The sequence below is a fragment of the Solanum dulcamara genome, chromosome 3 (genome assembly GCF_947179165.1).
Source record: "Solanum dulcamara chromosome 3, daSolDulc1.2, whole genome shotgun sequence".
Taxonomy (NCBI): domain Eukaryota; kingdom Viridiplantae; phylum Streptophyta; class Magnoliopsida; order Solanales; family Solanaceae; genus Solanum; species Solanum dulcamara.
The window spans coordinates 78,942,281-79,013,054 of record NC_077239.1 but is presented as its reverse complement, the minus strand read 5'-3'; the positions used below and the strand labels follow the sequence as shown (position 1 = coordinate 79,013,054).

Here is a 70,774-nt window from a genome sequence, read left to right as displayed (position 1 = left end):
CACGAGGAAAATATTTTTACTTTTTCATATTTGATTAGTCAATTTTTTTTTTAAAATTATTTTTATAAAAAAATTAAGTTCCTTTAAAATAAAAAAAATGACTTTTGTAGTGAAAATAGAAAAAACGAATTCCACATGCACATTCCTCCCACCCTTTCATATACCTCTTCTTTACTTCCATGTTCGTAGTGAGCTCCCATCCCTATCACCCCCACACACCCCTACCCCTCTCCCCAATCCCACCTCACATATACTATTTGTTTAGATTTTATATAAAAAAATTTAAGATAATATTTTTGTTTACGTAATTAACATAAGAAATTAAATTAAAAAATCTACATATTTTCTTTAGTACATTTTTCTTCATACCAAACGCACCCTTATTTATGAATTAGGTAAGTTTAAGTTAGGCCGTCTCAGTTTTAATTTCTCCTAATTCCATCTTCTTCTACTTTTATTTTGGTGCTATACATATATTAATTTTTTTAAAAATCCTTCAAATTATTTATACATATATTAATATTTTTAACAATATTCCAAAATATTTTCTTTTGGAGAGTTATTTTACTCTTTTTATTACCATATGAAAAGGGGAAAAATGACTTGCTTCACTTATAAAAGTCGGTTAATTTCTTTATCATGACTATCCTAACTTTTAATTGCATAGTACGAGGGCGGAGCAACTTGAGTTGAGAGGTTCATTGAATCTCTTTCGACAGAAAATTATACTATTAAATATAATTATTTTTTTTTATATATATAATAGATGTTAAACTCCTTTCGGCTAATTTGTGTATCTACTATTCAGACTTTAAACCCTCTTGATGAAAATTCTGGCTTCGCCACTGCATAGTACTTGTTCCTACCAAACATATAGACATTATTAATAACCTTTTAGCACTAAATATTTCATCAAATCAATATATGATTTGTTTATATTATTATTAGAGAAATTTTTCCAAATAACAATATTTTAGTATTTAATATGACTCCTCTAGCAACATTTTATTATTTATGAAATGACAATAATTTGACTTGCTATTTAGATACTTTTTGTATTTTATTTTTTTTACTTAATAGAATACAAGTAATTAAAAACAGATTGGAGAAAATTATGGGAGAGTATTTTTCAAATATGGTAAATGCTAATTATATTACTTATTAGGAGATACAAATAGGCGAATTCAATTATCAGTTTTATCTCTTCCTTCATTAAGGAGCTTCAATCTTCTTCCTCATCCTCCATTAACGATCTTCAATTCTTGTGTAAATGCAATTCGTTTGTTAAAATTTGTGGCTACAAAAAGGAGATCGGTCCGAAAAACACAACAAATATACTTATAGAAAATGAATATAACTTGAGAAATGATACATAAAAAAAAGATAGTTTAATGATAAAAAATTGGACCATAATTCAGAAAAGAAACAAAAATGAAATGAAATACAAAGCAGGTTGAATGAAATACATATCTAATAGCCTATAAATATTCAGAAAGGATACAAAAAATGCAATGAAATACAAATCAGATAGAATGAAATACAGATTTGCTTGTCTATAAATATTCAGAAAGGATACAAAAATGTAATGTTATACAAATCATGTATAATGGAATACATATCTACTTGCCTATAAATATTCAGAAAGGATACAAAAATTCAATAAAATACAATTTGCATGAAAAATATACCATACTAAATGATAAATACAAAATAAATGATAGATAAAGAGTATTATTATTAACAAAAATATAAATTTGTTACCTGAATTAGTGGGATTCTTTTGAGGATAGATTTTGAAAATTTTGAAAAAAAATAGAGAAGGAGTAAGAGAGAAGAGCGGGAATTGAAAAAAAATAATTAAACAGAGAATAGTGAATTGGGGAAATAAAGTGACCATTAAGATAGAGAAGAGTTAATGTGGGAAATAACATGTGTCAGTTTACTATTAAATTTTTTTTCTTTCTAAAAACGTGCATAAAAAGTAGGGAAAAATTAATAACTAAATTCGATACTTTTAATTTGTCATATAACTATAATATATCTATTATTGATAATTTTTTTAAATTGTAATCATTTTCACTAAGTCTTGTTTTCCTTGTATCTCCTCTGTTCTTCTCTCTTAAGCCGGGGGTCTTTCGGAAACAGTCGTCCTATCTTTTAAGGTGAGAGTTAGGTCTGCGTACACTCTACCCTCCCAGACCGCACATGGTGGACTATATTGAGCTTGTTGTTGTTGAATCATTTTCACTAAATAAGTTGAGAATTTTGACTAGTTGACTAATTTTTCTTTATTATCATCATCATCATTAAGACTAATCTTTAATACTGTATATTTTTTTCTAGTTAATAGTTTTCACTCAGAAACTAAACAACGCACAAAAGTATTTTTCTATAAAAAAATGTCGTCGTACTGCATTATATATATATATATATTTATTTTTCTTCTTTTTGCATAAGTTGATTATGTGTAATGTAGTATACAAATCCTATATTGTATTATATGTGTAAGTTAAGATGTTAAATACGATAGTAACCCTTCACGGAGTAACCATATTTTTGACTTTGGATATTTATCTATTAATGTCTTATTCATTAGACCAACCATACTCCTTTTTCTTTGGTTTTCCACTCGGTGTTCGGATCCACGAACTAAATTCGGATAGCGCACTGCAGGGTCTATTAGGGGGTGACGCTTCCAACATGATTTTTTTTCATTTTCAAAGCTCAAACTCGAGACCTTCAATTAAAGGTGAAGCAGTCTCACCACTGCATCACAAGCCATGTTAGTAGACCAATCATAGTCCAATTGAGACTGTTCTTTAGTAGAGCCTTGACATTTTATGCAAATAGACTTTATTTCTGTTTGAACTCCTATCCATATTATTAAAAAGAGGATCTTTTATAAATAGCGCTATGCAGTGTCTCCTTGGTTTACTTTTATTTGTTTATTAATTTTTATAAGTAAATTTACTTTTAGTTATTACTTTTAAGTTTTAACATATCAAGAAAAAAATATATATGTTACCCTCAATATTTATTACTTATTCCCCAAATCATTTCCAAAATCTAAGGCTATACATCAATTAATATGGGTATGATTCCCTCTATTTCGTATTAGATGGACACTTTTTGTTTTACACGATGATTAAGAAATCATTAATAGATGGATCAACTTTACTATTTTGCCCTTTGTTCATATCGATGCACATAAAAAATAAGTTAGAAAAATATACATAGGAGCATAGAAATAACTAGTATTGGAAATTGTTCACATTCAAAAAAACATTAATTATGGGTATAAAATAAAAAAATATTAATTAATTTTATTTTAATTTAATAAGTGATCAATTAATATGAACAACTAATTATCCAGCGTAAGCGACAAGTAATTAACCCCAAACTATGGCATGGATTCATATGTAATTTTTTTTTCTTTTTGGTTAATTTGCTGTGATATATGAAAGTCAAAAACAGGAACAAAAAGTGTCACTAGAAGGACATATTAAATCCTAAACATAATTTCCATCTCATTATTTTCAACAAGAAATTAATTAATTATTATCTAGGGTAAAAGTTCCAGCTACTCTTTCCGTTCATTTTCACTTGTACATTAGACCTTGATTGTCTATATTGATACATAATCTTAGATCTTAAAAAATTATTGACGAATAAGTAATTAATATTGAATATAAAATATAATTTTTTTTTTTTTGATATGTTAAAAATAACAAATAAAAATTAAAGAAACTAATAAATTAAACACATGAAGAAAAACTACGGAAGCTTCTGATAGTTGTGCAATAATTTACTTCCTCCGTTTTCTTTTACTTTTCCGTACTTTTAGCATTTAAATATGATCATTAGTACGCCAATTAATTTGGGAAATAATAATTTAATGATAAGGATTAAAAAAAAATTAGAAAAAAATATTTTCAATATGCTTGACAAGTAAAAAACAAAACAGGGAGTATATAGGTGTATTATTATTATTAATATTATTTAATTTTACTTTACAAATTAAATCTAGTAGAGGTTGGGATTGAGTAACAGGACCAAAATGTATTATTCTGTCCGATATATATTTGGTTTTGGTGCTATTCCCCCCATAGAAATATATATGACTTTTATGTACCAAAACGTATATACTTCTATGGGGAAATATAATCAGATATAAAGCATAATAATACTTATATGGTTCTTCGATGAAATTTAAGATGCCTCAAATATATATAAAAAAAAAGGATAAAAAGTGTAATGGATAGTAATATGAGGCATATGTATTAATCATATATCGATAAATAAGTACAACATAAGATATATGTACAATAAAAATATATTTTTGCACTATCATGTAATTTTAAAAGTTATTACTTAAATAGTATCCTATAGCAAGTATGGTTTAGTAATTTATAACCTAATAAATCTGTTATGATAGTAGGTAAAATTATACTAATAATATAGACAATTAAAGTATGGGAGAGCTAGCAAAGCCCTCAAAGCCTAACAAGACATAAAGATCATGAAAAATTCGACTATTTCCCAAGATTGAATATCCGTAAATACGTATAGTTATATTTTTTTAGCCTAATTTAACCTAAAAAATCAACTGAAATGAAGAAGGATTGTCACTCCACGCCCTCTATCTAAAGGAAGGTTTCATCCCGACCAATGCACTTTCGTTATGCCGATCGTTATATAATAAGGAATTTCAAAATTTTGTTCCATTCAATCAACGTGGGACATTCTCATCAAAGCGTTTTATACGAGAGTGTATATATAACAAGATACAACTGGCATATAAAAGAAGCATATTTGCTAAAGCATGGAAAAGGGATCAATTTTTTTTTTCACATTCGATGTTCGGTAACTGCAGAGAGTGCGACTAATCAGGATCAATCTATTCGAGGAGAAGCGTTTTCTGTCAATGATTTTTCTATATTCACGTTTCGAACTTGAGACCTCTGATTAAGAAATGAGCAACCTCATTTACTGCACCACGTTCAAAGATTTTTTTATATTCACGATTCAAACTTGAGATCTCTGATTAAGAAATGAGCAACCTTATCCACTGTACCACGTCTTTTGATGGTAATGGTAAGGGATAATATTCTAATGATGCCATAGCTAAATTAGCTTTCACATTAGGGTTTGGAATAAAGTTGATCAATAGTCAATGAATATGACATTAATTAATTTTTCTTTCATTTGGAGATTTATTACAAGTCGCTCTCACTCATTTTCCTTTTCACTTATATTTCCAAGCTTCTAGATACACATGACATGCAGAAACATATGATAAATATAGTCAATTCTCAGCCTCCAACACAAGAATTTTCTTCCTCTAAACTTTTTTTTCTCTAGTTCTTTGCTTTATGATGAAAAACTATTTGGCTCCCATATCAATGAAAGAACAAATAACACATTAAAACGAAAACTTATATGTTTTTCATACGTATCAAAAGTTTAAAGACCAAAATATCTCTAACTAATATAGGATAAATCAAAGTTTAACGCTTATTACTAAAATTATGGTATTTATCTTAATGAACTATTAGAACTCTCTTTTAGGTAGACTTTTATTTAATTTCCAACACTTCATTTTTATAGTATAAAGCGCTTAGGTTGAAATGGCAAATTATCGATTATAGGGCGTTGAGTTTGAGCCTTTGAGAATAGAGATTTTCTCTAATAGATTCTACATAATGTGAATTCGATTTAATCAGATGATTGATAAATATTGAACATTAGATAATTAAATTCTAATAAATGAAGAGAAAAAAAAAGAATGTATCAGTCTTTCATGTGGAAGTTCCTCCCCACTTCAAGAGACCGAAGAAGGGTCAACTAGATTTAAATTTTTTTTGAAAAAATAATAAACCATTTATCGATTTGTGCCTGTCATGCTACTACGGTTAGATAAGTCAACTAATGATGAGTTATTGCTTGTTTTGAAATTGCAGCCACACTGCGTACAGTAAGCGCCAGTACATAGTCAAATAAGTTCTTTTTATGTGTTTTTTATTTTTCAATTAGTGTTCGATAATTATATTAAAATTTAATTAAATTTGAATTCACGCACAATAAAAATTCTCATTAATTATGCTCCAAACAATTTTTTTTAATTTTGAGATACTCAAATCTCAAAAACTTAATTAAGAATAGCGGAATCTCAAACCATTCTACCACATATGTTGACTTCTCTATCATGTCAATGTAGGGCTTTTAAGACGCATTAATTACTTGCTTTATCTCTTGGAACTGATCAAATTATTCTCAAATAATATTTTCTTATAGGAATGTGTACATCTTATGATATTTAATTGAGTATATTTAATTTTTAATTAATAAAAATATATATAAAAAAATTAGTTTTCTACTTTTGAATCTTCATAATTTGATGAATTATAAAAATGGTAAATTATTTAACTATTCATATATTATGTTAATTTTGTATTGTTACTTAATTTTCAAGGATATTATAATCCTAAATATAACTCATTACGTATGTAAAGGGACCAAAACACATATTCTAATTAATACAATAATAGGTTAGACATGCTTAGTACGTAAAATATTACAACAACCAACATTGAAATTTACTAATAATTAAAGGAATAAAATTTAATTATCCCTAATGTGTATGCATAGAGCATAGAGCCCGTTTGGATTGGATTTAAGTTGGTCAAAACCAACTTAAAGTCCCTTTTCAGCTTTTGGACGTGTTTGCCTAATGCTAACTTTAAGCCAGAAAGTTCTTAAAGTCAGTCAAAAATGAAAAGTTAGGATTCCTAACTTTTTTTTTGTTAAGTGCTTAAAGTCATTTTCTTTGACCATGGAAATTACTTTTATATCCCTTATATTTTAACTAAATTCTCAAACTATCTTTTTTATTCTTTTAACCCTAAAATTCACATAATTTTCCTCATTTAAGCACTTTTATCCAAACACTCAACTGCTTATTTATAAAAATAACTTTCAGCACTTTAAACTTCTAAAAGCACTTCATACATAAAAGTTAATTTTTTTAAGCCCATCCAAACGGGCTCATAGTCAGATTTAATATATATATTTTGAACCAAATTAGTCATTTTCGAAAAAGCCCTAAATTCACTGATTTTAAATCCCCGATCCACCTTTTTATGAAGGTGGATTCCGGATGTTAATTTGATAGTTCAACCTTCAAAAAAAATAGCCGTAAACTCTATTCATTTAAAACTATAGATTCATAATTTTAATATTTGTTGAAATTTATTATGTTATATACCTATATATCAATTTTTCGTGATAAAACTTTTTGTATTCGATAGAATATGTAGCAATAAAACTATTTTTGCCACTGCTTTCCACTCAAATTAAAAAAGAAAAGAAAAAAGTATCCCCTTTCTAGAACAAGTAGATTTTTTTTTCTTGCCTATTTTTTTACATAATTATTTTTAAAAAGAATTTAAAAAATTAATATTTTTCATAGAATTCCAACAATTTCCTAGAAAGTCCGAAAGGTGACCAGTCTGATAATTAATTCCAATTAGGAAAAAAAATCCATTTGTTTGTATCAATCATGGAGGAAGTTTGACTTCAATCAGTCAAAAAATAAATAATAAAGCACTACAACTTTTGAAATTGAAAAGGAGGTGATTATTTAAATATATATTTTGATCAATTTTCATCTTTTTTTAATTGAATGACATATATTTCTACAATGTTCGTTTTTCTTATCATAAAGAGTAACTAAAAGATTCAAACTCACATTGAACCCAATGTCAATTTGGAAATAACAAAAAGTTGGAAAAAGTTCTTGTGTCCATATTAAAATGTCCTCTTCATCCTGTCTTTTTATTACATAATAATGTCAACTATATGCTAAAATGACTTTCATATTTATAAGTCCAGAGAAGATGATAGTAACCACCATTATTATAACAAATAGTGAGAGCACGCTCAATGACGATGGTATCACACATGTATGACATATTCAAATTAAGCGGCATCTATATTTGGACTACTAATTTTATTGAGTCAACAATAACAACCACCCAGTGAAATCCCACAACGTGGGGTTTGGAGAGGGTAAAGTGTACGCAGATCTTACTCCTACCAAGATAGGACGATTGTTTTCGAGAGACCCTCGGCTCAATAGAAGCATAAAAAGAGGTCAGATAAGGCTAAGAAGTACAAGAAGTTCAAAGCGTTATGTGAAAGCAAATAAAGCAAAGCAAATAACGAAAGCGTAACAGATAAAATAGAGTAATCAAAGTATAGAGAGTAGTAGATAGTAACAAAAATCAGCGCACAAGAAATTATAGTGCGCTAATGCGCCTACTAATAAGGAAGAATAATAGAACTTTGTACTATCCTTCTACCCTAATATGGGTCCTCCACACCCTCCTATCTAAGGTCATGTCCTTGGTAAGCTGTCACTGCGCCATGTCCTGTCTAATCACCTCTCCCAAATATTTCTTCGGCCTACCCCTACCTCTTCTGAAACCATCCATGGCCAACCTCTCCCACCTCCACACTGGGACATCTGTGTGTATCCTCTTCACATGCTCAAACCATCTCAGTCGTACTTCCCGCATCTTGTCTTCCACCGAGGCCACTTCTACCTTGTCCCGAATAGCCTAATTTCTAATCCTGTCGCTCCTGGTAGGGGTGTACATTGACCGAGTTGATTCGGATTTTTTACAAACCAAACCAAATCATATGTGTCGGGTAATTAAATCTATAAACCAAACCAAACCAATAAAAGTCGAGTTTTTCGATATCAATTTTTCTCGGGTTTTTCGGGTTTTTCAGATTTTTTTGGGTTTCTCGGGTTTTTCATAATATCTAATAAAAAGCACAGAACAGTGTTTCTTAAAAAAAGTTCTAGTACAAAATATCAACATATAAGATGGAGGCAGAACACTATTTGAAGTTTTAACTTTATAATATAACTTTATAAGATGATCTTTTTTGTATATTATTTAGATGGACTTCTCAAGTCCAAATCTAAATATAAGAAAGAAAAAAAAATATGAAATTTTTTTAAAAATATTTATAAATTACATTTTAATAAATATTTTTATGTATAATATAATTTAAAAGTAGTATATCTATAATCGGGTCGGTTTGAGTTCGGTTTGATTTTTTTTAGTTAAAACCAAACCAATCCTATAATGGTCGGGTTTTTTTTCCAAACACCAAACCAAGTCAAACCAAACCACTAGTCGGGTTTTTTTTCCGGTTTGATTCGATTTGTCGGTTTGGTGCGGTTTATCGGTTTGCCCTGTACAACCCTAGCTCCTGGTATGCCCCACACATCCATCTCAACATTCTCATCTCGACAATTTTTATCTTTTGAACGTGAAAGACCTTAACTAGCCAACACTCTACCCCATATAACATAGCCGGTCTAACCACCACTTTGTAGAACTTGCCCTTAAGTTGTGGTGACATCTTATTGTCACATAGCACACCGGAAGCGAGCCTCCATTTCATCTACCCTACCCCAATACGATGTGTGACATCATTGTCAATCTCCCCGCTGCCTTACATGATAGACCCAAGGTACTTGACACTACTTTTCTTTTGAATGGCCTGATCACCAAGCCTAACTTCCACGCCAACCTCCTAAGGTGTCTCACTGAACTTGCACTACTAATTTTATTGAGTCGTTTATTATAATTTCTTCTGAAAAGTTCTCTAACAAATTATTGCACATATACTTTTAAGTTTTAAGGATTCTATATCTCCATCCACTGAATAAGAGAAATCTTCGAGGACATTCACAAAATATCCACAAAAATAAATAAATAAATTTTATAAGCATTTGAGAGATCTTTAATTTTAGTGATCTTGTCATTTGCTTATTTTATTAGGTCACTTAAAAATTAGGAAAAATATAATTCTCAAGTTGGTTGCACAATGTCAGGTATGTCAAATAAAGAACATAATGTTTTGCCAATCTGCTAAATCAAATTGGGCCAATACTGCTCTCATCATTGTGCATAAGATTCACTTGTATAAATGGTAATTGTCAATGATAAAAAGGCATAGTTGGATCAAGTTGTTTGCACAACGTTAGGTATGTCAAACAAAGAACATGATGTTTTGCCAATCTGCTAAATCAAATTGGGCCAATGCTGGATACTCATGTATGCATCATAGTCTTCTAATGAAGGGAAAATTACCCGAAATGACAAACATTACTAGTTTATTATTTCATACGGGTATAGTTTCATTTTATTATCATTCGTAGGATTATTTTACTCAGACTTGCTATAATTCGTTTGTGTATTTTGCTATACAATTCGTGTACTGCATTTGTATAATTCGCTATACAATTTGGAGTTTTTGTATAGCGTTTGTATAATTTGCTATACAATTTGCAATTTTTGTATACCGTTTGTATATTTTGCTATACAATTCGTGTACAATGTTTGTGTAATTCGCTATACAATTGTATATTTCGGGATACAAATAATTCGTGGGTATAACGTTTGTATAATTCGCTACAACATTTGTATAATAACAAACATAAATTTGTCATTATAAGTAATTAGGAAAACTATACCCGTATAAAGTTATTATACTTAAAAGATTTGCCATATATGAAATTTTTCCTCTAATAAACCAGGGCGAATCCAAGCCAACTCGGCCCATTAAGTAGCCCGTATTCGAAGAATGACAACTAACTTGAATTATATTGCAACAATCAAATTTAATCTCAAACGAGACAACGATTTGCTATAATTCTCTTTCTAATATATGAGAGTTTTGGTAAAAAGTTTTAGATGGGATCGAGAAAAATTAACAAAAAAAACATGAAGTGGAAATGTAGTAATTTAATCTTGTAGTTAGTAATTTAATTAGGAAGTTATTTAGTAATTTAATTAGGTAGTTAATCATTTTCTCTCTCTTGAATTTGAAAGACTCCTAATTCAAATGAAATTAGGATTTTATTAGTTTCGTCTGCTTCTAACATTCCCAACGTGTGTATATATATTTTTGTGTTGATTTGAAGAGTTAAGGTGTCGTAAATTTAGGAATTGAGATAAATATTTCAGGTAGAGTAGTTATTTGGGATGAATATTTTTTGTAATTTATAAACATTTTATATTTACCATCAACAGCGAAGCCAAGATTATCACGAAGGAAAAAGAATAAGCATACTAGAAGTCAAACATATATAAACAGTATAATTCTCCGTTGGCCCTTGTTTACGAAGTACTAACATGTCAAGAAAACTAATAAAGAAGAAGTGAAAATTAGATAATTTAAAACGCAATTGAAATATATTTTCATTTAATTATTATATGTCTGAGTCGTGTTATTAAGACAATTTTAGATTTTACTGAAATGTATTTTTATTTGAGAAGCAATATGACAGTAATTTTTTTTATTGGAATATCAAGATTTCATATTATCATTTCAAACAAGAAGATTACAAGTTTTTCTAATCAGTTTCCTTTAATATAGGTCCGTGTGTCTCACAGTTAGTCGCAATATACATTTTAAAAAGAATTAATCCTCCGTTTTAATTTGTTTGACTTGATCAAACTAATTAATATTTTGTGTAAATTCAGACATAAAATATTTTAACTTTTTTTCTTGAAATAAAGTTTACATATTTAAAAACTAAGGTACTATAACTCAACAATTCAATTTATTTGACTTGATCAAACTAATTAATGTGATCAGTGTAAATTCCAACATAGAGTTTTTAATTTTCTTAAAATAAAATTTACATATTTAAAAACTATATATTAATTACTATAAGTCAACAATATAAAATATTTAAAAACTATTTAAAAAAAATTATAATCTAAGCAATATTTGACTGTCCACCAAAGAGTAACTAGGAAAAAGGGGTAAGGGCGCATATTTGTTAGATCTCTGTGATTAAAAATTCCTACTCAAATGAAATTTCTAAAATTCTGATCTAATTTAATTAGGTAATTATAATCAGAGGTATCTCATTTGAATTTGAAAGAAGTCTAACTCAACTGAAATTACTAAAATTCTGTTTCTTTTGATTTATCTCTAACACAACTCTTTAAGTATATGTATACCCCTTCCATTTTATTTTATTTTACATCTCTTTTATTTTATTGTATTAATTTTCTTTCATATACTTCTTACACTCCTATTGTGACTGTTCGTTTACCTAATTTAATTCAATGAACAAGCAAAATAATGAGGAAGAAATCAATAAGAAGAGGAAGAATTTTCGTACTTGTAGTGAAAATCTACGAGGAGAAGAAGGAGAAGGAGAAGGAGAAGGAGAAGACGACGATAACTTCTTGGAACTAAAATTAATGTCATCCTTTCGTTCTATTAGACCTCGAATACAACCTCCTGAGAATCCCTCATCGTTATTACCTCCTCCTAATCCATCTTACCTTCCACAACTCCCACAAGTTGCGATTTTAACATCAACTGTGCCAAAAAATGAAGCCGGTCATGCTCAAGTGCAGTCAAAGCGCAGAAGACGTAAGGCGGCATGTAAGGCTAATGCTAAAGTGATGGTAGAGACCATCACTCCTCCATTTCCTTGGGCTACGAACAGTCTAGCCATGGTCCACACGTTGGAATACTTGTTCTCCAAGCAACTTTTTATAATAAGCGGAGACGTTCAATGCAAGAGGTGTGAGAGGAAATACAATATGGAGTTTGATTTGAAAGAAAAGTTTTTCGAAATTGGAAGTTACATAGCGGAAAATAAAATCGATATGCGTGAGCGTGCCCCGGACATTTGGATGAACCCTCTCCTTCCTACTTGTCAATTTTGTAAGCAAGAGAATAGCGTAAAACCGATTGTTTCTGCGGATAAGAGAAACATAAATTGGTTGTTTTTGTTACTTGGTCAGATGTTGGGATGTTGTACTCTTGATGAACTTAAGTTTTTTTGTGAACATACCAACAATCATCGTACGGGTGCAAAAGATCGTGTTCTTTTTTTGACATACCTAACATTGTGCAAGCAACTTGATCCCATTGGTCCTTTTGATCGTTGATACCTGACTCAATCAAAAAAAGGCCTTTCATTTTCCATCCTTCGATGAATAGTGTCACGGTTAGTTTATTTTGTATTATGAATTTGATATTGTTTGTTATTGTTTATTGAATGATTTCTCTGTAAGTTTTAGTATGTTTTTTTTTATGATAAATGCAATTTATTTTTGCCTTTGTGCTACTTGTATATACTTTTTAAAACTAAATCCTAAAGAACAACAAACCGATAAAACATTTTAACAAGTTATTGATTTATAACAGTATTTACATCAAAATGGATCCGGCTGTCTTATTCAAATATTAATGGTGCAAATTTTTAAATACTCAAGTGTCCTAATCATGGTTATATATTATATATATATATATCAACAAATGTTTCTTCGATTAAATTTCTGTCCATTCAAATAAATAAAACAAAATTTCTAGCATTCACGTATTAAATAAGAAAAATAAAATGTTTTTTTGTTAGAAGATATATTGATCGTAATTCATTCGTTCTCAAAATTTTTTTTTATTTTAATCATGGTTAGTTAGTATATTTCTATAATCAAGAAAACTAATTAATTTAGACATTTGATGTTTAATTCTGTTTTTAATTATTGATCCAATTTATTTTTACTTTTGCACTATAAACGTAACTCCATTAAGTAAGGGACGTAACTCCATTAAGGCATGTAACGCTAACGAGACCATCAACCTTGGACGACGTTCAATGCAAAAAGTGTGCGAGAAAATACAATATCGAGTTTGATTTAAAAGAAAAGTTTTTAAAATTGGAAGTTACATATGCGTTATACATGACCATGCCCCAGACATTTGGATTGAGCCCATAAATTAATTGTTTTTGTTATTTAGTCGGATGTTGTAATGTTATATTGTTGATGAACATAATTTTTTTTTTGTAAACATACCAACAATCATTGGTGTAAAAAATCATGTTCTTTTTTTGAAATACCTGACATTGTGAAAACAACTTGATCCCAATGGTCTTTTTGATCATTGACACATAGCCTTTAGTTTTTCATCCCTCGACAAATAATGTCACGATTTAGTTTATTTTGCATTATGATTTTGGTATTGTTTGCTATTGTTTATTGAATGAAAACAATAACATATAACAACATATCCAGTAAAATCCACAAGTGGGGTCTGAGTGTTTATTGAATGACTTATTTTTAAAATAACGTAGTTTTTTCTCTTTTTATTTATGTTTTTAATCATAAATGCAATTTATTTATTTTACTTTGCTCTACTTCTTGTTATGTCTTTGAACTTTGTTTAAACTTTGGTTTTATTCATTAATATTAGCAAGTTTTATGTCCTTCATTCTGATATGACATTTATAAAATGAATTAGCACTGGCTTCGCCTAGGGCGGCATTATCTTCAAAAAGAAAACTAAATCCTAAATAACAACAAACAGATGAAGCATTTTAACAAGTTATTGGTTTATAACAATATTTACATCAAAATGAAGGCTGTAATTAAGCTAATTGTAGCAACAAAATTTGTACTAGCAAATTTATTGCATCAATTTTCTAGAGGTTCCCAAGATCGTTTTCGACGGAGAGGTAAAATAACACAATTTGAATGATTATTGATCGGCTGATTATGTCAGTTCCCTTCTTAGTTTTTAATATCAAATATGACTTATATAACCTTATGGACAGGCTAGCATGACATTTAACCTTATGGACAAGGTAGCTTGGATACATATTGAAGAGGCAACATGACACTATTTGGATGATTATTGATTTATTGACCAAGTCAATTCCCTTTTTACACTTTATTTGGATGATTATTAGGTATTGTTAATAATGTATTTTGTAATATGTTATATTTTATCATATTTTATTATTTTTATGGATACAATATTTGGACAAATTGTATTGTTCTCTGTCATTATATAATGTCACACAACAATAATTTTAATGATGATCTTATACGAAAAGTATGATATGAGGAAGAGCTATTGTAGAAAAGTAGGGTAAAGAATAAAATGTGATTATCAATAAGTAAAAACAAAATGGGAAGAAAATATTAAGGTGATGGTACAATCACACCAAACTGGTAGTTACATAAAATGAGACTTTTCGCCGTTACCTAACGATAAGTTTAAACAGTACGATACAAAATAAAATTTAAGTAACAATCAAAACAAACATGACAATATAATACAATGGGTAACAACCATCCAAATAAGATGTAAGATAATGACGCGATAACACCAAATCGATGGATACATAAAATGAGACTTTTCATCGTTACCTAACTATGGATTTAAACGATACTATACAATAAAATTTAAGAAACCATCAAACCAAACATGATATTTAAACTAAAAATATAATACAATACAACGGGTAACAATCAATATAATTACAAGCTTATCTACATAAGCTAGCTGGAATATATATTAATGAGACAGTTTGCCTACTAAGAATGTAAATTGATGCTTGCCGGCATAAGATACAAACCAATGGCATCAAGAAATAACCCTGAAAATCCATGGAATCCAACAATAACCCCACCTTGCATGATAAATGAGAAGTTGGTATCAGTCTCAATTACTGAACCCATAGGGCCATGATGGCTAAGGTTAGTGTGAATCTTGATGGATTTTATTATAAGATAGGGACCATAGAGTCCATGTGTCCCACTTAAGCCTGTCAAATACTCTGAAGGACTATCTATATTGATCTACAAGAATTCAAGACAAAGCCAATTAGCCTTATTAACAAGGAGAATATTTGAATGATGGTTGGGAAAGAGGAAAAAAAATTATTATTTCACTTGAAATACTCTAAGAAATTAATTTTTCAAATTCACATTCTTACTAGGTAAGGGTTAAACTGCTGATCCTTTACCTAGTTTGACTGAAACTAACTGGTAGACCTAGAATTCATGTTTTTCAACAAAATTGTCGATATATAGTTTAAACTCATTCTGAAGGCGATATCAGCTAGAAAAAATCTTGTATACGGGATACACTGATAAAACTTATACTTGTTGGTGGTAGTTGGCGACGGTGCTAGTTGCGATGGTAGAGATGGTTGGTAGTAGGGATTGACTGCCGTAGTAGTGGTAGTGATTGCTAGTGGTGATGGTGACGGCGACACTGAACATAATTATAATTATGGAGGTGGCAGATGTAATAGCGACTGAAAGAAGTAGTTGACAACGATGGTGTTTGTAATGACAAAGGTGGTTGGTTATAGTGGTGCACCCAAGATTTTCACTGAGGAGTCAAAATGTGAAGTAAAAACACAAAAAGGCCAAAGGGGGTTCAACATCTACTATATATACATAAGAAATAATTTTAATCATGTATAAATAGTGTAATTTCCGCCGAAGGGCGGACAATGGCAATGATAATTGACAGTGGTTGGTGATGGCAGAGATGGTTAGTGGAGGTGGCCGGTGATTTTATGTGGATAGAATGACGGTGAAAATTATTCACAAAATACCTCTTAACGATATTAAGATCTATTCAGACCAAATAAGTATTTAAATGTTGTTAATGTAAACAAATGTAGTTAGTGGCTTAAAGTCTGAACCATTTCGATTCAGACTTCCATTAAATGCAAACAAATAAGACCTAAGAACTATGTTGTTAGGCCTCTCCAAAAACATCACCGCAACATATCATGATCCAACGACATTTTTAAAGAGTCTGAACAACATAGACTAAAAGAAGACATGTTACCTCAGTTGTGCGATGGCCTCCGGAACCACCAAATGTTTCAGAAGACTCCATGACACCATTTTCTTCAATGCTCTTAAACATTATAGAATCTATAATCAATCCATGCTTTACAACTATATGTTTCACTAAACCTTTAGGCCTATAATTCCAATGTCCTCCTCCAGTACCTCCCCATCTCTCAACACCAATAGCTCCACTCTGTAATTTCACTTCTCTAAAAGATGTTTCTCCTTCATTTATACCATGAAAAACTACACCATAAGTTCTTAAACTTTCTGTGAGGCTTTTTATTCTCTTGTTGATCTTTCCTATATCCCATCCTATTTTGTACCTTGCAACAACTTCTTTCACTATATTAGCTAATATTGTACAAAAACAAGCAATGTCTTCCCCTTTTCTCTGTTTTACCTCAGCAGCAAATTTCTCAACTATGCCCTCAGCATCTTGTGCAAGGTCCCTAATGTCATTAGCCCAATTTTTTACTCTTTCTTCTTTCTGTTTTCTCGAATCAACGTCTTTCAAGAAAGCTCGCATACGCCCCAGCTCTGTAACAAGTTCTCTTACTTGCTCATCCACTCCATATAAGAATATTGCTTGTTCTGTGATTTTTGATATTGCTTTGGCTGTTGCAGCCTCAGCCATTTCAAGTGTCTTGGATATCTAGAGAAGTAAACTGATCATATGGGATCAAGGATAGAGGTGTCGGTCAAATGAAACATGAGGTTAATATGTTAACTTGGTGTCCTTTGTTGACTTTATCTTCCAGTGGCTAAGCAAACAACAACAACATACTCAATGTAATCCCATAAGTGGGGTCTGGGGAGGGTACCCCAACCTTAGGAGTTAGAGAGATCTTACGGTCGTTCAGACATTAGAAATAAAACAAAAACTAGCAGAAACTGAAAAAACTATAGCATCAAATGTGAGTTCCTGTTGATTCTTTCTTTTCAATAATTTCTCTAAATCTAACAGCCAATGCTCACTTTTGAAAAACTTAAACTTCAAAACTGTTAAAGAAAATATATTTAAGGGATTATTTTAAACCTAGCCCAAACATAATGAACCATTTTTGTATGTTCTCTACTGAATGTACTAGGACCACTCAAGTCACATCACATACACACTGGTACAAGGTTGTATTAATGGGCACAAGTTGTAAGAAAAGTAAATGGCAGAACAGGTTGTTCCAGGGGTCGTTTGGTAGTTGGTTACAATTATGCAAGTATGAATAATGTAGGGATTAGTTATGAGGGAATCTATGTATTATTATATGCGGGTTTTAACCATGCGAGGTTTAGTTATTTCACATTTTATCTAGCATAAAATAATACATAGATTTCCTTATAACTTACCTGTATTAGTCATGCGGGTTTCTAATTTCAAACCAAACACCGTATTAATTTTATACATGAATAATTCACCTCCTAACCAACTACCAGATGCAATATTACTTATGCAGGATTTAATACTTGCATACCTCACCTCCAAACCAACTACCAAACGACCCCTTAATTCATGGTGTTGGAGCAATCTTGGGAACCAAATAGCTTCACATAAGAACCCCTCTAAATCTCATTACCAATATCCACTGGCCATTTTACATAACATGGAGCAATTTTTAGTTTCAGAATACATAAAAACAAAGAGAAACACAATACTTTTGTCTCTAATCTAACCTTTCAGCGTCATGTTCAGTCAATAAGATACATTGCATTAGGTAACGACTCAAGCAAGTTATATACTTGTCATGACTTGGGATGTAAAAGATCACTTGGGAGGAATTCTTTAACCACGCTATTTACATCTATGACACTACATCCAGGTTGCTTCTTTATCCCAATCTCCTCAATCAATTTCCTAACACACTTGGCTTCCATTTCCCAACCAGCTTCCTTGTACATATTGTATGCAAGTATGTAAGTACCGTAGTCAGCTATCTTCATGTTAGACAGCTTTCTCCATATTCTATCACCTACTTCAAGATTACCATAGACCCTACAAGCACCAAGTAAAGCTCCCCACACATTAGCATCCCCTTTCTCTATTCCTCCCATGTTATCCTCAATGAACTCCTCAGCATCCTCGAGCTTTCCAGCTCTTGCTAACAGGTCTACCATACATGCACGATGCTCAAACCTGGGTTCAACCCCGTAAACACTGCCCATTCTTTCAAACAGTGAAAGACCTTTGTCGACCATATTTGCATGAGTGCAAGCAGATAGCAAAGCAACAAATGTGGTTTCATTTGGTTGATTCCCACTTGCTAACATTCTAAAGAACAATTGAACGGATTTCCTTGCATCTCCGTTCATTGCAAATCCTGATATGATGGCATTCCATGCTCCAGTATCCTTATAAGTCATCTCTTCAAAGACTGATGAAGCCAACTCCATTCTCCCACATTTAGCGTACATGTCAACCAATGCAGTAGCCAATATTGGGTTCGACTCATAATTATAATGCTTAGCTAACGAATGCACCCAAAAACCTAGTGCTAAGGCACCTAGATGAGCACAAGCCGTGAGGACACTTACAAGCACAGACTCATTGGGCTTAAGACCGTCTTCTTCCATCTTCTGATACAAGCAAAGAACCTCCTTAAAATCACTAGCCCGTGAATATGCTGCCATCAATGCACTCCAAGAAATCACATTTCTCTCCGGCATCTCTTCAAACAACAATCTGGCTTTTCCCACCTCCCCTATTTTCCCGTATCCATCAATCATGGTGGTAAACAAAACCACATCTCTGTCGGGAATTTCATCAAACAACATACGTGCTCTATCCATCTCGAGATTTAGGGAATAAAATTCAATCAATGCTGCAACAATAAACCGGTCATGTTGTAATCCCAACTTCAGTGAATGAGCATGCACTGAAAACCCAAGTAGCCTAAACTCATTTAAAACCATTGAACAAGCCTTTACCAATGGTGGAAAGGTATAATTATTTACAATAAGCTTATCTCTTAGCATGTCTTTGAAGCATATAATTGCTGGTATCGGCAGGTCTGATTGCATGTATCCTCTGATCATGGTATTGTACAAAAAAGTACTTTGGTAGCCAAGATTTTGAAACACAATACGCGAATAGTTGAAGAAATAAGGAATCCTAGAATTGACAGCAAATGAAAGAAGTGGAGCAATGGCTGATGGAGTTTCAGGAAGGTAGAGTTTGAGGAGTTGGCAATGGAGCTCTTTTAGATGGTTGAGAGTTCTGCACTTTTGTGTGAAGGGCGTCAAGGCAGAATGAGTTTCGCTAACCGCTTTTAGAATCATTTAGAATGGTGAAAATGGCATATCAATTTTTCCATTCCTCATCTTAAGAAACAAGTCCAACGACTTCCCAATACATGATCCGTCCTTTCAAACCAGCAGAAGTTCTTATGACATAGCTATCTTTTAAATATTGTCTTATCTGAGGTTTCTTGTAGCAATACTTCAAAGTCAGATTCTCTAGAACATGTTTACCAATTTCTAATCCTAAATTATCTTCGTTTTGGCTGATGATGATTAATCATACCAGTATATCCTAACTGCAAGTGTCGTACAAGTTCTTGCAATGAAAGTTAGCTGGTTTTTGTCTACACATCTTTGCAAATGTAGCTGACTCGGCCTGGCGCTGAAAAGCAATAAGGCAACACGATCAGTGAATATTTAACCACAACTCTAAACACAGATAAACAATAACATCCGCGCTTTAGAAGCAACATTTTCCAAGAGTATATAATATGGTATCCAACAGAAATAGCCAATTCAACTTCCCGAAATTGGTAATTAAACCATCTACAATTAAGTAATACCTTGTTCACCATGAAACAAAGAAACTAATAACAGAAATATGTTTTCTTGTTCTAAAACTCATTTAGGCATTTTAACAAACATATTGCATACATTTACAACAACAGACTTTCAACAACTTCAAACAAGTAACTAATGATTCCCTAGTTATCCCCAAGTGGTTGTTCCGTAAATGGAATGAGATAAATCAAGAATATTTCATGAGATTATTTTATCATGGTTCCCATCATTTAATCCCGGATTAGCTAAGACTCAAACCAAACATGAAATAAAGTTATTTCCAAATTTTACCTCGTGATTATTATTCTTACATTACTTACCAAACACTTCTTCGTGCATACAAAAACAGAAACTCAGCAAAATGTGTTGTAATAAAGCAAGAAATAGAGAGTTTATACACACACCTATTGATAGGCTTGTTTGATTTTCTTCAATGTGTACATCAAATTATGTCAGTATTATGATTAAATGATGAATTGAAAGTTAAAAATTACGACTTCACTTTAATGAATCATGACTTATTGATAAGTTAAAGACAAATGCACTTGTCATATTTTTTTGGAAATATCAAATGACTGATTTGATTGTATCCGGTGAAAAGGATAACTCTTTTAATTTATTATTATTTTTTAATATCTAATAAAATTATTTTATTTATTTATTATGTTTATATATAACATATTAAATAAAAAAGTATTTTGACATAGGAGTAATTGGGCTATATAACAACTCTTTTTTTTAATAAGCTGAAATATATTGAATTGAAATGAGTTGAGCTAATAAATAGATAAATCAAATTGGAATGAGTTAAACAAATTTTGTTTGATTCGCCACCCCCTAATATTACTCTATGGACATAGATGAGTGTAAGTATCTTTTGTTATTAACTTGCATATATATATATATATATATATATATATATATATATATAATAAAATTATAATTGGACAAACTATAACTAATAATACATGATTAATTATATTGCTCGAACTCTTTAAAAATATCAATAAATATATGTTGAATTTATTTAAAAATAATATATTTTTAGAGAATCCAACATCAACGCGAAGAGTCCGATTCAAAATGTCCAAACTAGCAATTAAGAGGCAAAATTCAAAATTAGCAGCCCTTCCTCTGCTATTCAAAATTTCTTAACAAACTGGACTTGGCAAGTGGATAATTGGGTCCCTAAAAAAGCAAAAAAACAATCATCCCTCTACCTATATATATCCACAATCACTCTTCAACTTCCTTGCAGTAAGCAAAAGCAGTAATGGAGAACAAAGCAAACATGGTGGCATCCCTTATGTCAGTAAAACAAAAATCTGGCAAGACATTTGGTCAAATAGCTGAAGAAACTGGTCTCACAAATGTCTATGTTGCTCAGCTTTTGAGACGTCAAGCTCAGCTCAAACCTGAAACTGCACCAAAGCTGAAAGCTTCACTTCCCCACCTATCTGATCAACAACTTCATGAAATGATGGAGGCACCTTTAAGGTCTTATGACCCGAACTTGATTCAAGACCCGACTGTTTACAGGTGACCAATTTCTTGATTTTTCTATTTTTTTTAATGTAAAGATTCGATTTTTATGGTGTATGGTAGTTGATAGAGCTAGAGAAAGATGTGGAATAGGAAAAACTGGAGATTCTTGTTAACTTGATTAAAAACCCAATATTTATGGGTGACCACTTCACCCATTTCTTGATATTTTATATAAAGATTTGATCTTTATGGTGTATTGTAGTTGATAGAGATAGAGAGAGAGGTGGATAGTGGAATAGGAAAAACTGGAGATTTTTGTTAAGTTGAATCAACACCACGTATAGGTGACCATTTCACCCATTTCTTGATTTTTTATGTGAATAGTTGATCTTTAGGGTGTATGGTAGTTGATAGAGCTAGAGAAAGATGTGGATGGTGGAATGGGAAAAAACTGGGAGATTTTTGTTAAGTTGATTCAAGACCCAATATTTATAAGTGACCACTTTCACCCATTTCTTGATTTTTTCTGTAAAAAATTGATCTTTATGGTGTATGGTAGTAGTTGATAGAGCTAGAGTAAGATGTGAAACAGGAAAAGCTGGAAATTCCTGATAACTTGATTCTAGAGGTGAACACTTGATCATTTTTCTAGAATTTTTGCCTTTGTTGGTCAAAAGTTTTGATCTTGTTATGGTGCATGGTAGTTGATAGAACTAGAGCGTGATGTGGGACTGGAAAAATGGAGAAAATCTGATATCAGTCAAAGTTAAGTGAGATAAACAAAATTTCTTTTTATAGTTTTATTAGAGTTCATATGAAAAGAAGAAGAGCACCTAATTGAAGGAATTGCCTGAGTGTTAGATTTCCAGAATCAATAAGATAAGAGGTTTTGTCTCTATAGAACAATAATCGATGGAAACAATGATAAATAAATATAGAAAAAGGAAAGGAAGGAAACACTAAAATTGAAACAAAATGATCTTGTTTTGTTCCTGGTTGAAAAGAGAAGACTTGAATGAGCACCCCTTAGGTTTTCAGGTTACCCACTTTACCCATTCCTTGATTTTTTTTTATCATCTACAGAGGTTTAATCTTGTTGTGGTGTATGATAGTGGATTGAACTAGAGTAAGATCAGTGTTTTGAGAAGCGAGAAGCGGAAAAAAGCGACGGGGGCTTGCTTCACAGAAGCGAGAAGCGTGAAGCGAAGCGCATGCTTTTTTCAGAAAAAGCGTTATTTAGTATAAAAATATAAAATATAAAATATGCATAGATAAATAATCAAGAACTCAAAAGAATTAGATTAAAAAGTAACTAGATAGTCAATAATACTCATAAGTAACAACATATAAAGCAAATGCATAACCAAATCACAAAGAGAGCAAAATCCTATTCTTCAACAAGATCCTCAAACTCTTGAAGTGCCATCAACAAGGGTTCTACTTCTACTTGGTCCTCATCTTCTTCCTCATCGGAGGACTCATCAACAAGAGTTCTACTTCTATTTGAACATGAACTTGAACGGAGCATATGCTTTATCTTAAAAAAAAAGGCCAAACTGCTGAATAAAAGTTGAAAAAAATAATTCTTCGCAAACAGCAGTTGCGCAGAAATAGAAAAAGAAGAAGAAAAGAAGAAAAGAAGAGAAGAAGATCGCAGCAGTTGAGAGCAGTGCTGCGCTGAATGAAAATAAAAATAGAAATAGAAAGAGAAGAAGAGAAGAAGAGAAGAACAGAAGAAGAGAAGAAGAAAAACTAACTTGGTTGACGTTGAAATGTTGAAGTTGGACTGTCGAATTGAAGAAGTCACACTGAAAGAGCAGCTTGGAGAAGTCACAGAAGTTATACAGTTTTTTTTAAAAAAAAAAAACCTAGCGCCGCTTTTTTCCAAAAAAGCTCGCTTTTTTCTCGCTTTTAGATGAAGCGCGCTTCTCGCTTCTCCCGTGAAGCGCTCGCTTTTTCGAAATCGCTTCGCTTCACGATGTTGAAGCGCTAGTACCTCGCCTCGCTTCGCTTCAACGCTTAAAGCGAGCGCTTCAGCGCTTTTTCACAACATTGAGTAAGATGTGGGGTTGGAATAAGTGGAAATTCCTATTAACTTACAACAACAACAGCATACCCAGTGAAATCCCACAAGTGGGGTCTGGGAAGGATAGAATATATGCAGACCTCTACCTCATGGAGATAGAGAGGCTGTTTCTGAAAGACTCTTGGCTCAAAAGTATCATCCCTAAATAAGAAAGAGAGAGAAGAACCAATATATATAGCATAACGGCAAAAACGAGTAACACAACACAATAACAATAACAATAGCAAAGTAGTGAGATAATCAAAAGGCACTAACAACACAACTATAGTGGCACTCCTAGACCTATGACCAACCCTAAACCATCACAGGACAATACTTCATACTATTCCTCCTAGCCTTCTACCCTAATCCGCGACCTCCACTCCTTTCTATCTAAGGTCATATCCTTGGTGATATGGAGTAGCGCCATATCCTGTCTAATCACATCTCCCCATACTTCTTCGGTCTACCCCTACCCTTCCGCATAACCCCCAAATCCAACCGCTCACACCTCTTAACTGGTGTGTTGACACCCCTCCTTTGCATATGCCCAAACCATCTCAGTCTCGCTTCCCTTATCTTGTCTGTCACAGAGGCTACTCTCACCTTCTCTCGAATAACCTCATTCCTAATCTTATCTCTCCTAGTGTGTCCACACATTCATCTCAGCATCCTCATCTTTGCAACATGTACCTTCTGAACATGGGAGTTCTTGACTGCCCAACACTCCACTCCATATAACAATGCCAGTTTAACCACCATTCTGTATAACTTACCTTTAAGTTTAAGTGGTACCTTCTTATCACACAGTACTCTAGAGGCAAGCTCCATTTCATCCATGCTACTCCAATGTGATGCGTGACATCATCATCGATGTCCCCACTACTCTGAATGATGGATCCAAGATATTTAAAGCTTTCTCTCTTGGTACTCTTGGTATGTTGAGTGGCAAGCCTCACTTCCCTGCCCTCTTCCTCCAATCCACTTCAGTGTATCTTGATTGTTCATTTTCTAAAAAGCTTTGATCTTGCTAGTGTGTGGTAGTTGATACAACTAGAGGAAGATGCTGGATTCAGGAAATTGGAAATTCTTATATAGAGACTGGAGGAAAGTTATGCTCCTAGTTAGAAAGTGAAACATTCTTGTATAACATTTACGTGTCCTGTAGCCAGAGGCGGATTGGAAATATAAGCAATGGTGCATGTGCACTCAAAATTTTGTGCTCGCACTATATATCGTTTCTTAGAATGTACACAGAAACTTTAAAGATTATGTATATATGTTAAGTGGTGTATCCACTGTCTTTAAACCCTGAATTCGCCTTCACCAGAATCACATAAAGTGTTGTTACTGTAGATACCAGGGCACAAGAAAACACAGAAGGAACAGAATGTGGAAGAGCTTCTAGCTTATCATTTTACTGTTCCTGTGAAATCCTTAGATTTTATTTAGGTAATAGCATATAGCAGTGCTTAAGATGTGAAGCTGTAAGCAAGATCTATTGGGCAAAACTTTTCGGAAAGCTTTGTGGTGTTGGATTTCATACTTAATTTGATTATTGTGTTCCTTCAACAGATTGAATGAGGCTGTCATGCACTTTGGTGAGAGTATCAAGGAAATTATTAACGAAGAATTTGGTGATGGCATGTAAGTCACTCCACTTAGCATACTAATTAAATACTTGTGTGCTTATTTTATTGATTCAAACAAAATTGTATGTGGATCTATGCATGCGTTTAGACTCATACTCTGGAAATGCTCTCTGCCTTTAACTTCAGGAGCTCCGGATCTTGTCAACATATGAATTGCCTCTGATGGTTAACTGACTTGCATAAGTTCATCTCTGGTTTTTTACAAGTTATGGTTCATAAGAAGCCTTGTGAAGATGAATTAGAGCCTGCACAGCGTGTTTATAGTCAATAAGCTGCGATGCTTTAATGTTGTTTGATCGCTGGATAATGAACTAGATAATTGGGGATTATAATCCCTTCTTCATTATCTGCTATTTGTTTAGTGCCTTTTGCTAAGGGGATTAGGAATGATATCTGCATTCTCAGGATTAAGCCATATTACCTTCCCTCTAGCACTCACTCGTCTGTCTATGCTTTCTCGTTCTCAAACCCAAGCTCTCTAACCCACCTCATCCCAATTAACCTCTACCCCATTTTTTTAATGGATTAATAGTGGGGAAAAATATTCTAACTGCAATTTCACAGGTAAGTGATCGTCAATTTTTAAGTTTTTTCCCGGCTCGTCTACTGTGCGTTTGTTAATCATCAACCCGATGCACTTGGTGTAATCTCATTCATTATCTTATTATAATCCTGTTATCTATATAGTGACTTTATCTTGTCTGGTGAACCACACAACCTCTCTGCATAATAGATTGTTTATACAACTAGCATGAACTATTTTGTCATGGCTGCACACATATTGTGTATACAATACAGATTCTAATTGGCTGGCACCACCTTTGGATCTATAAAAAAAAAAACGAGCAGAGGATATTATGAGCCATGACCACATTCCGAAGGGAGGATGAAAAGAAATTCTACTGCCTATTTCTGTTCAATTTGATTGCATGCATCTTTAAGGACCAACCACAACATACTCTTTATTTGGCTGGATTGACTTATCTTGTCTAAACTATCTTTGATTCTGAGTCTTTGACATATTTTTCTAGTTTCTTTTAGTTAAATGGGCAACTGTTGTCAAGCTGTGAAGTGTTGTATTGCTCTAGGGGTGTATTTATTATGTTGCTCTAATTTTCTTCTAGCCCGAGTAATACTTATCACAATTTTTTAATTATGATTATGTATAATCATAAACAACCAAAATAGAGTCCACTTCCTCAGATATTTATCAAATTTAGTCCACGTAATCGAAGCTATATATGTAAGTGTTGCATGCAGTTTTATGTTACTGTTAGTTGTTAAATGGGCACTTTCTCTAGGTTTCCTGCACATGATATACTTGTTGTACTGAGCTGATATGTCAGATTTTAACTTTCGACTCGATGTTTAGCATGTCAGCTATAGACTTTTTCTGCTCAGTTGATAAAGTCAAAGGTGCAGATGGGAAGGATCGGGTTGTCTTGACTTTTGATGGAAAGTATCTACCACACACTGAGCAGGTTAGTTTCCTTTTAACATTTCATAATTGTAAAGTTTGTTCTTCAGATTAGCTGGTGCATGTGTGCTTATGGAGTCAATTCTTAATATGTCTATCCGTGTTTTTATTTTAACTCAAATTTGAACTGATTAGTAAAATAAGACAAGATCTACAAACTTTATCGTATTCTGAGTTTCTTGAGCTAGGATGCATCCCCTTCTTTATTTCATATTTATTTCTCCGGGGGCGGTGGGGGGGGGGGGGATAATGTTGGTTTCTGTCCATCTGATGGGAGCTTCTGCCCGCCAACAGAAGCAAAAATAAACTGTTTTCTGTTTTCTTTCAGAACGGTTGGATTTACAATGTATGACTTTGGGGTCATATGAACAGATTTTGTGTGCACAAGTCCCTGCTTAGCACAATCATATCGACTCTTCTGCTTGATTAAATAGCTTTGTTCTATAGCACAATGAATGATATTAATTTGCTAACTCCTTTTTTTCCCTTGGCAGAAAACTGAGCATATGGTATCAAGGTTAATGCGAAAGGATTAAGCATAGTTACTATAAGCTGTTCTGTTGCAAACTGTTCACCAATAATTACTGATTATGTACCTGTTCTAAACTCTTTTTCTTTTTTCACTCATCTATGTTCTCGGCCTGGTTGAATAATACTCACTCGTTAATCTAGTTTCAAATGTCAAATCCCAAGTATGGTATTTATATATGTATGTTTTGAGTTGCCAAGATTTGATAATGTATATGCATGTTCATGAGTTGCCAAGAATATTATGTGCAACAGGTATATGTGTTTGATTGTAGTACTTTTACGAGGGAGATGACAGATGAAACTAGTATCATATTTTACTTGTCAATAATTCCTAACTATTGTTATTTTTCTATTCACTTACTTAGGTCTTAAAAGACTTTTTTTTCTCTTCCTTTTTTTGCATCTTAGGAATTTCAAAAAAATGACTTGAAGTTGAAAGCTTGTTTGTCATAATTAACATTTTACACTATGTTAAAGATTTCAAATATTTAGGCAAAATGTTCAGATTTTCTTTAATTTGACCCACAAACAAAAATGTAGTAATCAAAGCATTACATTTCCTTTTTAAAAGAGATAATGTGGAAAGAAAAGCTAAACAGGAGATAATAGGAAAAAGATTTTGCTCACAAGGGCATGACCTATTAGTCATTTTGCTATATTTTTCAACTTGCACTTAGGTATGAGATATAAAGTTTACAATTCGATCAACATAAGTTATTCCTAAAAAATAGTCATCAATCAAATATCGAGCTTTGCTTGACTGATATTGTTATCGAAAAGTAAAGATTATAGTTTGAAAATACAAGTTACTGAGAATCATGCTAGCTTCAGAAGATTTTATTCCAAAGATAGATTAGAGGTTTGCTACAGATTGACTTTCTGTGAGATTTTGCATATACAAACTACAATATAATACTAAGAAACTCATCAGAAAAAGAATGAAAACCAAATATAAATCATGAGATAGTTTCTAAAATATCAACAAATACAATAACAAATGAGTGATTTACTTTAATTAATCTAAATAAATCTTGAAAATAGAGTTATCCATATAAGTGGATTATAAATCTTGATTAATGACAAGAGTACAATAAAACAAGAAATTAATGTCCTCTTAATTTGCTAAATTGGATTTTTTTTTTAAAAATAAAAAGTGATTATAGGGGTATAATTGGAAAGATAAATATGCATAATATCTTAGCATGCCTAGGTTTTTCTTTTTCCTACGCTTTCTACTCAGACATTCAAGCCAATCGATAATCTCCGGAACCACTTTTATCGGTTCTTTCCAAACTTTTCCGGCGATTCTCCGGCGTTTTAGCTCACCGTCCGTTCATACGTCCGGTAAGTTAACTTTTTGCTCATTACTTGTTAGCTGCTTTATCTACTTAAAATTAGCCCTCTGTTACTGGGGACATGTTGCTCGTTATACATATGCCGATAAATTTCTCATTTTACATTTTGAACAAGCAGGCGACAATTTCATTAACGCTAAGTTAAATTAAAGTTTTTTTTTTTGATTTCTTCAGTATTAACGATTGGAAATTCCTTATAAATGTTTATCATTTTTGCAATTTTAAATTTCATTTGACATTTGATTTTCTTGTAAAAAAAAATTCATTAGTGAGGACTTTTATATAAGTTCGAATGGGCTGTTCACATTGTAGAATTCTATAGTTGTGAGTGAAATTTGTGGATTTTTTGTTTTTTATGTGAGATTCATTATAAATTATCTTGTTTTGATCTAGGTATCACAACTCTGTCTTTTATTGGTGTTGGCATCAGCAATGTGCATGCAGGTGGAGTTTTGTTTAGGAGGGAATGACTAAGGATATGTTAAAATGGTGCAATAGCTCAAAATTGGTTACCTAGTTAGTCATTTATGCTAGGTCTTCTTGTGAATGAATTAAGACATAGTTCATTGCTCAGAATGGTGATTATATATTTGAGATTTTTAGCTTCTAGATGTCTTGGTATTTCAATGATTTTTTGAAGTATGTGTATCTCTTTCAAGCTCTACAAGCTCTCAGCATTGCGCACAACTTTCTGAACTCCTGAAAAGGGAAAAAAGAAGAGAAAATTTTCTTCGTTTCTGAAAGCTTCAATCTTGTCATAAAAATTATGGTTCAAGTACGGAAAATAAAAAATCAGAGTTTCTGCTTTAAGGATTGTTATCTGCATGGAATTTTGTTAGGCTTTAAATACATGCAAATTACAAGTGGTTAAAAGTAGTGTACCATAAAAAACAACTAGAATATACCACAACGCGCTCTTATAAAAAAAAACATAAGTTGGATATGTTGAAAGTTGAATGACACTATAACGGATAACCTAGGGGGAAAAGGGGACACCTGGATTTTTATATGTTTAGTCTAGGTCTACTGGTTACCACTAAGCATTTATTGGTTGTTGAAAAAAAACCTAAGCGTTTATTGTGGCCTAACATTTCTTTCATGGTTTGTGTTCTCCACATTGCAACCTGTGGACTGTGGTAATGTGTTGATTGCAATGCACAAGGGTGGACCCACGTATAGCTTGTCGGGTGTTCGAGCACCCATTGACCCCGATGGAAACTTTGTGTATGTATATAGAAAATATTGGAAAATTGATTATAACCTATTCACGAGCATCCATAAACTAAAAGGTCCGATGGGTGCTTTGGTTCTGAAGCTGAAGTTTGAATATGCTGATGCTCTCTAGCGAGGGTTCGAATCTTGTTAAACAACATATCTTTTTGACTGAAAAAAGGCAAACTGAAGCTTTTTCTTACATTTTTTTTTACTCTTCTTTTTGTACCTTTTCACTGCTATTTGCTTATTTTTTCTTTATTGTTTTTTCCACTTTTCTATTTTTAGTATTTCATTTACTAGCTAAACTATAAAAATATTAGTAAGCTTCTAGAAAGAAACCTGCTTGGCTAACAACTTTATGTTAAAAGAAATGAGCACCCATGACCTTCAAATCCTAGATCCTCCCCTGTCTATGCATCTTGAGCATTATCAGTTAAACTAGTAGTCTCAGCTTGCGAAGCCATAATGGTTTCGGAAAAACTTTGACAATTTCTGTTCCAATTGAAGTTGAGATCTGATTCTTTCTGGCTTGGCTGCAGATAATAGTTCTAATCCTAGTGTGGTATAATCTGTACCTTTGTGCTTTTATTTATTTTTAATTAATTTGTGTTCTTCTTTTGGATGTAAGCATCACTTTCTTTGCTGTTCTTACATCAATAATAATTACCATTTTAAAAAAGAATTCTGTATCTGGCACTCGAGCTTCTCAACTTGTTAAGCTCTGTAATCTAAGTAAGAGAAAAATTGGGTCTGCAAAGCTTTTTGGTGGAGTTTTCCTTTACGGTGTTGCAGTAATATTTGTCATTTCTGGTGTTTGCGAACATATGACTCAGGTACCTCAACTTTTGCCAAATATGATGTTTTTTCAGATCTATAGATGTATATTACTAACAGGAGAAAAATGATAAAATAACCTATACATGAAGAAAAAATGAATATGCATTTTATGTACAATTTTTTCCATTCAACAAACTGTGTATCTGAATGCCCGAGGAGTGAAGGTATCACTGCATCAGGAGTGTAGCAGCTCTCCTGATAGGGTCATGAGCAAGACCCGCAGACGTGCTTTTCTTAACCATTTTTAAAATACACAGAATACCTTGCCTATAAGCATGATTGAATACAACTCTGGGACAATGATTTGTGTTAACGTGGTTCAGAGAAATTCTCTTTTCTTGATAACTTTTGCAGTTCTGCAGAAAATTGTTGCAATAGATAATTTGATGCATTGTGAATGGCATTTCATCAAAATTGAGTTAAAAAACTATGACGCTACTGTTTCTTACAACTAGATGCATGGTTAATTACCTAGAAGGTATGATGAATTTGTTTTCCTTGCATGCAGCTCTTTTCGTCCTTTGAATGTGTTTCGATTGGATGCACGACCATGAGTCTGACTTCTGCATCTAGTCAGGTGGTGACATATCCTTCTGTGTCCCAAATGCTGAGGAGTTGATTGAAAGATTGCTAGCTTATTGGTAGGTTACTATTATGGGATCCAATCGACAAAAAGATAAGAACGGTAAACGTAGTTCATCAAAGGGTGAAAGAAGCGATGGCACATCAGCTAGGACAAGACCTCTCAGCTTTGATGAAATTATGCTTAGAAGGAAAAGTAAAAAAGATGAAAGGGACATTAAGAACAATTTTGTAGGAGCTGACAGTGTATCACATAAAGAAGACAGGCCTAAGAAGACCACTGATTGTTTGGAACCTGAGCGACATCGCTATGAGTCATTACCTAGTGCTTCCAAGCATAATTCTGAGAATTCTAGGAAGTTAGGGTCAACTCCGATAGAGGATAATGTGATGGCTGGTAAATATGCTAGGGATAAACATAGAGAAAGAAGAGAATCTGAAATCAAATTGAAGACGTCAATAAATAAAGATGTAAGCAATAAGACACTAGCAGGTAGTAACACCGATAAAGATTGTCTTGTCCTGAGAAGAAAAGATCAGGATTTTATTGATGATTCTGGAAATGAAACTGGTAAAAGACATTCAAGAGATTTAGCCCGGAAGGAAAGATCGGCAGATAAGACTGATGAAAGACACGAAGAGGGAAGAAAAGACAAAAATCCTGGTAAGGATGGGAGACCGTCATACAGGAAGAGGAAAGATATGGAAATGCCAAGTGATGCTATTCTGAATGAGGCTGAGAAAAATAATTCAAGAAATCATGGACGGATAGATAGTTATGCTGACAGAACCAAAGAAAAGTCTGAATCAAGAAGAAGGAAGCACCAAAGTGATGATGGGGAGAGAAATGATGCTCTTCTGAATAAGGCTGATAGAAGGCATTCAAGAAATCATGGACGGACAGATAGTTATGCTGACAGAATTAAAGAAAAGTCTGAATCAGGTAGAAGGAAGCACCGAAGTGATGATGAGGAGAGAAATGATGCTCTTCTGAATGAGGCTGAGAAAAGGCATTTAAGAAATCACGGACGGAGAGATAGTTATGCTGACAGAACTAAAGAAAAGTCTGAATCAGGTAGAAGGAAAAGTGATGAGGAGGAGAGAAATAGAGACAAGAATGCCGATAGAAAGCACAGTTCAGTGAAAGTTTCTGAAATTACTGGAAGAGTGGAAGCTTCTCGCGCTCATCTAGAGGAAGAAAGACCAAAGAGAAGGTCACGAAGTCGAGAGAATGATAGAGATCGGGGTAGAAGGTCTCGATCTGGTTCACCGAGAGGACGTAAGCATTCAGCTCATGATCTCAGAGAGCGTGGCGAGTTTTCCTCTCATTCTTCCAAAGATAAATCTGGAAGATCACATTATGATCTGGATAAAAAGATATCCAGCAATGGTTCAGATAGTCATTCCAACCGCCATGAAGGATCTACAAGTGGTCTTGGTGGCTATTCACCAAGAAAGAGGAAATCAGAGGCTGCTGCTAAAACTCCTCCCCGAACTAATCGCTCTCCAGAACGAAAAGCTGCTTGGTGGGATCTACCACCTGCATCAGCTGGTTCCAGTGTTACTGGTTCTGTTCCTTCTAGTGTTGAGTCTTCAATGCAGTCTGTAATACCACATACACACCAGTTCTCTAGCATGATTCCTGCTAGTTCATACACACCAAAGGCTGCCAGTGTTTCATATAATTACTTATCGTCATCTATACTTGCAATTGATTCTGTCCAGCTGACACAAGCCACACGACCTATGAGAAGGCTTTATGTAGAGAACTTGCCAAACTCCGCCTCTGAGAAAGATATTCTGGACTGGATTAATAATTTCTTGATGTCTTCAGGAGTTAATCGCATTCAAGGAACTCAACCATGTATCAGCTGTATGGTATGTTTTCTTTTTCTATTCTTGTTCTAAGCAGGATGGAGATTTGCGTTGCTTACTGTTTCTACACTGCAGATACACAAGGAGAAGTGCCAAGCTCTTTTAGAATTTTTAACCCCCGAGGATGCTTCTGCTGCACTATCTTTTGATGGAAGATCTTTCTCTGGTTCTATTCTTAAAATCAGACGCCCAAAAGACTTCGTTGAAGTGGCTGTAAGAATTATAACTATGAAACTCTTTGTAGATTGTGCCTGTCTTTCAGACTGACCTTTTTTTGCTTTTTCCTACTGCCATTGTATTGAACGTGTGGGAATTTGATGGTATTTTGCATATTAACTTATGTAACATGTTATAGTTATGCAATATGCAGTCTATCTATATTTCAGCGTTTGTTAAAAAGTGACAACTCGTTATCATTTGGTTAGTTGGGTTAAAATCTGTGCCGGTTCAAAGTGATTTGAAAAAGAACTGGATACCACTAGTGCTAAAATTGAATCGGGTCAAAAGTAGTTTGAGTTAAAATTTGGTTGCCAGTGTTGGTTAAAAGGGGTTTGAATTGAAGTTTGGTTGCCAATTCTTATTGGTCATTATATGTAACAATCAGTAAATTCCGGTGCCCACTGATATAGACTTTGCTGAAGAAAGTTTGCTCAAGGTTACTCAATTTCCTGGAAACCCTTGATAATCGGAGGAAACAATTTGTCTTTTCTTTCGATTGTAATCTTCATACGAGGATGTGAAAAATGGTACAGCACATTTCAAACCCAAGCACCCCTTCATGTGAAATGGGTCGTGTACTTATTTTTTCATCTTAATGAACAGGTCTAAGTGGATACAAATAAGAATATTGTCGTGGGTTAAAAAATGTGTTCTTAGTTAAGATGAATCTGATTTTCTTCTCTCTTTCCTTCCTTTCTTTATTATACGACTTTTGGAGTTTGATCGTTGTATGAATTTTGACTTTTGTTGTGCGAGGGAGTCTAAGTATGACTGTCTTTACTGCTCTTTCCCCCTTAATACATACTACTGTAAATCCATTCTTGACCTATGATCAAAGATTAAATAGACAGGCAACAAACAAAATTCCCCAGTAAAATGTGTTCTTGCAGGTAAAAATCAAGATGTCCATCTTTATCAGAAAGAAAAGTCAAGGTCTTTATCTAGTCAAAGAGTAGGATGCATGAAGAGGTTGGACTTGTCTGCAATGTTTTAAGGATTGTTCAGTGTGGAAGATAACCTCTGATGAACCTGATACCAATTTCATAGAATCCCTTAGCTGTTGTTAGCAACAATATAGGCACCAAGATTTTGGTATATCCTATGTTTAGGATGTTATTGATATGAAGTCCTTCTGATCTTCTCTTGGAGTACCCTCAATACCCTTCACTTCATATCTCAGCAGAGAGGATGCTTTAACTCACTTGATCGTCTGTTTAATTGGATATTGGAGGATGAGGACGGTGCTTGCTAAGGATGGTGGATTTCACTGCATAAATGGAAGGAATATATAGTTGAGTTATATCAAATGAATTAAAATAGGAAAATATGGAAATTATGGTAGGGGAATTTCGTTAATGTAGAACATTTGTTGCTCTGTTTTTCTACAATTTGTCAATGCATTAAATTATTTAAGTAGTAGGAAGGTGGTGCTACCTCTTTATGTTGAACTGTGATTTATTTTGCTCTTGTATTCAGTTTCTGAGGTATACTGTGGTCATGATTCATGTAGCAGGTTTTCAGACAGTTGCTATTTTCATGCAGACTGGTGTTCCTCAGAAGTCGGTGGCTGCAGCTGATTGGATAGACGACACTGTAGAGGATTCTCCATATAAGGTATGCATCTGAAACAACACAAATGATTTTGAGATTGACCTTTAATCCTGCCTATCAGAACGGGGCACAGCATTCACTTCTGCCATGTGTAGTCCACCTGTCCTTGTACTTGCAATATCCATCATTCTTTACTTCTTGTGATAAAGTACAAATATCCTATTTGTTCTTGCTAGTAGTACCTGTCTTGTCAGTTTCAGTTAGTTTGGTCTAATCAGATTTAGCAGGACTTCTTAAAAGTTGAAAAATTGCTTTTACTAAATATTTAGAGTTTACTTTCAAGAGTTCGAGCTCTGTTTATTATAGTAGTAAAAGAACTTCTTAGGTATTTTAAAATGTTACGTTTATTTTAGCTTTTAGTCTGAGAAAGGAGTGAAAGTACTTTTGAAGGGAGCTAATTGCCTTAATTGTGTTTTCTTTTGTTTGCATTTTTCTTTTAGTGTAAACAAGAAACACGATCTCTCAAGATGATTTTGAACTGTTGTATGAAATAATGTAAATATGACAGCAGCTTGGTGTAATAACTAATATCAACAGTTACCTTGATCCGATTGAAAATAGGGGAACATATTTGAGAACTGAGACCAATAATTTCTGCTGTGCGCTGCACTTATATGTATCTTGTCATATGAGACTCACATTTACAGAAAGCAATGTTCCATCTGTTGAGTAAATTCATCAAAAGATGCTCTATGCTACTGCAATGCATGAATGTCATGTAGGTCAATTATATGTTGGAAAGTGAGGTTACAGATTATGTTGTATGCTTTCGATTTTCTTAAGATGTTGATGTATGAATGTTCCCTCACTGTTAAGATGAGATGCAAAATTCCTCATTTGAACCTGTGGGATTGCGAGGACTTCACATTTGGATTGCTTTTCTTCTTTGTTGGTGTTTGCCTTAATTCCTTGACAAGTCACATTTTTGACCTTCGGAATATTTTTGTTTAATTTGGCTTCCACAAGGAATTCTTAGAAATTCGGTCATACAGTATCTCACTTGTTGTCTATTTATCGTTGAATGCTTCTATATAATGCTTCCCACATTTTTCAAGTCTGTTCCATTCCTGTAGTTCCCTGGCCCTTACATAACAATTTTTTTATACGTGTTGCAGATTTTTGTTGGTGGAATTTCAAGAACTATTTCATCAGAGATGGTAAGACCGAAAGATGTCTTGAAACCTTTCCTCAATTAAAAAGAAGGGACAATAGAATATCGGACTTTCTAGTGATTTTGATCTTACCTGATGCTATTTCAGCTTATGGAGATTGCTAAAGCCTTTGGACCTTTGAAAGCTTACCATTTCAGGATGAATTCAAATCTCAATGAACCTTGTGCATTTCTTGAGGTACTTTTGGATTATTGGATATACCTTTCTCATATTAAATGAAGCATCCTTTTATTTACAGAAAAGGTAGCTTTTATGCAACAGTCTTAAATTCTTTGGTACATATCGTATTTTTCTGGCTAAGATTATTTTTCATTTTAGTGAATTACTGGAAGTACTGAGTGTAGATAAAATGAGCAAATTGTCATTTTACTAGAATTTAGATCATTTTCCTTGTCAACAATCTTCTCTGGGTTGAAGGGTGAATGAAGAAAAAGTAGTTCTTTTTACATGTTAAAAACGGAGGTAGTCCGTCGTGCCAAACAAATGGATTTACCACTTTAAGCATGTAAAGAGCATGGGAGAGAATAAAGTTGAATCATAGACATGTATGCAAATGCATTGTAGAAATTGTCCATGGAAAGGTTGTTTATGACTTCATACCTGTTGGCTTGACAGACAACATGGTTGTGTGCTTGGCTTAGAATGGGGATTTATCATGCAGCTTCTTGCTATTATGTATTGATAAAACTTTATCTTTATTTTATTAATAAAATCTACCTTAAAAGGGCACTGTTATAAAAAATTTCAGGCAGCGGCTTGCTATCCTCTTTGAACTCATTTTTTGTTGTAAATTTTTCTCTCCTCATTCTGCAACTTTGCTTCTCTAAGGTAGGACAAGTAAACTTTTTCTTTTTAGAAAGACATGCAAAAACTTCTATACATTTGTCAAACAATTGCTCTAGAACAACCAATACCCCTTCAGATCCATATGTGAGCTTCGACATCAATTTTATCAATGTGTGCCAATGCCAAAAAGATATCATCTTTCAGACGAAAAATAAATCAGAAGGATTAGAGGAGCTCTTAGCTATTCTTATTAGATTTTCTAGCTATCAGACTCTTGAATTCCTTTCCTCCCCAATGATCTGGAGAGCATTTTGCAAACCCTTTTCATCCCTTTCAATAGTTGAGAATGAATAACCCTGTTTGTACTGGTGCCTGTGTTAATTCTCCCGTGAAACTCTTTTAGTGCCAAAACTAGCTTGCTACACACAAGTTTCATATATGCTTGACCTAATTTTCATTGCAGGTAGAGTATTCCTTTTATAATGTTTTTTTTTTTTTTGAAAATGGTAATGTTGTATTCTTCAGCATTAAGGATATGCTGGTGACCTTCAGAAAACAGAGGGGAACAAAAGAAAGGAAAAGAAAAGAAAAAAGAAAAAACTTACAAGGATCCTAATAATTCCACAATTTGCTCTGTTTCCTCTAAACCTTTCTCTTTATACCAAAAATAAAAAGATACAATACAATTCCATTTAACCTTTTATAATATTTTATGACCATGCTTTGGATTGTGCATCACTATCGCTTCAACAGTAAACTTATTAGCTAGATACCTTGGTTTGTTACATAATGAGCCTCTCCGTGCCTTGTATTTCTCCATGAATCAAGTGCTGTGAACTCTCAAGTCTTCTTCAAGTTCAAGTTCCTCTTGCGTCTTATACTGATCTTAAAGTAATTATTTCAACCATTTCAGTATGTTGATCATTCGGTTACTCTTAAAGCTTGCGCTGGTCTTAATGGTATGAAGTTGGGTGGAAAAGTGTTAACTGTTGTTCAGGCTGTCCCAGATACTACTTTACTGGTACTATCTCAAGTCCTCTTATCCAGATTACTTTGGCTTTAGGTACATTTTTTAATCTTTTCTTGGAAATACGAGTTTGACCAAAAGATATACATAATACTCAGGACAAAGATGAGAATACACCTTTATACCGGATTCCGCAGCATGCAAAGCCACTTTTGGAAAAGCACACTGTAGTTCTAAAGCTGAAAAATGTGGTATGTCTTTAACTCTTTATTATCTTTGACACGTCAAGTTGAATTTTCATTAAATAAATATTCTGTTTGTTATGCCAGTAAAAAATGTACATGCTAGTAGAAATTGTAAAGAATTTCTAGTGCTAGAGAAACTCAACTTTTATAATATTGTACTCGAGGGGCTTAAACTTTCATAATATTCAGATAGTTGAACCCAACTTGCTTGGGACTGAGGTGTTGTTGTTTTCACAGAGTTTTTAACGAAAAACATCCTTGGAGTATGCCCCAAAGGTCAACTACATCCTTAATATGACATTGGTTAACAAGCAACATCCTTGATGCATCATAAAGTAAACAAGTTTTGTCCAAAGTTTATTAAAAAAAAAGAGTTTAGTCCAAAGTTAGTTTTTTGTCTAAACTAACAGCGAAAATGCAGAAATGCAAGGTAAGGCTGCATACAATAGACCCTTGTGGTCGGGCCCCTCCTCGGACCCTGTGCATAGCGGGAGCTTTAGTGCACCGGATTGCCCCTAACAGCGAAAAGCCAAGCACATGCATTACACGTGACCCAAAAAAAAGTCAAGAAAGCTGGGATTCATGAAACATATTGTTGTTTCTTCCCCAAGTTTCTTTGGAAATCTGTTGCTTTTTCTTCAATTCCATGCTCAGCTTTTCTAATCTTTTTATTATCCTTCCAAATCAATCTTAAACTTTGTTTAAGAGGTTCTGTTTTGGGTGAAAAACAAAGAAAAAATATAAAAAGTGTTGGCTCGAAATTTAGAATTAGGCAAAACCCCGCTTTGTATATTTTCTCTAGACTTTGTTATTGCACAAAGGGAATGGATTTTATTAAAGAATGACCAGGCACTCGAATGCAAAGAGAGTGAGGGCGCTGCACGTTGTCTGCAGAGTTCAATAGTTCATTTCCTATTATTCTGTACTCTTTTAAAATTTCTACCTCAAGATACTAGAGATTTTCTTATTGTTAATGAGGAATTGGACAATTTTTGAATAAAACAAAGGCATCCTTACCTTGTTTGGTTTTCTCTTTTCCAGTAACTGGTTTGGTTCATAACCTGTGAAATCAAGAAACTTGGGCTAGATTAATGCCAAACCCACCAATAAATTCAATATTATACTTAGGGAGTACAATTGCAGCAAGCCAGCTTTGAAGAATACCCAGTACGAGCAAACTTTTGAAGAAGTTCACGGGGTATAGAGAAAAATAATGCTTCGTGGGACGCCTAATTTGCAGAAGAAGAAGACTATGGGATTACAACCACTTTTTCTTTCTCAATTTTGTTTTTTTTTAGTCACTAGTTATGTGTATGCTTGGCTTCACTGTTGGTTTTAGACATGAAAACTAACTTTGGACTATACTTGTTAACTTTTTGATACTTTAAGGATGTTACTTGTTAACCGTGATATACTAAGGATGTAAATGACCTTTCGGGATGTTTTTTGGTTAAAAACTCCGTAATTGGGATTATATTTCTTAGATGTTGCAAAAATACTTACCAGGGGTTGTCTTTCCTCATATCACCGTGTCCTGTCCAGGTGGATGCATTTGTACTCAGTTTTTTGTCTGAAGTAGAACTTGAAGAATTAGTGGAAGACATCAGATTGGAGTGTGCCAGGTTATTTATGAAAAGTCATTTTTCTTAATCTCATTGTTGTTTTTTCTCCTTGTCAATTATTCACTGATCTGGAAAGTATTCTTTTGATCTTGCAGGTTTGGCTCAGTTAAATCAATTAATGTTGTAAAGCAAAGTCAATGTTCTCTCACGTCTGATCCTACTATTATGGATACTAGTTCTACGTTGAATGAGAGCAATATGGAGTTTGGGAAAGAGAGTGACAGAAATGAGCCGATCACTAGGAGTGATGATCACGAGTTGGTAGTTGGTGGGTCACACCTCCCCAACAGTGATTATCATGAGTTGGAAGTTGGTGGGTCACACATCCCCAACAGTGATGATCATAAGTTGGAAGTTGGTAGGCCACACCTCCCCACCAGTGATGAACCCATGGAAACCAATAGTGCTGAGGAAGCTGAAAGATGTGCTGATAGTAAAACACATATATCACAACCTTCAAAAGGTGATTCTCAAAAGGCTGGAGATGACCACGCTTTGGCTGGCGGCAGTCATTCCGATGTTAGACCTTCTGAGGAGCTAATAAAAGACGGTAGCTCTGATCCACTACCAGATGATGGTAGTGTCTCTGCTCGAGGGACAAACTGCCAAGAAAATTCTGAGGTTACCCATACTGCTATGGTTTCAGAAAGGAAAGATGAAAATGCTAATCCCAGTCCACTGGAGTGTCTTGAGATAAAAAATGAATCACCAGTTAAGGAAGCAATTAAATCACAGGAAGACAATGGAAATGTAAATGGAGTTTCTGAATCGGAATTCTCATTGAAAGAAGAGTTGGATGCTCCAGAGGAACTTGAGAAAAGGGAAGAAATTTCTATTATTGAGGTGTTTGAACCTGGCGATGTACTTGTGGAGTTTAGAAGAGCAGAAGCTGCATGCATGGCTGCTCATTGTTTACATGGACGACTGTTTGATGACCGAATAGTGACTGTGGAGTATGTTCCCCTTGATCTCTATCGGACAAAGTTTCCTAAACAAAACTAATTTCCTCTGGCCAATTCAATGTCTTATTTCCTACAGATCTCCCCAAACTTGAACGATGTTGACATAGGATTTCTCGATGCTATTCACATAGCTATCAGATGCTTAACTGAATGTTTGTTCGCAATTTTTACCATATTGAGATGCCTTGGTTAACCTTTTGCTATTGCGAGTTGTAGTAGATTTTCTGTGTACCAGACTTGAAGTGGAATACATGTTTTCTTCCAGATGTAGAATGAGCCATTTGTAATATGTTGTCTAAAAAGTAACAACTTTTTTTTTGAGGTTGCAACGTTTTACCTACTACTTACAATATATAGGAGCACAAACTTTTGGCTTCTTGAAATCTTGGACTTATTTGCCTTTCCATTATTTTTGCCTTAAATTTCTTGTGCCTATAGTTCTAGATGATGTTGGTCCCTGACTCAGTTGGCTAGTCGATGGGATAAAGGGGTTGTTTGGTGTAAGAGATAAGGATGTTTAATTCTGATATACAACAATGTATCCAATGTAATTCCATTAGGTGGAGTTTAGGAGGATCGAGTGTACGCAAATGTTGAATATTATAAGTATTTGATTTTCCTATAGAACCTTAATACTCTCTTTGTTTAGTTTATACAACGATTTGGTTTGTGATATTAGACTCCACGTTAGTAAATTATTGAGTTTAGTACTGGAAATTCTATGCATTTATTATTATGTACGGCTGTAATTTGTATGGAAACTGTGTTAGTATATACATGGTTGAATGGGAAAAAAGACGAGCATCGTAACGATTACATTTTAGTCTCAAATAAGTTGGAGTCTGCAATTTGAATTTCTTTTTTTTTATTTAACCTTATTTTAAAGGGAAAATTTCAAAAATGACAAACATATTAAGCTTAATAACTCCTTATGAGTATAGTTTTCCTAATTACTCTCCATAGCTATATTTATATTTGTTATGGTCATTAACGTTTGTATATTTTGTTGCGTTATACAAATTAGGTTTTTCTGTTTGTATATCTCATTACATTATATAAATTGAGCTTTCAAAGAGATTTGTATATTCGCTTTCAGATTTGTATAATTGCACATTTTATTACTATACCCAATTCGTGTAATTAATTGAAACTATACCCTTATCGCATAATTATAGTAAGAATGTTTGTCAATTTGCGTAATCAATAAGTTAATTATATAATAACATTAATTCTAATAATAAAATATCTTTTTGATAAGTTCAAAACCTATTTTAAACTAGTAGTTATTGGTTATACAAATTATCTTTTTCTTTCATTGTGCCAATATCATTATAGTTTTCAAGATAACTTCTTTCGCGTGGATTTAGATTACCTATTACCCTTTTTAACACATTCACTTAACATAATTTCACACATACTTACACATTTATGACAAATGTAATCATTTGTAATCTTATCTGGTCGTACATATATGTCTTAGCAATTTGTATTTTTGCAATAGTGCAATGTATAAATTTAAATTTAATTAATACCAAAAAAGAAATTAGCCATGCACAAAATAATCCTTTTGCGGTTCCACCATAGGAAAAAAAAGAGGACAAGAAATAAAACCATTACCCAACATCCATTTCGTTATCCACTCTTCACTTTCTTTCTTCAAAAAACAACATTCTTGACAGATAAAAAAAGATTTGACGAATTGGAGCAAAAATGGCAACAATAATGGCTGGTATAAGCCTCAGAGGACCTGTAGTGAGTGGTCACAGGGCATTTTCAGTGACCAAAAGGGCTTTACCCAAGTTGAAATTGAGCTCAGAATTGAGTTTTGTGGCTTCCCAATTGAGTGGACTCAAGATTTCAAGCACCCATTTGAGCTCTCCTGCTTCACTTTCTGTTCCTTTCAAGACATCCCTTCAACCTGTTGCTCGTAATTTCTCTACCCCTTTGTTGTGTTCTTTGTGTTTTTAGTTGTTGGGGTTGTTTCTTCTTTGGTCTAATGATGTGCACATGAAGTGTTTGTTGTTTTGTATGTTTGAATGAATTGTGGAGTTTTGTTAATGATGTGAATTGTGTGTAAAAAATTGTGCTTGTGGGGCTAGTAGGACACCACAATTATTAAAAAGATATTGTATCTGAGAATTTGAAGTTTTCTTAAGTACTTGTTACTTAGGGCAATGGTTGTTGAAGTATGTGCAAACTGACCTGGACATTACCAATATTATTTCTTTTTTTAAAAAAAAAAAGAGTCTTGGTACAATTGCAATTTGGTTATGAGTTCGAGGGGTGGAAATATTATCCTTGTAGAAATGTAAAGGGAGACTATACAGTATACACATACTTTCCCTCTACACTTGAACTAGAATTAGTAAGCTCTTCTTAAACATTGATGGGGAAACAAGAAAAGATGATAACTTTAAAATGTTAATATGATGAATCATCATTTCGGTGTAGAGAGCCTTTTTTTTTCTGGAATGGCCCTACTCGAAGGGTCATAGGACCTAAATCATCATGAGGTTGTTTTGTACTTAGATAATTGCTCCTTCCATACCAGAGTCCCCATTTAGTAGTCGTGTGTCTAGAATTCAGATGTCTGCTTTATGTTAACAACACATCATGTTAGATTTACGTAGTACCAAGTGAAAGGTAGTATTGTTGATATGGGATGAAAATTATCCCTTACAATGTGGAGGATCCAAAGACATAGCTTAAGTTGGAAAAAGTTTAATTCAGTTGCAACTTGCCAACTAAATATATTGTTTTCTTCAAGTCTCTGGTATGGTAAACTGAGCACTTGGCTATAATTCACATATTATTAAGTTACATGTCATAATCAATGACTAAAACCCATATATAGTCTACTATCTAAACAACCTCTTATGTATTCTTACTTCTAGAGGAGAGATTAAAGGGGTGTTGTCATTCCAGGGGTTTAAAAACCTGTCTACACTCTACAGTCACAAGAAAATAGGGATAGGACAGCCTCATCATATGCAAAATTAAATAATTTGGAAAGAGCTTGATGGACTACATTAAACTGTTTAAAGGCAGTTGCAGCGCTTACTGCATTAATAAGAACAAGATTGATAGAATATGATATATAGTTTGGAAGTTTGTCCATAGTTTTCTCCATATGCTAAATGATCTCTGGTTGTTCCTCCTTGGCTCTTTATTCTCTGAATTAGGGATTGCGAATATTTAAGACATAACAGATTGTCCATGTAAATGATTATAAAGTATTTTTAGGATAAATTTCTTATATAGATGACAACAATAGTTTCTTGGTTAGCAAAGTTTGCATTCCTGTGCTGCAATTTATAGACTAAGCTACAAAAGAAATACTATATGCATGAGAAGATATTACTTCTAGTTGGAGTTGAGGCATTTTAGGTCTCATTAACTGAGTGCAGCCTAAAGATGGAGCTTTATTTTCTTGCTTTCGCCTGTCTTAATAACGAGCAGGATTTCTTTTTGGCGAGTTTTCCTAGTCTGCAGCTTGCCATGTGCCTATTCTTCTCTCCGTGAAACTTGCAGCCTATTAGTGAAATAAAAGCTCAATGAGATCCAAAGCTTATGAAAGTAGGTTTCTCGCTATCAAGAATATGGTAAATCCATTTACCTGTCAAATCCACTTTTTGCACTGTGTACTTTTTAAATATTTATTTACCACTTGTGTCCTTGTGCTTAGTGACCAAACTAGTGAAAAAGAAGTCGAAACCAATTATGAAAGCCTTAGAGAGTGTGTTAGCTGCAGATTTGGAAGGAAAAATCTACAGATTTACAATCTTTGAAATTGAATCTTCGGTGTGTTCGCCTCTCTGGTGTACATTACATTTTGTATATGATGGTAACAGCTTGGTTAATTCATGCTCATTGTATGACAACAAACTGTGAAGAGTTGGCTCCTTTTATAAAGTCCAGCAATGGCAGTATTTGATTTTTGGATTATTGATGAAACTTATTAACTAGTCAGGAAAAAAAATAAGAACAGTATGAGAGCCATAGGAACTCTATATCACTGACACTTTTGCTTGCTTTGACTCCCTTTCTAAGTTGCTGCAATCATTGTCAAACTGCATTCTTCTTTCTTCTTTCTTTTATGCCTAAAATTACTCGGAGCCTTTGAGCTAATCAATAAAATTAAGATTTTTGGGACGAGAGTACTCAAATTTTCCATTGAAGCATCCTTTGCCATACATCATCATGGTCTTTTCGTTTCCCTTGCTTTCCTGCATTTTTGTAGATTGGGCTCAAATATGTTACCGCTTTTTTATTGTGATAAGTACAGGGTAGAATATTGAGAGAGTAAATTCTGTTTTTTCAGGTAGAATCTGTCCCTTCACTGGCAAGAAGTCCAACAGGGCAAACAAGGTCTCTCATTCAAACCACAAAACAAAAAAGTTGCAATTCGTAAACCTTCAATACAAGAGAATTTGGTGGGAGGAAGGCAAGCGATTCGTGAAACTGAGGTTGTCAACAAAGGCCATAAAGACCATTGAGAAAAATGGACTTGATGCTGTAGCCAAGAAAGCTGGAATTGATCTCAGCAAGAAGTAGAACCTGGAACATGATAGCATATTTGTTTGAACACTAATTTTGATGCCCTCAAAAATCATACTTAATATTTTCTTGGCATTGTTTGTTGATTTGCAGTTATATGCTTTCATGATATTACTGTCCAAGCATATCTTGATCACCTACTTTCGACGAATATCAACAATATTCTCTTTTATCTTTTAAAAAAACGGTTTAGCCTGGAAATGCAGGCTGTTCACTAATAAGCCCTGTGAAAGTGACACTGCTTCTGAAGTCCAGATAATCTGCACTTACTCGTGGACTAAGGGTGGAAAATGAAAGGTATTTTTTTGTCCCCTAAGCAGGGAGCTTGTGAAGGAGAGTTGTGCACAACAAAAAAGGAATGAAAGGTTCCTTTGCATTAGATGGTCTTTAACTTCCCTATAATGATGGCTCTATTCTCTTTGGGAGCGTTCAAGTTAAATAGAGAGTGTTTTCTCAACATTATCTAAGTTACCGGAGTGTTTCAGGAAAAACCTATATGAGGCACCTTTTTGGGTGTGGGATACTCGTTTAAGCTTTACATTCAAGAGACAAATACATACAACGATTGATGTAATTCAAGAGGGTATAGTTCATCTAAACATTCACCTATAACAAGAACGAAACAAATTAATACTACCACCTTTGACACATTACATTAAACAAGTCAAAACTTAGTCTGAACAAAGTACAATATGTTCAGAAAGTGTTTGTGCTAAAAAGCTCATTTAGAGCTATCCTTCAAAGTAAATAACAAACACATAGCAAAAGCTTAATAATTTCCATTTGATTGTTTTGGTTGCCACTTCTCTGTGTCAGTCGCCTACAGCCTTCCAAAAGATATGTGAAATCAGCATGGATTGCTTAAACTCAGTAAGAGGAACTTCAAGATACTTTCTGCATAAACATAGAAGTCATTAAAGCAAAAATCACACAAGTTTTTGTATGGTCATAGTAAGAGTCTAATAGACCAAGATACATAGAAAATCGCCAACAAAGTTTGATTTTAGGAAAGGAAAAAACTTATTCACACCCAATATAAGCACCAAATCAAGTTAATCCAATGCTAGGAAGAGCAGCAGACAGAAATTGAGATAAAATTTTGTTTTGCTTTTCTTTCCTTCTTTACAGTTCTTGCTATGCTATAGATTCTGATGCGTCTTTTTGAAGTTTTCTCAAAAGATTTTCATTTTCTTATATTTTTATTTGACATTATGTACAGCAGATAGCAAATCAACCATGGTTAAATAATAAAAGTAGTTTTCATTGCTGAAGCAGTCAATTTCCTCTCCCAAAAATGGCCAACAAACATGTTCAATGTTCAAAAATATTATTGGAAAGTCATAACCATAATTTAAAGAAAGAATCACCTTCATTTATGTATCCTCCCTTGCAAATCAAAATCATCAGCTGAGTAGTAATCCGAAATGAGACGATACATGTATGACGGGTTATGCCCTCCACTATAAATCAGAAAGATGCAATGAGTATTATTATAATAAAACTGCTTATTAATCCCTAAAGTGGCAACAGAATACATTATGAATTTCCCCTTAACGCTCCCCTTTAAACCCAACAACCACTAAGTCTCAATCCCAAGCAAGGTGAGGTCGGCTACATGAATCCTCACGGTCAATGTTGCTTGCTTAAGCCCATCTAAGTCCTAATACACCAAACTTTTGCATGTAAAACCTTGAACCAATTTTTTTTTGAAAAGTAGTATTCTTTTGTACTATAAATTATGGTGGAATTTAAAATGCAGTGGTGCTTTTTTTTTTTTTGGAAAAGTAAATTGAACTTCATCGATACTGAATGCTACATAAATTAATTATCTAACATATACTAAACACAACTAAATAGAAGATTCTCGTATATTAGTATAGGATACAACGTAGAACAGTATCATCCAAGACTACTTTGTTGTGTTTAAGCCAAAAGTAGTTCGGAATTGAGGCATCGTTGTTGCAAACCCAAATTAAAACTTGAAATTGGTAAAGCATCCTTACATGTCTGTGATGAGGAGGCTGACAAGCTCAGGTGCCACATAATCAAAACCAGGGTTAACAACTTGAAGCGGAGCCCCACTATCCATTCCAAATTCCATGCAATTTGAAAATCGCCCGAATTCAAGAAGTTCAGCAGGGGATCGCATGTCATTCAGACAAACCTCTGGATTGTGTGGATATGAAGGGCACAACTGTAACAGAAAGAAAACAGTTAAACGAATTAGCTAATGATAAGTACAGCGAAAAGTAGAAAAAGAGTTTGCTGCTTAAGTGGCAAACGTAAAAGGGTAACTTTATGGTCAACTCAAAATGGATAAGTCATGGAAGGGATTCAAGGATCTGCAAAGCCTTATATCAACATTATACACCATTTCAAGGTTCTGAACATCATTTAGTAAACCTGAAAAGCTGAGTTCTTCTTATGTTATCAGAGCCTTCTGGTTTGAGAGTGATATTCAGCAAGATGTATAAAAATCGCCAATAGTTAGAGTTAAAAGAATAGCCACTCAAACGGTTGGACTGTACAAGTTGATAGTTCACACGACCTCTTTCTCTATTTTCCCCCTCTACCTTAATAACACCTTTTTGCCAGTTACTCCCGCCGTTTGTTCAGCTGGTAAGCACCTCTCACCTCCAACCCTAAGGTTGTGAGTTCGAGTTACCAAAGAAGCAAAAGGGTGGGAGCTCCTAGGGAGGGGTTTTAAAAAAAATATCCCTCCGCTTCAATGTGTTTCTCTTGTCTAGTTTTGACTTGACATGGAATTTAAGAAATTAAATAAGATTTTTGAATCTTGTGGTCTTAAATTAAAGATATGTGGAATGTATCAAAATACCCTTCGTGGAAAGTTAGAATTAAGAGTTGCCAAAAAAATGGAACGGAGGGAGTAATAAGTAAAGACAAAAAAAGTAATACATAAAGACAATAAAGCTCAGATACCTTGTGAATGCCAGCAACTACGACAAATGGAACAGCATGCTTTTGAGCTGCAAGTGCAACCATGTTCATTCCAACAGGTGCAATGACACCACCATTGGCCATCACTGCATGAACTCCCACTATAACCTACAGAATAAGGTTATGACTTATGGTTCTGAGAGCAGGTAGCCGAAGCAGCAGCACAAGGTTACAGATTGGTACTATGTATAAAATAGCTAATACAGAAAGTTACCATATTTACTCTAGAAATCATTGCAAAAACTGCAGAATCTGTGACAACTATAGTTTGTAGACCTCTTGATACCAACTCTTTTGCAAGAGCATGACCCTGGTACCTGATCAAGCACAAATGAAGAAGGGATTTTTACAGTTAATATGAAAAAGAAGATTAATGGTTCATTTATTTCTAGGAAATTACAGAATACTCCTCAAACCTCGGTGCGCCCTCTGCAACAACCACCCGAAAAGACCGTTTTTTCTCTTTTGCAGCACAGAGGAATTCAAAGGCAGTTCTCGAACTACCTAGTGTTAGTATTACTTCACTGAAAAAAATTGCATCTGTTAATTAGCTATCTCATTTGATTAAAAGATACATGTTCACCACAACTATGCAGCTATATGCCCACAAAAGAGGGTGAAAAAGAACAATTAAATACATTAGAGGTGAAAGAAACAACAAAGACCATTTGCATTGCAATAATGACTGTAACTATATCACCCTGGAGCAAAGTAAGAAAGGCCAGCAACCTTATATTTTATAAAATGTTTAGGCTACAAACCTATATTTGTCATTTTCACAGTAAGGTTGGAACCGTAGATTTATCATTGATGGACAAACGTGTTAATTTATCAGATAAAATGTCTATCCAGCAAGGGAAGTGGCATTTGCCTCGCACCCAAGTTCAAGTCCTGAGTCACCTATCACAATTTTTTTGTGAATTCCAAAGGGAAAACCCTTGGACAACAAACTATGAGGAACAATGAAACGACAATATCCATCGCATATGTTCAAATCATGCTACAATGTTACTTGAAATATATAGTGTGCATAACACAATACAGACATTTTCCAGTACGTGCGAAAGGTAAATACTTTTGGTGAATATGCTCAACTGCCTGTTCTGCGATCAGCTCATGACAAGTATCAATATCTTCAATTAACATGTTAATTGCCTCAATAACATCATGCTTTAACTTCCGAGTCCTGGCAAGTTTATCAGCTGCAACACAGAAAAACAATTCAGTACTGAAACTTAAAAAATGACTGAATTGCTTCAAATTCATGTAGCACAGGAGCATTTACCTTTGCTTTTCTCTTCAGAATCTCCACCTGAAGAGGAGGTGTATATGTTACTCGGTACAGATTTATCTGGCATATTCTCCAGAAGTGCATGCAATGAAGGAGGTCGTAGAAAACTTTTAGCTGCAGCAGCAGCAGCAGCAGCAGACTGACTTGGGTCATAATCCTGGTCTATGGTTCTTTCATCATCACTTGCAGCTGATAAATCTAAGTCGCACGTTTTACTTGTCAAAAGAGAGAGATCCTCCTCCCGGATAATATGAAGAACACGCCTCACAATGTTTCCAACAGCAAGCTCTGCAATTTCATCAAATATTGGTTATATCATTCTTGGCATAAACAAATATGATTACTTAATCTAGAGTGCTATCAGAGGTCATTAATTTATTATAAAATTCTCCATTTGAAGTATTGCTGACAATCCTTGCATTGAAATCAACGGGTTCAAGCCGTGAAATTAGCGACTGATGCTTGCGTCAAGATAGGCTTCTTACACTACACTCCCTTGGGGTGTGACCTCTCCCTGGACCCTGTGTGAATGTAGGATGTTTCATGCACCGGGCTATCCTTTTACATATATATACACATCCTTTAGTAAGTGGAGTGACGAATGATGAAACATGGGGTTCATCTCTAAGAAAAATGTGCAGAAGTACACCCAGCACGCTGGAATAAATCGAAACTAGGGCACCATCTCTCTCTCTCTCTCTCTCTCCTCCTATCACCATATGTGCATGTGCGCAAATAGTTAGCATAGCAGATGTATATTTCTTAGCTGTGACAGAGGGAGGAGAGGAACAAGGAAATTTTTGTGGCAAGGAAACAAGGAAAGAAGAGGCTTCCACCTTGTCAAGTGGAAAACTCTTGCCCTCGGTAAAAAGCTAGGAGGACTTGGTATAAAGTGCTGTAGACAGCAGAATCAAAGTCTGCTCATGAAGTGGTTATGGGGATATTCCAACGAAGATCAATCTTTGTGGAAGAAGGTGATCAAAAAAAATATGGAGAAGAAGACCATAGAAGACAAAATCAGTCAACATTGTGTATGGGGTCAGTGTCCGGAAGACTATCAGAAATCTCTGGCAAATTTTCAGCAGAAAGAAGCAATAAAGTTAGTAATGGGCTTGAAACGTCCTTTTGTGAGGACACCTGGATAGGGAATGGCTCTCTCAAGCTCTTATATCTGAATGTTTTCATTTTAAATCAACAACAAAGGGCTAACATTAGTGAAGTTTGGAGCAATCAAGATTGGAACTTCAGTTTGAGGAGACTCTTAAATGATTTGGAGGTGGACAGATTCACTGAATTCCACAACACACTCAAATCTTTTCACCGGGACCTCACAGGAACAAGACAGAGTGGTGGTTAGGACACAACTCAGGAGTTTATTCATTCAAAACAGCCTACCACATGATGAATGATGGCAACAACCTTTTTGTGTAGTGGCCCTGGAAGCACATATGGAGGGTCGAGATTCCGTATAAAGTGGCATGCTTTGTTTGGCTGGTTGCCAAGAAGGCAGGCAGTGTTGTCAAAGGCGCGCATAAGCCCTGAAGTGAGGCTCAAAGCGTGTTGAGCGCTTCGCATCGCTTAATGTGCGCTTCAGTGTTTTCATCAAGAATTTAATACCTCTCCTGAAGAGGCAACACTAAACAATTGATATTTCACTTTATTGTTAAAAAAATTCAATTTTTTTGTACACATATTTGTTATTCATAGTTATAATTATTAGTCTTGGAATAAACATATATATTTGCATTTTTCTCCATTGTTACTTTTTCATTAAAGTTATCGCTTTATTGGCACTTAAAGCCCCAATGTTCCTTAGATCTTTTTTGCGCTTTTCGCTTTTGATAACACTATAAGGCATGTCTGACACAAGACAGACTACAGAGAAGGGGAATTCAACTTTGCTCTATCTGTCACTTATGTGGAAGGACTACAGAAACAAATAGCCATCTTTTCATGCATTGTAGAGTGACTATACAACTGTGGGACATCTTTTTAGCAATGATTGGTTTGAGCTGAACAATACCAATGAATACCTAGATATGTTATCTAGCAGGAACATAAGAGGCGGCACAAAAACTCAAAAAAGAAGATGGAGTATGATCCCTGGCTGCATGGCGGATTATCTGGAAGGAAAGGAATTTAAGATGCTTTGAAGGCAAAAGCAGTTCAAACCAGAAGATAACGCTTAAGTGTATTACTGCATTCTACAAGTTCTAGAGTCTCTATAGAACGGTAGATTTTTTGTCTAGTTTATATTTTGCTTCACTTTCTCTGTAACTATGGCCTTCACAGCCTTTTTGTGATTTTAATACAAAGTTGTTACCATTTCAAAAAAAAAAAAGTAAAGCACCACATGTTAGGAGAATTCGAGTCCTAAAATGAAACAAACAAATGGAGAAGCAGCTGCAGTTAATGACTTACGCTAACCACAGATCACATATGTCTTACTCCTACACATGACTTGTAAACAAAGTTAACACAACTAGTTAATCAGGCATATCCAATTTTTTCTATATTTCGAGCAAGTGAAGCAACTGGTATCAACCTAGACACGAAGCAAATATATCATTGAAAGAATTTTGTCATTCTTTTGGAACACAAGAAGATCACATAGCAGACAGATGGCTTGTAACAGCGATATACTTAAAAACCGTCTCTAGCATCCAAATTTTCCACTACCAACTAGGATTGGATAAATCATAAACTACTTCAAAAAATAAATTTTATTCTAGAACATCGAAATTTCTACAAGGAGATCCTCATTCATGTATTAGCTGATAAAATACTTACCAACGGGGTTGGCAGCAACCAATTTAACACCTATACCCCTCACAGCCTCAATGAGCACTGCAGCTGGGTTAGTAGGTGGCAATCTTTGCAACGAAACTACAGAACGAAGCAACTCTGCTGTTAGCCGCGATGTTGCTTGTGACCCTTCAACCTTACTATCATTCAAAAAAAGAAAAGCAGATTACAATATTAATCAATTAAATCAAAAAATTAATTCTCTTACAAATTTCTTATAACTGCACTAACCGTTTGCTGAGGTTTGCAACAAAATCATTCACAAGTCCCTCAATATCAGGCATTTTTCAACTCAATAAACCACCAGAATGACCCTTATAAGTTAGAAAAATCCCCCTTTTTTTCCAGAAAATGACAATAACCTGGAAAAAGAACAATTTTTTAATACGTTTACTTACATTCTTGATCCTAAAAAGACACAAAAAAATGAAAGCTGCAAAAAAAAGAGAAGAGCAATCTTGAATATATGTAGTTAAAATCTGGAAGCAACCACAATTTAGTGCTTCAATATCTTGACCATTAACATAAAAACTAGAACAAACAACCCCAAATTGAAGGAGAAGAAAAGCTAAAATCTTCTCTTTTTTTTTCTTCTTTTAATTTATTTGTTAATTTCTACCATTTTTGAATTAAAAGGGTTAACAGAACATGGAATTTAGCATCAGTACTTATACCTTTGATAACAGGAATTTTGTTGCAAGAATTCGATGCAATGAAAATTTAAACTCCCAGTCCCAGATATGAAAAGGGTTTTAAAGGGGTTTTAGGGCTCTAACCTTTCTTTTATCATTTTTCTTTTTATATAATTTCATATTGTCCGGATCAGTTTGCCAGCATATTGTATAATTTTTTTCAACAACTATTCACCAAAATTTGAATAGATAAAAATAAATTATTGAGTCTAAATATAAATATCGAACATCACTTAAAAGAATAAAAAATAAAAAGATATTGTTAAATCTCTTTGGCATAATAAAACTTTTCTAGTGCAATGCTAAATGCCAATGGTGACTCAAAAATTGGATTTTGCGGTTGTGAATTTGAATAGATGTTATATCATTCTTGCCTTTTTTAAAATATATATATATATATATATATATATATATATTCAAAATTTTGTCTAGGCCACTAATAGTTTGTTTGGATGATTGTTATGTAATGTATCGTATTGTAATATATTATACTGTGTTATATTATTTTGTACTATATTGTTTTAATTAATATAGTGTTTGAATAAATTGTATCGTTATCCGTTATTACATAATGTCATACATTTATGATTTGAACGGGGTATAACTATTATGAAAAGGTAGGGTAAAATATGAAATATTATTATTAAATAATAAATAAATATAAAATGAGGAAAAAAACATGAAGGTAACGACGCGATCATACCAAATCAGTCGTTACATAAAATGGATATTTTCGTCGTTACCTAATGATGAATTTAAACGATACAATACAATAGAATTTAAGTAACAATCAAAATAAATTATGTATTTAAACTAATATACAGTAAGATACAACGGATAACAACTATCCAAACAAGGTGTAAGGATTGACTTTTCAATTTTAACTTATTTTTTTATTTTAGCTTAAAATTAAGTACTTATAATACTATAAAATTATTTAAAGATTATTTTAGTTTAAAATCACTTAAAATAACACAATCCAATCAGGTTCTAAATAAATTAACCTGCAAATTATCAAGATACATGATGTCTTCCATATTGGACGCTTATAACATCTATAGATTAATTGATCAATGCATACTTGTCCAGATTGAAACCATCTCTAATTTTTGCAAAAAAATTAACATATATCATTCAACAGCCATTAGTATTAATCCGCTATATTATATTAGTGCGAGATAATAGATATGCGATTCAATAATTGAGGTGTATTTAAGCTTGGCCCAATATCACCATTAGCCAAAAAATAAATAAAAAACTGTACACATACTTATGTTAATTACAATGAAGACTTAGCAGTATACTACTATAAGTTATAGTCTTATTATTAATGGCGGAGTCACTAATTCAAACAAAAAAATTCAAAAAGAAATATTCTTATGTCAAGATAACTCAATAATTTATATTATATATATATATATATAAAAAAATTACTCTATTTTCATAGCATAATATTTCAACGAAGAATATTCAATTGAACCATTACATATTCCTCTGCATCCGCCCTTGCTCTGCTTATTGCCTATAGACAAGTGGATAATGAAGAATGTGACTAAGAATGTAGGGTCCAATTTGAGTCGTACATAATTCATATCATATATTGCAGTAGAGACGGATCTAGCCTTCAGATATTATAATTCATATCATATATTGTAGTAGAGACGGATCTAACCTTTAGATATTATAATTCATTTGAGCTCAATATTTTTACCACGAAATATAATTTATGTGTAAAAAACAATTAAAATTACAACAATTAAATAAATAATGAATTTAATACTAGATTCATTTCGATATTGCAATTCACTTTATTAGTTTCCCTCCATTGAATTCTAAATAAGCCTTAGCAGTTTTAACTTTTCTTTGTGAAAAAATATATATGAATATTGGAACTTACATTAACGAACTTTCACAAATTTTGCCTTGAAATTCCTGCAAAGTAAAGCCATCTTCATGGAGCTTTAATGATCTAGTGATGATGATTCTATGGTAATTATTATTGACCCGCGACATTTAAAATATCTTCACTGAAATGTTAATTAGATTGTTGCCTTTCTAGTGCAAATGAGAGAATTATCTCAAAAATTTCTAGAGGAAAACAATTTGAATGTCATTAGCTATTTTTTGTTTTATAATATAGTATGTTCATTTTGCCTCCATGTTTCTTGCACAGTATTATATTTCAGTTTCATGAATTTGATGGAGGTTGTTACGTGCTTCATAAAGGAAGAGAATGTTGTATGTAACCATAAATTATATATTAATGAATAGAATTGAAGTAGGAATTTCATTTCATTACATATAAAACTAATGAATTACAATTTCAAAAATATAATGATATTAATAACATTACAGCAGCTTAATTTGGTGTCAATACTATTAGAGGATTTTTAGTAATCTCCTCCGATTCCACCACCTCCTCCTCCGCCAAAACCACCTCCTGCTCCTCCACCTACTCCAAATCCACCTCCAAATCCACCACCGACACCTCCTCCAATGCCACCACCAACTCCACCTCCTCCTCCACCACCAAATCCAATGCCGCCACCCTTGCCGAATCCTACTCCTGCACCACCACCGACACCTCCTCCGATGCCACCACCGGCACCTCCACCTACGCCACCTCCAACGCCGCCACCTTTGCCAATTCCCCCTCCAGCACCACCACCAACTCCTCCACCAATGCCACCACCTTTACCGATCCCACCTCCAACACCACCACCGGCTCCTCCTCCGCCGCCGCCACCAACTCCTCCTCCCGCACCACCTCCAATGCCACCGCCCTTTCCAATTCCTCCTCCTACACCACCACCGGCACCTCCACCTACACCACCTCCAACACCGCCACCTTTGCCAATTCCCCCTCCGGCACCACCACCAACTCCTCCACCAATGCCACCACCTTTACATATCCCACCTCCAACACCACCACCAACTCCTCCTCCTGCACCACCTCCAATGCCACCGCCCTTTCCAATTCCTCCTCCTACACTACCACCGGCACCTCCACCACCAATGCCGCCACCTTTGCCAATCCCACTTCCAGCACCACCACCAACTCCTCCACCAATGCCACCGCCTTTACCGATCCCACCACCGGCTCCTCCTCCAATGCCACCACCAACTCCTCCTCCCGCACCACCACCAATGCCACCACCCTTGCTAATTCCTCCTCCTACACCAACACCGGCACCTCCACCGGCACCTCCACCTATGCCACCACCAATGCCGCCACCTTTGCCAATCCCACCTCCAGCACCACCACCAACTCCTCCACCAACGCCACCTCCTTTACCGATCCCACCTCCAACACCACCACCGGCTCCTCCTCCGATGCCACCACCAACTCCTCCTCCTACACCACCACCAATGCCACCCCCCTTGCCAATTCCTCCTCCTACACCACCACCGGCACCTCCACCAATGCCGCCACCTTTGCCAATTCCACCTCCTGCACCACCACCAATGCCACCCCCCTTGCCAATTCCTCCTCCTACACCACCACCGGCACCTCCACCAATGCCGCCACCTTTGCCAATTCCACCTCCAGCACCACCACCAGCACCACCACTAATTCCTCCTCCTTTTCCACCTCCAGCTCCCCCACCAACACCACCTCCTGCACCGCCACCAACTCCACCTCCAATGCCCCCACCTACTCCACCCCCACCTCCTGCACCGCCTCCAATGCCACCACCTTTACCAATGCCTCCACCTATTCCTCCCCCGCCTCCGGCTCCTCCTCCAATGCCTCTACCTATTCCACCCCCGCCTCCAGCTCCACCTCCAATACCACCACCTTTACCAACGCCTCCACCTACTCCTCCAATGCCACCACCTATTCCACCCCCGCCACCAGCTCCTCCCCCAATGCCACCACCTTTACCAATGCCTCCACCTATTCCTCCTCCACCTCCCGCACCACCACCAATTCCTCCACCTATTCCACCCCCGCCTCCTGCACCACCCCCAATTCCACCACCTTTTCCAAACCCACCACCATAACCACCTCCACCGCCACCACCATACCCTCCACCATCCACATCGCCAAAACCTCCACCAGCGCCGAAACCACCACCAAATCCCCCTCCCTCACCAATAGTAAAAAACTTCTCATCCTCAAAATCTTTCACATTTCTAGCGAAAGCCACACTCCCCACAAGAACATGAAAGCAAAGCAATGCTAACACCCCGACCTTAATCACTCCCTCACCTATCATTTTCAAAGAATAATTTTTGAATTGTGTTAAACTTTTTTTCCTCCGCAACTGATTTGAGCAAATGCATCAAGATCCAAAGGGCTTTATATATTTGGTGAAAAACTTCACTTTTCATGCTCTTACATTGATGATATATTTGTGCATTAAATTGTTTCAACTACTACCCGTTTGCCACATTCAAAGTTGGGATTCATGCATAATTATGACAACATGTTCTCGTTAATTGCTATATTATCTGTTCATCATAAGAAAACAATTTTCATCTTGATTTGAAACAAACCATTTTGCTTTCAGACCAACAAGGTCAAACATTATTTCATTGGTCCATGGAATTCAATGTTAGAAACAAAAATTGTCTGCCTAAAATTGCACACAACGTTTTAGAAGTAGTGATTTATTTCATTTTGCATTAAAGGCTAGAATTTCTCTTATTGATATAGTTGAATGTGTTTAAATGGGCAACACGGTCCGCCTAAAAAATATTTACACAATCAAATTACTGGCACAAGATAATTAAGTATTAGTCAATTTTTTTTAACAACTGGGTAATCTAATATAAATGCATAAGCAAATACTGAATTTAATTCAACATTTTAAGTTCTTAGCATTTAACTCATTTTAATTTTAATTATATAGGTTCATATCTAATATATATTACAATTTTAATAAATTATATGTAAATTTATGTATAATTTTCGTCAAAATACTGAATTTAAATAAATCAGGAATTACAACACTACATCCACCTCGGTATAAACGGTATTTGACTTACTAGCACAAAAGTTAAACTACATTAATAGTATAAAAAAGTTATGTATACATTAAAATACTAATAAATTAATGTGATTTTGAGTTTGTTCGCACCACAAAAATTAATTCTGGGTTCTAAATTTGACAGCAGTAGTGGCTTTTGTTAATGTTTCATCAATTTGAATTCTCACTTAATTTAATATTTTATGGTTGTTGTCAGCTAAGATGCTAATATATAACTTCTTGATTTCTTCAGCTCCCTTCGTTTAAAATTATCTATTGTATATCTTTCATATAATGGTGCTTTAATTTGTATTCATCTTTTTCTAGCTTATTTTATTTCAAAATACAATGGATTGATATAGTGCGATGGATGAAATTCCTTTGTTCTTAATGAGATATTTCAGATTTAAGAACAAGAAATAAAGAAGCCTCTGGTAGAAACTCATTTAATGGGTCATGGATACAACAAATTTGGATTAATCTGACCAACATTTTTGTATATATAATAGATGGTTAAAAAGAATGTTGTAGTTGAAATACTGCAATAAAAAATTATAATTAGCCCATAAATTCCATCTAATTATATTTTTATTTCATAATAAATTTTTGTGAAAAGAAACTTTTTAGTTCAATTGGGAAATTCACATTTGTTCTTTTCTGTTAAATTGTGTCTTAGGGCTAATTCACACTCCAAAAGCTAGCTTAAAAGGGGATGATTGACCAAGCATTATAAGGAGTTCACCCATTTTATTAACCACCAATGTAAACTTTTTGTCATTCTTTAACATTTTCTAACAGAACTAATATGTTTATTCTTTTTTTATTTGAGATATGTTTACTTAACTAATTTTCAATTCAAATACTTCAAGAAGATCCATAAATTCTTTCATGGAGATCAAATTCAAATCATCTTAACTAGTTCGAGAAATATATCATTAACGGCCATCGAATAACGATGGAGGTCAAATCCAAAATCATCCTAGTTCGAGAAACATGCAATGACTCTCGAATCAAGGAGAAAATTCAGAAAAAAGAATTAAGAAAGAAACAGAATTGTACCCGCAATTTCTATCAATAAAATATTCTTGTTTCTTAAAAAAAAAAACTAATTTTCAATAATTTGAGTGAGATCATTAACCCTCTTTTTTTTTTTTTTTTCATATGATGGCGCTTTAATTTGTATTCACCTTCTTTTGTCTCTTTTAAATTTTAAAATATTATCATATGGCTTATCATCGAGGAATGTGATGGAATAAGATGGGGATTCAAAATTTATAATTCAATATTTTTAATAATTAGATTCTTACTACTGAATGCATCACAATTTTAAAATTATGAGTTCAATATTTAATTAATCTTTATTAATTTTAAATAAATTTTTATATTTTAATTTTTTAAATTAATTTTTACATATATTTTATATATTTTATTTAAAATATTGGGTTTACTTTAGTTATTTTTATTCTCTATTCTTCTTTGGGTGAGATCTCTCTATTTTTAAGTTTAATCAGCAAGGTCTCGAATTTGAGTCTTAAAAATGAAGAAATCTCTAGTAGCTAGCAAACCTTTTCTTAAATGGACATTTCTTGACACAAATTTGAATTAGTCAAACTAGCAATTTTTGGATAATATATAGTTTTAAAAAAATAGTTTAAATTCTTCAATGAAATTAGTTCCAAAACTCCATCTAGATCGATCATCTTTTAAGATGGGTATAATTGCATAATAAATTTTCAACGAAAAGAATTTATTTTAGTCCAGCAGTAGGGAAATTGATATTTGTATTAATTGTCACGTTTCACTTTTCGAAAATTAATTTAACTAATTTTCAAAATTAATGGTCATAATTTACGTAATTTAACTCTCGAGAAGCAAAATGTAGCAACTAACACAACTAATTATGAACAGGGAAGTATATGTAAAAAAAAAAAAAAAAAGACAACTAAGAAGTAATTGCATATAGTTACATCAAAATCACCAGTAGTGTGACTTAAGACAACCTGATTCTTTCTGCTTGTTATTTATTTAAGGGGAAAATGTCAAAAATGTTTTTAGACTATTTAAATTGAATAAAAATATTCTTCATTTATAGTTTGGTCCAAGAATGTCTTTGCTGTCAATACTTTGTTCAGAATTATCCTTAATGTTATTTAATGGGTCAAAATATCCCTATTGTTATAAAATGGGTCAAAAATACTCTTTTACGAATAAATATATCCTTTTTTTAAAACAAAATCTTGTTCCTTATAAAAACATTACTTTTAAGAAACTCTATTCTTTTTAAACCACTTTAAGTAATAAAAATGTAGAAAATTATTTTATTCTTCGTAATCTCATTTTATCAATTAAAAAAGAATAATTTCATGCACTCTAAGTTTTAACGGGTAACATATGTCATATATATAAGATCATAATCAATCATTAATTTTTATTAAAATAACTATAAAAAATAATTATACTAAAATAAGAAATATTTTTAAATTTTAACTTTTTTTGATTGAAATAGAATAAACATTTGCTAATAAAATAAATATTAATAGGAAAAAATGTGTTTAAAAGAAAATAAATAATATATTTATTTGAAAAGGGGCATTTTTAACCCATTAAATAAAAATAAATAATATATTTATTTGAAAAGGGGCATTTTTAACCCATTAAATAACAATAAGGACATTTCTGAACCAAAATATTAACGACAATAATATTTTTAAATCAAATTATAAATAAAAGACATTTTCATTTATTTTAAATAGTTTAGATACATTTTTAATTTTTTCCCTTTATTTATTTATTTACTTTACATTTTCCAGCTCTCAACAGCAAACATTGACTTTCTGGTGCTAAAATAAAGACAATCACCAATTATTTTCTTTTTGTGTACCAATTGGAGAGTTGCAAAAAATGCTTTGCACTTTTTTATGGGTTTCTTTACTCTTTTCATTCTTTCATTTTTACTTCTTCTATTTATTAACTCAATTTATTTAAATTAATTTAAGCTTCCTATTTAACACTCCAAAACTAAAGTAATTGGAACTAGTACTATCTAACTTCATTCAAAGAAAGATAAAAGTTGATTTTTTGTGAATCTAAAGGGAAGTGATTTCTAAATATATTAAATGTCCTTAATATATTAGGCCCTATGAGTCATTGACTAATAATTAATTCAATAGTGCAACTACTTAATTCCCCTTATAAATTAAAAATGTTCATTTTTCTTTTTATACAAAATGTATATAAATGGAAGAAAAGAATATTAATTTATTTGAAAAGTGGGAAAAATTGAAAACCCACTGAATAATTTATATTGGTGGAAGCAAATGATCACATGGCATGGAAGGTCAAGAATAAAGGTCACGTTAGTCATGAGATCCTACTAAAATAATTTTATGGCATTGCTGTCTAGTGTATATTATTTTAGTCTAGAATTCGAATTTTGATTATGCAATCATCTATCTATAAAGAATTATATACACATCATAATCTGATCTAGATCAATGTATTGGTGGTGATTTTTTGACCACATATAATATAATATATACAATAGAAATAAAATTATAGTGAGCAAGTTATCTAGTTTTATCCAGCAAAATAAATCTGATCCTTTATTTCAAATTAAAATTTTCAAAATCAATTATCTTTTCAAATAAGATTTGAACCTATGATCAATCGATTAATAATTCATAGCTTTGTACAATCAATGGGTTAACGATCGATCAATGTGTCGCTGAGTTATGTCACTCAGATGACAATCTTATAAAGTTCGATTTTTGTCACCAACCATGACCAATATGAGCTACTCCAAGTAAATATAATACTTGCTTCGGTTAATATTATATATTTTTTAAAAAATTATACACATTTAAAGAAAAGTATTTAATCACGTCAATTATGAGTGCATTTGTCTAAATCATTCATCATCTATCTTTAAACGCCTCATCTAATTAATACCCCACCCCCTTGGTTTAGAAAAAAATGATCTAGAAAAATAGTATGCATACTTGAAAGGCATTATTTTTTATTTTTTTTAAGGTTTTCTGGAAGGGGATTCAATGAATAAGCTAAAGGAGCATTGAGGTGGGTGAAACCTGACCTCTGCATTACAAAACTAGTAGTGATGGCACATCCTTACTCTCTAACTTATCAAAATAAAAGAAAGAAAAAGGAGGAGGGCTGCTCCTCGTCACATAAGCTTACAAAAAAATTCTAGAATCCATAAAACTAAAAGCAACTAAACAAAATTTAGCCAGGGTCGAATATGAAGTTGCCCTTCTTCACTCGAATTCTAATGTTGGGCTTGCCAACTACATCATTCTTCAAGGTGGATGCAATCTTAGAAGGAAGATTTATAGCCTCAGTGAAGAAGGTAGTTGTTTTGCACTGTTCAGCCACATTGACGAGCAAATCAGCCGTAGTGTTACCTTCTTTGAAGGTGTGAGTGAAAGAGAAATGACCAAGTGAACTCATGGATTGAATTTGTTTAATATCATCTTTGATATGCCAAAAGGGGTTGATCGTACTTTTAACCATCAGAATAATTAAGAGAGAGTCAGATTCAACGGTAACTCTGTGAAAATCATAATCTAGACATCATCTCAGACCAGTTTTTAGAACTAGAGCCTCAGCCGAATTATTTAAACAAAAACCAAAATAGGCACTAAAAGCCATAATCATTTGTCCAACATGATCCCTAAGAACTCCTCCACCTCCGGCACTTCCAGGATTCCCTTTGCGACAACCATCCACATTCATTTTTAGCTCATTATAGTTTGGTCTCATCCATTTCACCAATTCAATTTCTAGCTTTGGTGTGATGTGATCTATGATATGAGAGATGTTGATAATAGAAGGTGAGAGTGGAAGCTCTTGAAATTGAGAATTAGGGACTATTCAATAATTTTTAGGTGGAATGACCTACGAGACTTTTGTACTTGACTCCGTTTCAGTTGGACCCTTCTACTTATTACTTTGTCAACTGAGCCCTTAAACTCATCTAAACACAATATTTTAAACCCCTCTGACCATTGACTGACCTTATGTGGCCACTCTCCTCTTCCTCCTCAACACACACTTCTCTTTTGCTGCAAATCAGCCCCCCACTCTAACCACTTCGTTTGCCCCCACTCCTAACCCTTTTAAGTTTTTAATTTTTAGTCTAAAAATATTAAAATCATTATTTGTGTTAGTTGACTTTAAAGAAGAGATATAGGTATGGGTTACGGGAAGGGAGATTGATATTTATTGAAAAATTGAAAACTCCATTGATAAAGTTAGAAAAAGCTTGAAGAGCAATAAATGAGTTTTGAGAATTTGTGAAATTGATTCAAAATTGCGATTGAGGTTCAAACCCATTATTTGTGTTAGTTGACTTTAAAGAAGAGATGTAGGTATGGGTTACATGAAGGTTGATTGACGGATATTGAAAAATTGCAAACTCCATTGATAAAGTTAGAGAAAGCTTGAAGAGCAATAAATGAGTTTTGAGAATTTGTGAAATTGATTCAAAATTGTGATTAAGGTTCGTTGGATTTGCGTTGGTGAATTTGTAGTTAAATTTTCAAGTAAAATGGGAAAGAATTTCATCTATCTAACATCTTCATATTTGCTCACAAAGTGAGCAAATATGAAGAACATGCCTTAGAATTTTTCAGATATTGTAAAAGTGCCCTAATTGATTTTTTTTATTTATTTTTTTAACATGTAATTCACACGTGTCATTAAAAAATGACGTGGAATTTCATGTGTGCTCGATTTTAGAACACACACACTAATCATATGAAAAAAAGGTTTAAAATATTGTGTTCAGATAAGTTTAAGAGTTCAGTTGACAAAGAGATAAGTAGAAGGGTCCAACTGACAAACGGACCCAAATATAAGGGTCTACCAGGTCATTCCGCCTAATTTTTATAAGGCATCATCTTATGAATATTCAGATCAGCTTGTATAAACCTCGACTATTCAATAATTTTTGCAATTGATATTATATTTTAGCGGTGAGAAAACAAATATTTATTTCAAGAAGACAACTATCTATTCATGATCCATTAAAAAGAAATCAATACGTGTCTCTGATGGAGTCTAACATCGTATGTAGAGCGCCCAAGCGCTTTTTAGGCCATGGTCACAATGGAAAAGCAAAACTCTATTTTTAGGAAATTGCGCACCATAACCTCGTACTTCCTGAGTGAAAGTCCCTAGATTTGTAGGCAAGGAGCTACCGCAGGAAGTAAGCTTCAACTGTAACTTTAAACCTTGTCTGTTATTTAAACCTTCTGTGGCACATGGTTACAACTGTTTGGCATATGATAATAAATACCATACTTCTTTATAAATGGAATTGTAAAAAAAGGGGGGAAATAAATGCAGCTATTATCTAATTCACTGCACCTTTAAAAAAAAGCTGTGCAGGATTTTTTTTAATACTAATAATTTACCTTAGGATACTTTGGCCATCTTTACTACTTATGTTTGTCATTACTTTTTTTTCCCTTAGTTATTCTCATCACATTTCTTAATTTTTGTATTTCTCAAGTCCGTTTTGAAAATTACTTTTATGGTATCGGAGGTCTTTCGAAATAACTTTTCTACTTTATAAAAGTTAAAATAAAATATACATACATTTCATTCATCGATTCCCATATCTCACTTGTAGTATCATTCCGAGTATGTTCTTTTGTTGTTTATCTTCTGTGGTGGCCGGTGGGAAAAATGTGACTTCCCTTAGTTGTAGGGCTGGTTATTGGATGGATCAGTTGAATAATTATGTTAAACGGTTTGGCTTATCGGATATCATATTTTAAATATATTAATTCACTAGCCAACTAATAAGCTATCGGTTGGTTTGGTATCGGATTAGTAATTAACGGACGGTCATCAGGTGGTTTACTGGCTCAATCGTTTCATGCTCTCTTTACTTTCACTCAACAATATATTGATCTCGCATCAAACAAAATAATTTTTCTAGCCCTAGTTAATCTGGTAATTGTGTAACTTTAAATCACAATGAGAAACATATGAAAGTCTAAATTTCGAGGGTGCATGCACATAAAAATTTATTTAACAAATATACTTAGAGTAAAAATATAACTACAATAATTCTTAACTGATTAACAATTTACCCAATAAGAAAATTGAGCGCCCCCACACCGATAAACCGTTAACTATAAAATTTTGATCCTTTGACAACCATTAATTCAAAAATTCAATATTAATAAGCCAATTTTATGATTATTTTATCAATTATGATTCGATTTTGAACTGAATTGACTATATCTTCTTGGATAAGCTATTTTTAACCACACGTTTTAATACTTTGTGTTTTCATCCACATAAAATGCTACCTTGCTTGTATCGCTCTTGTCATTTTTCATCCATTTACTCAATGAAAATCTTACACGAAACAATTAACCCAAAATAGCTGATCTCATTAGTAAAACGACTCTCAATTTAGATATATTAAGTATACTTTTTAAATTTTCAGTGGGGTGGGGGTGGGGGTGGGTTCAAAAATGAAGATTTTAGCCTTTCACATTTTTAGGGGTCGTTTTGTTCGAAGATAAGTAATGCAGGAATTGTAAATAGAGAAACTATTTATGTGGTCGTTAGTAATAGAGAAATTGTTATATGATTAATTAAGAATGTATAAATTGGAAGACAACAACTTCTCACTTTAATTAAATACATTTTTGTCTCCCTAATCTCGCATAATTAATACATATATTCTTATTTTATATTCTATCAAACATAAAATAATACATAAATTTATGCATAATTAACTTATATGATATTATTCACAAGAGGATGTTTTCAACCAAAAGATATATAAGATATGTTGAATTTATTTTTTATTTTTTTACAAATTTTAGTCGGTATATAGTGTATAATATGTATATAGTCAGTGAATATAAATTTATTGTGCACTTGTTATATACTGATTATTAAATATAAGCCGACAATAATAATATTTAACTATTACGACTATGCAAGTGAAATTATTTTTAGCCAACCGACTAAAAATATTAAGATCCCAATTCCCAAATATTATTGCATTTAATTATTATTGTTTAAAAGTCAAATAGTCACCATTACAAGTATCCATCACTTGTGATGCTAATAAAGAGATGACAATTGTGTTAATGTGAAAAGGCATATATATTTGTAGAAGAAATTTCATTTTCTTGGTAGAAAAATTGTACAAAGTACCAACTCCTTTCTTATTTTGAAGACCTTTCGAAAATCTCCTCATTGGGAGTCTCTTTCAAAATTAATACATGTTGTTTCCCTTAATTTTTTCCATCGGTATTGTATTCGATATTTATATTAGAATTTGGCTAAATTTGAATTCGCACAATATTAGATATTCTACTAAGATTGAATTTGTGCATTGCAAAATTCATTTCTAGGTACGATGCTTTTAACAGAATTTTCTCAATTTCTAGAAATTCAAACTTGAGACCTCTGATTAAAGATGAAGGAATTTCAATTTTCAACCATCCCACCATAATCCATATTGATAATAATATTAATATTTGTTACATGTTCATGAATATTGTGATGGTAAAAGTTTATCTATATTGGATTAATAGATATATGATATGTGTTTGCATATGCATCTTTTTTTTCCACTTAATTAATTTACTTAATCATGATAAGTTAATATAAAAAGGTGTAAATATTCAGTACGAGTGTGTTATTACAAATCTTTCAATTTACTTTTTCCTATTATAGAAAAAGAAAATTGTTTATCTGTTTTACGTTCTGAAAACTTCTTTTCCCAAAAATAGAAATACGTTTGGAAATTGATTCTTTATTTAATTATGCTTTACGTATTTCCTAATTAAGAGTACTACTACTTAGTGATTACCATTAGGGCAAAACTTTCTTTAATTAGTTCAAAAAAAATATTGTCGCATATAAAGTTACAAATTTCAGATAAATACGGATATGAAGTTAGTAATAAAATATCAAAAGTTAAGTATATTGTTTGTGCAAGAAAATTTTAGATATTCCGATATTTTTATTTGAAATTTGACTTTACGTATTTGGACTTTGATGATTCATTAATTTCATTTTACTCATAATTACCTCGTTCATTCGATACACCTAATTTAATATATTGCTTTTCAATAAAAGCTATTCAAAATTAAATAAAAAACTATGAAATTTTGTCGAATGGCTACAAGTTAAATAATCTTATTAAAATGATTATAGCTTAAATAGAAATTTAGCTACCAGATGCAATTTCTACAACTCCAAGACTTGAAGTTGACCGACGGAGACATAAAATGGGCTCAATTTAATTAGTAACTGGGCCAACAGCCCAATCTACTGCATTATCTTGTGTTAAATAGAACTTATGGGTATTTTACTTAAATCTCATAGTGAAAAGGCTCAATTATAATTTATCCAGACTTTTTTGGTAATTATCCGAATTTCCTCTTTTTTCCAGATTTATGATACATACGAATGACACTGATAGATCGCGATTTGATACATAAGTCTTTTTCATGATACATCGCTAGTTGATACAAACCAAACATTGTAATATCAATAAAACTTATTAATCAGCTTATAACACCTAATATATATGAACACAACAAAAATAACAGTAAAACTTATGTTTTACTGATACATTTTGTGTTTGGTTTGTATCAACTAGTGATGTATCATGAAAATAACTTATGTATCAAATCACGATGTATCAGCATCATTCCTATGTATCAGAAGATAGATTTTTAATTTGTTTTATAAATTATAGGGAATAATTGAAAATATAGGAATACAAGGTGTATAATTTGATAATTTATCCAACACAGGTTTCTTTTGGCTCCTGAGGAAGGACGATGAATAGGCGATACATCATTTTTGTTGGTATGTATGTTTTTCTTTCACTTGTGATTAGATTCATTCAGTGTAAAATTAAATAGTCGTTCTATTATATCAAAGTATGAAAGTTTGAAGTTCTAAACCCATCTCACGTGTCGTTTTAATAGGTGAATAATCCAACCCTTGAAACATGCTATAGTCTTAGGTGACAAAGAATCGACACTGATGTGCCAATTTTTTTTGTCGATGTGAGCTCTTGGGGATGATCAACTTGTCATTTTTGTAGTAACTTTTATCTATTGATCGACGATCGTTTCACTCGGTAACATTGGATCACTAAGACTAACTTTCGTCCTTGCTAAATGGGTGAATTTTGCAGTCAAAATTCCTTATGCCTTTGTAATCGAGAGCCAATATACGCTCAATCGCGAAAAACCCTTTCAAATCTCTGTTACTTTTTGAAAGGAAACACTCCGTAAAAATTGTTTATCTAAGACTATCCCTTGGCCCGACCCTTAGATTTAGTTCTCTGACATTCATTTCTCAAAATTCCTTTCTTTTTATGCTTTTATGGAACAGCAAACCATATTAGGAAACTTCATAAAGACATTTAAGCACTTTGGTTGTCACATCTCCCTTTTTAGAGGAATCAATTATGAGGTGAAAATAATTGATTTCTGGTAGGTAGTACCTACATGCTACAGTAGCTTAGCTCAAATTTTTGGTAATTAATTAGAAAGTTGGTCTAAAGTTTGATTAATTGTCATCAGAATAGTTCGACATAGAACATGTAAAGGATTAATTGATGGGATAATTTTGATACTAATTGTAACATAGAAAAGTTAGGTAAAAGGATTTAACTTATGTACAAGGTAAAAAAATATTTATTTAATATGATATCGGTTGATTTTTCAGATATGATTGTAAATTAATTTGAGATTATTGTAATCTGTAAAAATTCATAAATTTTAAATTTTGAATTCGTCTCCGAATCTATGGTTAATTACTTATCTTGTTTTAAAGAAAATTGCAAAACAAATCTAATCCATTATTTGCTTCTGATCAATTGCGTAATCAGTAAATCACTTTAATTTGATTGTGAAAGTGTAACCTTCTATAGCTGGAGGATATTTTTAGAGTTGTCCCTAGTCTAATTCAAAGTCACAGCTATAATATGGTAGTAGTAAATTTTATCATTAAATGATTTAAAGTAGGGTTAGGTCGGTTCGGTTCAATTTTGAAGTTTATTAGTTTGACTTATTGGTTATTGGTTAATAGACATACTAAAATGTTATAGAACCATTAAGAAATTGACTTATCGATTATTGATCATTATTTATCGGTTTAACCGTTAAGATTTGATACAAAAAACCCATTAAAAATCACTTAGAAACAAGGTGACAAACCAAATGAACCATGCACATGAGTTAATAAATTGCGTTTTGCTCAAAAGCAAATGTAAAACATTGTATAATAACCAAGAGTTTGAGACAGCAAAAAATAAAAGTATGAAAGCTAAACCCTGCGTGAAGGACTTTATACACTACAACAACAACAACAACAATCCAGTGAAATCCACATCGTGATATTTATAATAAATATAAATTATTACGTTACTATCAGGTTATCTGTTAGCCCGTTAAGAAAAAACCTTAAATCGTTAAGAACCGATAATCCGATAATAATAAAAAATTAAATCCATTACCAAAACCACTAAACCAATATCTCATTATTAATAAACCAATAAATTTTTTTCAGTTCAATTTTGAACAATCCTAATTTAAAGGCTTTTTTTGCTTTTCTTTTATAAAACTTAAAATTTGACTTACATTTGTTAATTTTTTCTTTTCAAATGAACCTATTATATATGGTCATTTTTAATGGAGCAACGAACAGGAATTATTTAGTAACGGAAGATATATGTATTTATAGAATTATTTTATAGTATAAATTTAATATAATATATGATTAATTAAGTGATGAAGCTATTAACCAATATGTTAGGAATACTCCTTTCGTTCATCTTTACTTGTTCATCATATTAAAAATGTATTTTTATATTTTAATTATTTTATTTTTATTAATTATTTATGGTGGGGAAATTGTAATGAAACAATTTTGAATTTAACAATCTCATAATCGTTGTTGTGGTCAATTAAAACTTTAGTAGGTAAATATTGTTATTTTTACAAATTATGAAAATTGAATTAAATAAATTTCGTTTTAGTCCTTAAATATAAAAATAGGGTATTGAAGTTTCGAAAAAGAATAAGCACAGGAGTGTGATGATAAAATATTCTCTAAAGATAGATTTAGCACATAGAGATTTAGTGAATTTGAAAATAAAGAAAGGTATGATATTAAAGGCAAAAATAAGTTTGTTTGGATATCAAACATCAACAATGACTTTCAAGGATAAATTGATTGAGACAATCAAATTGTGAAAATCATTTAATGAAAAAAGAAGCAAATTTTCATCTGTATTTTTCTTGATTTTTTACCCTATTTTACTCTTGGTTG

General features: G+C 33.2%; 8 protein-coding genes across 13 annotated transcripts; 4 read left to right on the top strand and 4 right to left on the bottom strand.

The window, feature by feature from the left end:
- Positions 1-12,054: 12,054 nt before the first annotated feature.
- LOC129881868 (uncharacterized) lies at positions 12,055-13,032 on the top strand. The gene has a single exon (XM_055955978.1). It carries the CDS (start codon positions 12,159-12,161, stop codon positions 12,993-12,995), a length of 837 nt encoding a protein of 278 aa, XP_055811953.1. The 5' UTR covers positions 12,055-12,158; the 3' UTR covers positions 12,996-13,032.
- A 2,263-nt stretch (positions 13,033-15,295) lies between these two features.
- On the bottom strand, positions 15,296-17,713 carry LOC129881866 (jacalin-related lectin 3-like). 2 transcript variants are annotated; one of them, XM_055955977.1, is made up of 2 exons: positions 16,699-17,713; positions 15,296-15,523 (listed from the first exon to the last, which is right to left on the bottom strand). In XM_055955977.1, exons 1-2 carry the CDS (start codon positions 17,338-17,340, stop codon positions 15,380-15,382), a joined length of 786 nt encoding a protein of 261 aa, XP_055811952.1. In that variant the 5' UTR covers positions 17,341-17,713; the 3' UTR covers positions 15,296-15,379. The 2 variants fall into 2 exon arrangements, with proteins under 2 accessions (XP_055811952.1, XP_055811951.1); XM_055955976.1 differs by having other exon boundaries at positions 15,296-15,692; positions 16,699-17,711.
- A 137-nt stretch (positions 17,714-17,850) lies between these two features.
- Positions 17,851-21,042, bottom strand: LOC129881865 (pentatricopeptide repeat-containing protein At5g66520-like). 2 transcript variants are annotated; one of them, XR_008765701.1, is made up of 3 exons: positions 20,903-21,042; positions 18,375-20,319; positions 17,851-18,286 (listed from the first exon to the last, which is right to left on the bottom strand). XR_008765701.1 is itself a non-coding variant. In XM_055955975.1 (2 exons), the coding sequence occupies exon 2, from the start codon at positions 19,974-19,976 to the stop codon at positions 18,444-18,446; it is 1,533 nt and encodes a 510-aa protein (XP_055811950.1). In that variant the 5' UTR covers positions 19,977-20,319; positions 20,903-21,042; the 3' UTR covers positions 17,853-18,443. The 2 variants fall into 2 exon arrangements, 1 of the variants encoding a protein (XP_055811950.1); XM_055955975.1 differs by having other exon boundaries at positions 17,853-20,319.
- Positions 21,043-21,614: 572 nt separating this feature from the next.
- Positions 21,615-27,982, top strand: LOC129883169 (cyanate hydratase). The gene is made up of 4 exons (XM_055957768.1): positions 21,615-22,037; positions 25,624-25,695; positions 27,073-27,181; positions 27,672-27,982. The coding sequence occupies exons 1-4, from the start codon at positions 21,772-21,774 to the stop codon at positions 27,711-27,713; spliced, it is 489 nt and encodes a 162-aa protein (XP_055813743.1). The 5' UTR covers positions 21,615-21,771; the 3' UTR covers positions 27,714-27,982.
- Positions 27,983-28,939: 957 nt separating this feature from the next.
- LOC129883168 (uncharacterized) lies at positions 28,940-41,539 on the top strand. 2 transcript variants are annotated; one of them, XM_055957767.1, is made up of 11 exons: positions 28,940-29,052; positions 29,457-29,507; positions 31,624-33,575; positions 33,648-33,785; positions 35,334-35,405; positions 36,518-36,559; positions 36,662-36,751; positions 38,274-38,381; positions 38,486-38,578; positions 40,115-40,194; positions 40,290-41,539. In XM_055957767.1, exons 3-11 carry the CDS (start codon positions 31,770-31,772, stop codon positions 41,194-41,196), a joined length of 3,336 nt encoding a protein of 1,111 aa, XP_055813742.1. In that variant the 5' UTR covers positions 28,940-29,052; positions 29,457-29,507; positions 31,624-31,769; the 3' UTR covers positions 41,197-41,539. The 2 variants fall into 2 exon arrangements, with proteins under 2 accessions (XP_055813742.1, XP_055813741.1); XM_055957766.1 differs by lacking the exon at positions 29,457-29,507.
- A 1,236-nt stretch (positions 41,540-42,775) lies between these two features.
- LOC129883167 (50S ribosomal protein L28, chloroplastic) lies at positions 42,776-45,853 on the top strand. Its single transcript, XM_055957765.1, has 2 exons — positions 42,776-43,083; positions 45,478-45,853. Exons 1-2 carry the CDS (start codon positions 42,867-42,869, stop codon positions 45,708-45,710), a joined length of 450 nt encoding a protein of 149 aa, XP_055813740.1. The 5' UTR covers positions 42,776-42,866; the 3' UTR covers positions 45,711-45,853.
- Positions 45,854-45,933: 80 nt separating this feature from the next.
- On the bottom strand, positions 45,934-53,556 carry LOC129883166 (uncharacterized). 3 transcript variants are annotated; one of them, XM_055957762.1, is made up of 11 exons: positions 53,442-53,556; positions 52,999-53,129; positions 52,753-52,907; positions 49,957-50,250; positions 49,747-49,873; positions 49,088-49,195; positions 48,886-48,988; positions 48,654-48,779; positions 47,717-47,907; positions 47,081-47,173; positions 46,509-46,607 (listed from the first exon to the last, which is right to left on the bottom strand). In XM_055957762.1, exons 2-10 carry the CDS (start codon positions 53,049-53,051, stop codon positions 47,083-47,085), a joined length of 1,248 nt encoding a protein of 415 aa, XP_055813737.1. In that variant the 5' UTR covers positions 53,052-53,129; positions 53,442-53,556; the 3' UTR covers positions 46,509-46,607; positions 47,081-47,082. The 3 variants fall into 3 exon arrangements, with proteins under 3 accessions (XP_055813739.1, XP_055813737.1, XP_055813738.1); XM_055957763.1 differs by lacking the exon at positions 53,442-53,556 and adding an exon at positions 53,258-53,355; XM_055957764.1 differs by lacking the exon at positions 47,081-47,173 and having other exon boundaries at positions 45,934-46,607.
- Positions 53,557-55,736: 2,180 nt separating this feature from the next.
- LOC129881864 (glycine-rich cell wall structural protein) lies at positions 55,737-57,720 on the bottom strand. The gene is made up of 2 exons (XM_055955974.1): positions 56,671-57,720; positions 55,737-56,520 (listed from the first exon to the last, which is right to left on the bottom strand). Exons 1-2 carry the CDS (start codon positions 57,677-57,679, stop codon positions 55,850-55,852), a joined length of 1,680 nt encoding a protein of 559 aa, XP_055811949.1. The 5' UTR covers positions 57,680-57,720; the 3' UTR covers positions 55,737-55,849.
- Positions 57,721-70,774: the final 13,054 nt, after the last annotated feature.

What these genes read in the sequence shown, in the direction of transcription:
- LOC129881868 (XM_055955978.1), top strand. Translation starts at nt 12,159, where the DNA reads ATGAACAAGCAAAATAATGAGGAAGAAATCAATAAGAAGAGGAAGAAT.
- LOC129881866 (XM_055955976.1), bottom strand. Translation starts at nt 17,340, where the DNA reads ATGGCTGAGGCTGCAACAGCCAAAGCAATATCAAAAATCACAGAACAA. An exon ending in GAGGCCATCGCACAACTGAG is followed by an intron (nt 15,693 to 16,698) that starts GTAACATGTCTT and finishes GAATTCTTGTAG; the next exon opens with ATCAATATAGATAGTCCTTC.
- LOC129881865 (XM_055955975.1), bottom strand. Translation starts at nt 19,976, where the DNA reads ATGATTCTAAAAGCGGTTAGCGAAACTCATTCTGCCTTGACGCCCTTC.
- LOC129883169 (XM_055957768.1), top strand. Translation starts at nt 21,772, where the DNA reads ATGGAGAACAAAGCAAACATGGTGGCATCCCTTATGTCAGTAAAACAA. An exon ending in CAAGACCCGACTGTTTACAG is followed by an intron (nt 22,038 to 25,623) that starts GTGACCAATTTC and finishes TTCCTTCAACAG; the next exon opens with ATTGAATGAGGCTGTCATGC. An exon ending in ATCTACCACACACTGAGCAG is followed by an intron (nt 27,182 to 27,671) that starts GTTAGTTTCCTT and finishes TTCCCTTGGCAG; the next exon opens with AAAACTGAGCATATGGTATC.
- LOC129883168 (XM_055957766.1), top strand. Translation starts at nt 31,770, where the DNA reads ATGGGATCCAATCGACAAAAAGATAAGAACGGTAAACGTAGTTCATCA. An exon ending in GAACTATTTCATCAGAGATG is followed by an intron (nt 36,560 to 36,661) that starts GTAAGACCGAAA and finishes ATGCTATTTCAG; the next exon opens with CTTATGGAGATTGCTAAAGC. An exon ending in ATCAGATTGGAGTGTGCCAG is followed by an intron (nt 40,195 to 40,289) that starts GTTATTTATGAA and finishes TTGATCTTGCAG; the next exon opens with GTTTGGCTCAGTTAAATCAA.
- LOC129883167 (XM_055957765.1), top strand. Translation starts at nt 42,867, where the DNA reads ATGGCAACAATAATGGCTGGTATAAGCCTCAGAGGACCTGTAGTGAGT. An exon ending in ATCCCTTCAACCTGTTGCTC is followed by an intron (nt 43,084 to 45,477) that starts GTAATTTCTCTA and finishes CTGTTTTTTCAG; the next exon opens with GTAGAATCTGTCCCTTCACT.
- LOC129883166 (XM_055957762.1), bottom strand. Translation starts at nt 53,051, where the DNA reads ATGCCTGATATTGAGGGACTTGTGAATGATTTTGTTGCAAACCTCAGC. An exon ending in GTTGAGCATATTCACCAAAA is followed by an intron (nt 49,196 to 49,746) that starts GTATTTACCTTT and finishes AATTTTTTTCAG; the next exon opens with TGAAGTAATACTAACACTAG. An exon ending in AGCCTCCTCATCACAGACAT is followed by an intron (nt 47,174 to 47,716) that starts GTAAGGATGCTT and finishes TCTGATTTATAG; the next exon opens with TGGAGGGCATAACCCGTCAT.
- LOC129881864 (XM_055955974.1), bottom strand. Translation starts at nt 57,679, where the DNA reads ATGATAGGTGAGGGAGTGATTAAGGTCGGGGTGTTAGCATTGCTTTGC. An exon ending in CGGCATTGGTGGTGGCATAG is followed by an intron (nt 56,521 to 56,670) that starts GTGGAGGTGCCG and finishes GCATTGGTGGAG; the next exon opens with GAGTTGGTGGTGGTGCTGGA.